This window comes from Eubalaena glacialis, chromosome 7 (assembly GCF_028564815.1).
Source record: "Eubalaena glacialis isolate mEubGla1 chromosome 7, mEubGla1.1.hap2.+ XY, whole genome shotgun sequence".
Taxonomy (NCBI): domain Eukaryota; kingdom Metazoa; phylum Chordata; class Mammalia; order Artiodactyla; family Balaenidae; genus Eubalaena; species Eubalaena glacialis.
Window position 1 is genome coordinate 102,070,449 of NC_083722.1, and position 72,089 is coordinate 102,142,537.

A 72,089-nucleotide genomic window follows, 5' to 3' on the forward strand; every position below is an offset into this window, starting at 1 on the left:
TCCCATTCTGAGGGTTGTCTTTTCATCTTGTTTATGGTTTCCTTTCCTGTGCAAAAGCTTTGAAGTTTCATTAGGTCCCATTTGTTTATTTTTGGTTTTATTTCCATTACTCTAGGAGGTGGATCAAAAAAGATCTTGCTGTGATTTATATCAAAGAGTGTTCTTCCTATGTTTTCCTCTAAGAGTTTTATAGTGTCTGGTCTTACATTTAGGTCTCTAATCAATTTTGAGTTTATTTTTGTGTATGGTGTTAGGGAGTGTTCTAATTTCATTCTTTTACATGTAGCTGTCCAGTTTTCCCAACACCGCTTATTGAAGAGACTGTCTTTTCTCCATTGTATATCCTTGCCTCCTTTGTCATAGATTAGTTGACCATAGGTGTGTGGGTTTATCTCTGGGCTTTCTATCTTGTTCCATTGATCTATGTTTCTGTTTTTGTGCCAGTACCATATTGTCTTGATGACTGTAGCTTTATAGTATAGTCTGAAGTCAGGGAGTCTGATTCCTCTAGCTCCATTTTTTTCCCTCAAGACTGCTTTGGCTATTCGGGGTCTTTTCTGTCTCCATACAAATTTTTTTTTTCTTTCTTTTTATTTTATTTTTAAACATCTTTATTGAAGTATATTTGCTTTACAATGGTGTGTTAGTTTCTGCTTTATAACAAAGTGAATCAGTTATACATATACATATGTTCCCATATCTCTTCCCTCTTGCATCTCCCTCCCTCCCACCCTCCCTATCCCACCCCTCTAGGTGGTCACAAAGCACCGAGCTGATCTCCCCGTGCTATGCGGCTGCTTCCCACCAGCTATCTATTGTACATTTGGTAGTGTATATATGTCCATGACACTCTCTCACCCTGTCACATCTCACCCTTCCCCCTCCCCATATCCTCAAGTCCATTCTCTAGTAGGTCTGTGTCTTTATTCCCGTCTTGCCACTAGGTTCTTCATGGCCTTTTTTTTTTTTCTTCCTTAGATTCCATATATATGTGTTAGCATACTGTATTTCTTTTTCTCTTTCTGACTTACTTCACTCTGTATGACAGACTCTAACTCCATCCACCTCATTACAAATACCTCCATTTCATTTCTTTTTATGGCTGAGTAATATTCCATTGTATATATGTGCCACATCTTCTTTATCCATTCATCCGATGATGGACACTTAGGTTGCTTCCATGTCCTGGTTATTGTAAATAGAGCTGCAATGAACATTTTGGTACATGACTCTTTTTGAACTATGGTTTTCTCAGGGTATATGCCCAGTAGTGGGATTGCTGGGTCGTATGGTAGTTCTATTTTTAGTTTTTTAAGGAACCTCCATACTGTTCTCCATAGTGGCTGTATCAATTTACATTCCAACCAACAGTGCAAGAGTGTTCCCTTTCCTCCACACCCTCTCCAGCATTTATTGTTTCTAGATTTTTTGATGATGGCCAATCTGACCGGTGTGAGATGATATCTCATTGTAGTTTTGATTTGCATTTCTCTAATGATTAATGATGTTGAGCATTCTTTCATGTGTCTGTTGGCAATCTGTATATCTTCTTTGGAGAAATGTCTATTTAGGTCTTCTGCCCATTTTTGGATTAGGTTTTTCGTTTTTTTGTTATTGAGCTGCATGAGCTGCTTGTAAATTTTGGAGATTAATCCTTTGTCAGTTGCTTCATCTGCAAATATTTTCTCCCATTCTGAGGGTTGTCTTTTGGTCTTGTTTATGGTTTCCTTTGCTGTGCAAAAGCTTTTAAGTTTCATTAGGTCCCATTTGTTTATTTGTGTTTTTATTTCCATTTCTCTAGGAGCTGGGTCAAAAAGAATCTTGCTGTGATTTATGTCATAGAGTATTCTGCCTATGTTTTCCTCTAAGAGTTTGATAGTGTCTGGCCTTACACTTAGGTCTTTAATCCATTTGGAGTTTATTTTTGTGTATGGTGTCAGGGAGTGTTCTAATTTCATACTTTTACATGTATCTGTCCAATTTTCCCAGCACCACTTATTGAAGAGGCTGTCTTTTCTCCACTGTATATGCTTGCCTCCTTTATCAAAGATAAGGTGACCATATGTGTGTGGGTTTATCTCTGGGCTTTCTATCCTGTTCCATTGATCTATATTTCTGTTTTTGTGCCAGTACCAAACTGTCTTGATTACTGTAGCTTTGTACTATAGTCTGAAGTCAGGGAGCCTGATTCCTCCAGCTCCATTTTTCGTTCTCAAGATTGCTTTGGCTATTCGGGGTCTTTTGTGTTTCCATACAAATTGTGAAATTTTTTGTTCTAGTTCTGTGAAAAATGCCAGTGGTAGTTTGATAGGGATTGCATCGAATCTGTAGATTGCTTTGGGTAGTAGAGTCATTTTCACAATGTTGATTCTTCCAATCCAAGAACATGGTATATCTCTCCATCTATTTGTATCATCTTTAATTTCTTTCATCAGTGTCTTATAATTTTCTGCATACAGGTCTTTTGTCTCCTTAGGTAGGTTTATTCCTAGATATTTTATTCTTTTTGTTGCAGTGGTAAATGGGAGTGTTTTCTTAATTTCACTTTCAGATTTTTTGTCATTAGTGTATAGAAATGCAAGAGATTTCTGTGCATTAATTTTGTATCCTGCTACTTTACCAAATTCATTGATTAGCTCTAGTAGTTTTCTGGTAGCATCTTTAGGATTCTCTAGGTATAGTATTATGTCATCTGCAAACAGTGACAGCTTTACTTCTTCCTTTCCGATTTGGGTTCCTTTTATTTCTTTTTCTTCTCTGATTGCTGTGGCTAACACTTCCAAAACTATGTTGAATAATAGTGGTGAGAGTGGGCAACCTTGTCTTGTTCCTGATCTTAGTGGAAATGGTTTCAGTTTTTCACCATTGAGGACAATGTTGGCTGTGGGTTTGTCATATATGGCCTTTATTATGTTGAGGAAAGTTCCCTCTATGCCTACTTTCTGCAGGGCTTTTATCATAAATGGGTGTTGAATTTTGTCAAAAGCTTTCTCTGCATCTATTGAGATGATCATATGGTTTTTCGCCTTCAGTTTGTTAATATGGTGTATCACGCTGATTGATTTGCGTATATTGAAGAATCCTTGCATTCCTGGGATAAGCCCCACTTGATCATGGTGTATGATCCTTTTAATGTGCTGTTGGATTCTGTTTGCTAGTATTTTGTTGAGGATTTTTGCATCTATGTTCATCAGTGATATTGGCCTGTAGTTTTCTTTCTTTGTGACATCTTTGTCTGGTTTTGGTATCAGGGTGATGGTGGCCTCGTAGAATGAGTTGGGGAGTGTTCCTCCCTCTGCAATATTTTGGAAGAGTTTGAGAAGGATAGGTGTTAGCTCTTCTCTAAATGTTTGATAGAATTCGCCTGTGAAGCCATCTGGTCCTGGGCTTTTGTGTGTTGGAAGATTTTTAATCACAGTTTCAATTTCAGTGCTTGTGATTGGTCTGTTCATATTTTCTATTTCTTCCTGGTTCAGTCTCGGCAGGTTGTGCATTTCTAAGAATTTGTCCATTTCTTCCAGGTTGTCCATTTTATTGGCATAGAGTTGCTTGTAGTAATCTCTCATGATCGTTTGTATTTCTGCAGTGTCAGTGGTTACTTCTCCTTTTTCATTTCTAATTCTATTGATTTGAGTCTTCTCCCTTTTTCTCTTGATGAGTCTGGCTAATGGTTTATCAATTTTGTTTATCTTCTCAAAGAACCAGCTTTTAGTTTCATTGATTTTTGCTATTGTTTCCTTCATTTCTTTTTCATATATTTCTGATCTGATCTTTATGATTTCTTTCCTTCTGCTAGCTTTGGGGTTTTTTTGTTCTTCTTTCTCTAATTGCTTCAGGTGCAAGGTTAGGTTGTTTATTCGAGATGTTTCCTGTTTCTTGAGGTAGGCTTGTATTGCTATAAACTTCCCTCTTAGCACTGCTTTTGCTGCGTCCCATAGGTTTTGGGTCGTTGTGTCTCCATTGTCATTTGTTTCAAGGTATTTTTTGATTTCCCCTTTGATTTCTTCAGTGATCACTTCGTTATTAAGTAGTGTATTGTGTAGCCTCCATGTGTTTGTATTTTTTACAGATCTTTTCCTGTAATTGATATCTAGTCTCATAGCGTTGTGGTCGGAAAAGATACTTGATACGATTTCAATTTTCTTAAATTTACCAAGGCTTGATTTGTGACCCAAGATATGATCTATCCTGGAGAATGTTCCATGAGCACTTGAGAAAAATGTGTATTCTGTTGTTTTTGGGTGGAATGTCCTATAAATATCAATTAAGTCCATCTTGTTTAATGTATCATTTAAAGCTTGTGTTTCCTTATTTATTTTCATTTTGGATGATCTGTCCATTGGTGAATGTGGGGTGTTAAAGTCCCCTACTATGATTGTGTTGCTGTTGATTTCCCCTTTTATGGCTGTTAGTATTTGCCTTATGTATTGAGGTGCTCCTATGTTGGGTGCATAAATATTTACAATTGTTATACCTTCCTCTTGGATCGATCCCTTGATCATTATATAGTGTCCTTCTTTGTCTCTTGTAATAGTCTTTATTTTAAAGTCTATTTTGTCTGATATGAGAATTGCTACTCCAGCTTTCTTTTGATTTCCATTTGCATGGAATATCTTTTTCCATCCCCTCACTTTCAGTCTGTATGTGTCTCTAGGTCTGAAGTGGGTCTCTTGTAGACAGCATATATATGGGTCTTGTTTTTGTATCCATTCAGCCAGTCTGTGTCTTTTGGTGGGAGCATTTAATCCATTTACATTTAAGGTAATTATCGATATGTATGTTCCTATTCTCATTTTCTTAAATGTTTTGGGTTTGTTATTGTAGGTGTCTTCCTTCTCTTGTGTTTCTTGCCTAGAGAAGTTCCTTTAGCATTTGTTGTAAAGCTGGTTTGGTGGTGCTGAACTCTCTCAGCTTTTGCTTGTCTGTAAAGGTTTTAATTTCTCCATCGAATGTGAATGAGATCCTTGCTGGGTAGAGTAATCTTGGTTGTAGGTTCTTCCCTTTCATCACTTTAAGTGTATCATGCTACTCCCTTCTGGCTTGTAGAGTTTCTGCTGAGAAATCAGCTGTTAACCTTATGGGAGTTCCCTTGTATGTTATTTGTCATTTTTCCCTTGCTGCTTTCAATAATTTTTCTTTCTTTGATTTTTGCCAATTTGATTGCTATGTGTCTCGGCGTGTTTCTCCTTGGGTTTATCCTGTATGGGACTCTGTGCTTTCTGGACTTGGTTGGCTATTTCCTTTCCCATGTTAGGGAAGTTTTCAACTATAATCTCTTCAAATATTTTCTCTGGTCCTTTCTCTCTTCTCCTTCTGGGACCCCTATAATGCGAATGTTGTTGCATTAATGTTGTCCCAGAGGTCTCTTAGGCTGTCTTCATTTCTTTTCATTCTTTTTTCTTGATTCTGTTCCGTGGCAGTGAATTCCACCATTCTGTCTTCCAGGTCACTTATCCGTTCTTCTGCCTCAGTTATTCTGCTATTGATTCCTTCTAGTGTAGTTTTCATTTCAGTTATTGTATTGGTCATCTCTGTTTGTTTGTTCTTTAATTCTTCTAGGTCTTTGTTAATCATTTCTTGCATCTTCTCAATCTTTGTCTCCATTCTTATTCCGAGGTCCTGGATCATCTTCACTATCATTATTCTGAATTCTTTTTCTGGAAGGTTGCCTATCTCCACTTCATTTAGTTCTTTTTCTGGGGTTTTATCTTGTTCCTTCATCTGGTACATAGCCCTTTGCCTTTTCATCTTGTCTGTCTTTCTGTGAATGTGGTTTTTGTTCCACAGGCTGCAGGACTGTATTTCTTCTTGCTTCTGCTGTCTGCCCTCTCCTCTTACCGCTTCTATTCAGTATTATATTAGAGTTCCCTTTGTGTCATATCAAGAGGAGCTGGGTTTCTATAAAGGTAGACCAGTCCCCAACAGTTTATGGAGCTTCTGATCTCAAAGGGACAGAGTGCTTCCACGACTCTAAGGACTCCCACCTTCACCAACAAATCTTCACAGAAGAGGGTCTGCCGTTTACTCATGGAGCTGCTCCAGGTGGTCAGCACTGTTAAACTCGGGCATGGCAGTGATCCGTTGAGCTGTTAAATATGGTTCTGTACCTTATTAGAGATCATGTGGTTCTGACTTATATATAATGGGTTTGGGACTTCACATTATCTTTGACTTTCTTTCATCAGTACATTCAGTGTAAATGTAATTACAACGCTTCAAAGTAAAAAATTTCCTTTACTTTTCTCTCTCCCTGTTGTAAATTTTTGTGTGGATGTTGTGTGTGTGTGTGTGTGCACGCGTGCACACGTTGAGCTGACAAAAGTGCTTCCAGTGGTATGCATCCTCAGGGAATACATGTATCCTGAGCTATGTGATCCTGAGCTAGGAAAAGTGTGGCTGGGATACCTTTTCCTCATATTTCAGAAACAAAAAATTGGGGACCAAGTATACATGCTTTAATAATTTCTGGGATATCAAGATCCATATAAGTAAGGTTAGTTCAAGGGGTTATTTTTTTACTATCACAGTAACATTCTGTGAATTTATGGTACAATTGTCTTGAGTAGCAAGTAATCCCTCCAGCTCATGATGTCGCTGAGATCTTTAGAAAGGCAGTTATAGCATCAGGTGTAATACATCTTCATACTCAGACTATTACTGTAGCAGTGATGACTTTTAGAAGATTTTGGTTTCTGGGGGTAACTAAAAATATGACAGAGACCCTATGAGGCAGAATATCTTAGAATTTATTAGTATCATGACTCCATACATTCCCTAGGAATGAAGGAATTAATGCTCGGGTCCATTCCTGATGCAGAAAGAGAAGTGTGCACAAGGATTTTCAAAGAGAACTTTCCCGGGTGTCTCTCCAGTGGTTGGTTCCTTCACCATCATGGTAATTGACAAAAACAAAAGGGACAGCAGGAAAGGTTTCTGGATCAGCCTTTGCAGGGAACTTGTCCACACAGTTTTGCTCTTTGTTATTGCAAATGGCCCATGACAGATTCCTCAGCACCCCATGCTGTCCACTGCAAACTCTGAAATTCCTAGATTTCATATGCCATAGTATATGGGGAGACATATATACTTTGCCCTCAACACTTAATTCCGTGGCTTACACCTTAACACATCATACACGAAAGTTCCTGCTTCCCCGGACAGTAAATGATCCTAAAGTCTAGAAGTATGTTTACTTAATAGATCTATTCTAATATGATTAACTGGCAACAAAAAGAACAAAGTACAGACTTTCTGCAGCAACGTAGAGCTAGGTGAGAACTGCAGATAGAAAACACATGAAAGCTGAGTTACGAAACCTTCATATAATTAGCATGAGACTGCTAATAATAAAACCAAACCAATAATAAAGTTTGGTGAGTTGCATATTCATAATCATGAGATATTTTAAAAGCTGCCAGCTCACATGAGTAGGCTTAAATTGTTCATGTAATTTCTTTTGGACTTGGACTACTTTTTAGCATATTTTGGTTCTGGTCACTTCTGTTAATCCACAGGGTCATGTTACTTTCTCATTTTACCCTCCAACTGATGACTTCCTTGGAATTTAGCTACTAACCTTTTTCTTCTTGGTCCATACAAAGAAGTACAGAATGGATCAGGTTGGTTATCTATCTAAGTTAAATTTGTTTTTTGGTGGTAAGAACACTTAACGTGAGATCTACCCTCTAACAAAATTTTCAATATACGTTACAGTCTTGTTGATTATAAGTACAGTGTTGAACAGCAGAGCTCTAGAACTTTCTCATCTTGCTTAGCTGACTGAGGGTTTTTACTTGGTTGAGACAGCCTCACTTTCCACGTGATTTTTTCTCAGTGTTGGGTGAGGATCTTTCGGTAGAGGAGATTATCATTAGAGTCTTCCCTCTGGGAAGGTGTACGTTGAGCCCTCAGTAGTTTTACAATAATTTTTCTAAATGAGCTGTAAATCTGCCTAGTTGTAGATGTGTATATTTGTTCATTTGTATTTATTTTGAGTAAGTAATACACTCACATGAGTTTTTAGAATAAAAATTATGAAGTGTCACACAGCAAAAAGATTCTCTCTCCCCTCTGTCCCCCTTTGGCCCCTTATTCATTATCCTCAAACAAAGGTAGTACATTCTTTTACGTGCTTCCAGAGATGTTTTTAATGTATATATAAGCAGATAAAATCATACTTCCCTCTCTCACACATCACTGACATGATACATACTGGTTTAACATTGTTTTTATTTTTTCTACTCAATAACACGTCTTGCAACACTGACACTTTGCATACAGTACCTAAAGAGACCTCACTTACAAAAAATAACCTTATGTAGTTCTACCCTTAACTAGTCCACATTCCTTCTTCTTAGGTTGAAACTTATCACAATAGATTGTAAAAAAGCTGGCTTAAATCCGGATCTGTCTAAGCCATTTCTCTGGTCTCTCAGTAGACATCAGTTGCACGTGAAAATGAAAAGGAGCATGGTAGGGTAACCACCTGTTACAAAGACTATGAGGCTAGTTCAGCTTGATTTGATTTTAGGGGAGCCATGTTCTAGAGAGAGGTACTATAATTTTAAATGCTCTCAAAACATTTAAAAATATTTCTAATGGAATTGTTTAAATTTATTTTTCTATAGTGAAGTATAGTTGTATGATATTATATAAGTTTCAGGTGTACAACATTCACAATTTTTAAAGGTTATACTCCATTTATAGTTATTGTAAAATATTAGCTATATTCCCTGTGCTGTATGATACATCATTATAACTTATTTGTTTTATATAGTTTGTTCCTCTGAATACCCTACCCCTGTCTTGTCCCTCCTCCACTTACCTCTCCCCACTAGTAACCACATACTATATGTTGACACTTAAATGTGGAGTCTAAGAAATAAACTAGTGAATATAACAAAAATGAAACAAACTCTTATGGAATTTTTGCAGACAACCAACATCTAGGCAACGGTCTCTCTTTAAAAAATCCTCTGCTCCATTCTTTCTCCTGGAAGCTTTCCCATTCCACATGTTCGGGGATTACTAATAGCACACCTGTGTAACAACTGCAAACTCTTGCCAAAACCTGAACGTATGTTCCTTGGCTGTGAGCCTTGCTCTCCTAGCCTTCCGAGCCACAGACGTCCCCCGCAGCTGTCTCAGGCTTCTAGTCCCTCTTAGCTATAATTATGTTCTCTTTATTGGATAGATGAGAATTTGCTCTTAGAGCCACTGTGTGTGGTTGGGAAGGATGTTCTGTGCACAACTCTAGAGAGTATCATTCATGATGTAGCCTCCCCTCGGTTAGTATATTTATGCTAATAACATGTACTCTACATATCTATTATATACAATATAGACAGATAATACTTAAACTCATACATAATTATATTACACACTGTATACTAATGTATTAAATAAAATATGTAATTATATTTAAAAATATACATATTATATAGTGTATATAATATTTATTATGACACTTGTCGAATTTGCACTAACAGAGAATAAAGAACAACAGTGACCTTGTTCTCTGTGGTAAAGAAGATGTGAGCAAGACAGGAACTGACATGTTCTACTCCTGGTCTGACACCTACCATCATTTCTACTAGGGCTCCAAGCATGCAGCATAGCAACGTCCTGCTGTTCTTGCTCTACACATGCAGGGAAAATTCTGCCTTATTTTCTTTCACGACATTCTAGTAGACCATGGTTATTTGATGTTAATTTTGTGTTATCTTCCACACTAGCCCCCTTTGTCGATTTGTCTAAGCTGCGGGGACTGTACTATGTGCTGAGTCCTGTACTGAAGGCTGGGTGAGTTCTACAGGCACCTGCTCTCTAGGAATTCACCTACAGTGTTGATCAGTGTGCAGTGTAAATACTTACGTGGCACAGAGGGAAGCCAGAGTCACATCCCAACAAGTCTGCCATTTGAGTTGAGTCCTAAAGGATATGTAGGAAATTTCAATGGGAGAAGAGTGTTAAGGGCATTTAAGGCAAAGTTATGGAGATTATTGATGAGCAGTGTAACACAGGTGAAAGAGGATGGAGAAGATAAACCTAAAAAACTGAGCAGAGTAAGGTCATAAAAGGCCTTGAATACTATACTTAATAATGCAGAAATTTTCCCGAAGGCAGCAGGGAATTTTTGTGGGGTTTTAAGTTGTGATGTCATAAAATGAGATGTAAGTTTTAGACAGATAACTACCAATGCTTTCTGAAGATCATCTGACACTTAGGACTTTTGCTGCCAGAGTGCGAGAGACAAAAGCAGAATGGCTGAATTAGGGTAGTAACAGTGGATACAAAAATAGGAGATATATTCAAAAAACAATTCTAAGGAGAAAGAATAAGTCTTGATGACATTAAAAGTACATGTACATTAAAAAGAAGTTAACCTCCAGAGTGGGTCCCCTAAAAACCACTTTAGTTTCTTTTGATTTTTACCCCTTATCATGCTGAATGGACAATTTTTAATTCTATTGTCAAAATTTATTTTTAAATGTCTTTTGCCATTTAGCCATTTTTCCTTTGAGAGCTCAAGTTTTAGGGATCATACCCACAATTTCTCAGGATCTCTTAAATATACTATTCAAAGTTAAGGGTACAAAACATTCTCAATAAAAATACCAACTAACTATTTTATGGATTCAGACAAGCTGCTACTAAAGTTCACATAGAAAAGCAAACACGCACAAATAGTGAAGACTACTAGAAAAACATACCCTAATGCATTGATAATTAAGACAGCATGTTATTAGCACTTGGATGGACTCATGTAATAGAACAGAAACTCCAGAATTATACCCAAATGCACATGGAAACTTATGACAAGAGTGGCCTCTTAAATCAATAGCATAAAGATAGATCGTTGAGTAAATGGGTCTGGAACAACTGGGTAGCTATTTGGAAAATGGATAAAGTTAGAGTCATATCTCCCGTAATATCCAAGAATAAACTGCAAATAGATGAGGAACCTAAATGTAAAAAATTAAACCATATAAGTATTAGAAGGAAATATAGGGGAATTCTTCTTTAATCAGTGTAGGAAAAGACTTTCTTTTTTAAAAAATTGAAATATATTTGACATATATTGAGATGTACAATATGTTAACTTTGTACACTTATGTATTGTAATGATTGGCATTATCATGATAATTATAATGATATATAAGCACCTCTGTCAAGTCATAATTATCATTTCTTTTTACTGGCTGGAATAATTAAGATCTAGTCTCTTAGCAAGTTTGATTATGATCCAGTGTTGTTGTCTATTTTCACTTTATTGTGCATTAGATCTCTAGGATTTATTACTACTCATTGCAAGTTTGTACACTTATACAACATCTGTCCTATCCCTCCTCCTCTGTCCCCTGGTAACCACCATTTTACTGTCTGTTTTTACAAGTTTGGCTTTTTTAGATTCCACATAGGAGTGATATCATGTAGTATTTGTCTAACTTACCTCATTTAGCTTAATGTCCTCAAGGGCCATTCATGTTGTCACAAAGGTCAGATGTCCTTCTTTCTCATGACTGATACTCCATTGTATGTATAAGTATGTATGTGTGTGTATGTGTATATGTGTTTGTGTGTGTGTGTGTGTGTGTGTGTATATATATATATATATATATATATATATATATATATATATATATAAATCTTCTTTATTATCCATTCGTCCATTAATGGGCACTTTGGGCACTTAGGTTGTTTCCATGTCTTGGCTATAGTGAATAATGCTGCAGTAAACAAGGCAGTGCATATATCTCTTCAATATCCTGTTCTCATTTCCTTTTGGTATGTACTCAGAAACGGAATTGCTAGATCATATGGTAGTTCTATTTTTAATTTTTTTGAGGAAGCTAAATACTGTTTTCCATAGTGGTTAACCAATTTACTTTCCCATCACCAGTGTACAATGGTTGCATTTTTCTCTACATTCTTGCATTTGCTTTCTCGTGTCTTCTTGATGATAGCACTTCTAACAGATGTGAGGTGATATCTCAGTGTGGTTTTAGTTTGTGTTTCCTGATGATTAATGATGTTGAGCATCTTTTCATGTACCAGTTGTCTATTTGGATGTCTTTTTTGGAAAAATTTCTGTTCAGGTCCTCTGCTCATTTTAAAACTTAGATTTTTTTTTTTGTTATTGAGTTGTGTGGGTTCTTTATATATTTTGGATATTAACTGCTTATCCACATATGGTTTGCAAACATTTCCTCCCATTCTGTAAGTTGCCTTTTCCTTTTGTTGATAGTTTCTTTTGTTGTGCTAATTATAACTCAAAATTCAGAGGCAATAAAAGAACTGACTACATAAAAAAGTTTTTGCTGCAAAAAAAAAACCAACGTAAACAAAGTAAAAGGACAATTGAAAAACTGGGAGAAAATATTTGCAGCATAAGCTGTAGAATGATGTCTCTAATACATAAAGAACTCTTAAAAATTTAGTGGCAAAGGAGTAAACACTTAATAGAAAAATCTGAAAAAGATGTAAGCAATTAAATAAAAAGAATAAAATGGTCCTCAAACAAAAAACTTTAAATGGTACTCAAATTTTAAATTCTCTCATAATTAGAAAAATGCAAATCAAAACAAGAACACTGAGACAGCACTTCTTACTTATGAAACTGACAGAAGTGGGAAAATATGACATCACATTCTGTTGGTGAGATTGTGGGAAAAGCAGGCACTTTCCATGCATTGCTGGTGAGAAGTCAGGCTGGTACATCTTTTCTGGAGGGAAAATTGGCAATACCTATCTGCATATGCAGTTATCTTTCAACGCCTAAATCCTAACTTTAGGAATTTACTCTGAAGATATATCTTTAACAACATGAAAATACATAAGCACAAGGTTTTTCACTGTAGTATTATATGTAAGTGCATAATATTATGAACAGCCTAAGTGCTCATACATAAGAGACTCATTGAAGAAACACTGGTACATGTACACAAAAGAGTACTTTGCACCTGTAAACAAAGATGAGAAAGACTTCTATGAACTGATATGGAGTGATTTCCAGGGCACAGTATTAACTGAGAAAATAAAGCCTATAAACAACAAGATTATAACTTATATATACTACTCTCATATATGAGAGAAGGAAATATGAGAAAATACACAGCATTTGAGCAAAAGAAATGCAGGGAGGATATTAAATCAGAAACTAAAGAGAGAGGTTACCTACAGGGAAGTGGGTGGGAAAAGAAGTAGAAGGGAGGAACAAATGGAAATAGTGGATAGCAAGGATGAGGAGGGAATGATACTTTTTGAATATATCTTTCTATTTTAATTGAAATTTTTTAACTGTTGTAAAACACACGTAAGAAGGGTTAAGATGGTAAAATTTAAGTATACAGTTCTATTGTAAGTACATTCGTGTTGTTATATAACCAATCTCCAGAACTGTTTTCATCTTGCAAAACTGAGATTCTTTAAACTATAACTCCCCATTCCTTCTGTCTCATGCCCTTGAACCATGGTGGTTCTATTTTCTACCTCTATGAATTTAACTACCCTTAGGTACCACATATAAATGAAATCATATAGTATGTCTTTTTGTGACGAACTTATTTCACTTAGCACAGTGTCCTCAAGGTGCACCCATGTATTCACGTGTGATAGGATTTCCTTCCTTTTAAAAGGCTGAATAATAATCAATTGTATAACTATATGCTTTAAAATTCATCTGCCAATGGACACTTATATTTCTTTCATCTTTTGGCTCTTGTGAATACTTCTGCTATGAACATGGGTGTACAAAAATCTCTTTGAGTGTCTGCTTTTAATTAGTTTAGGTTTATACCCACAAGTGGAATTACTGGATCATAGAATACTTTTAATTTTTTTGAGGAATTGCCATATTGTTTTCCATAGTGACTACACCATTTTACTTTCCTAGCAACAGTGCACAGAGGTTCCAATCTGTCCACATCCTTGCAAATATTTGTTTCCTTTCTTTTTGTTTTTGCTAGCCATCCTAATTGGTGTGAAATGCTCTCTCATTGTATTTTTGATTTGCATTTATCTTTTGATTAGTGATACTCATCAGTTTCATGTGCTTATTGGCCATTTATATATCCACTTCAGAAAAATGTCTATTTAAGTCATTTGTCCATTTATTTTCTGAGTATAAATTTTTATACAGTTATGACTCTAGAACTATATTGTTTCATATACACTTCACATTCCCCCCCCCCACCCGTTAACAATTACAACCAACCAGTATGTAGGAGGAACCCAAAATGGAATAACCACTAACAAGTGAATCCATATCACAAATCAGTAACATAAATGGGCTGGAAATAAAAAGAATTAACACAATTAAGTGTGTAAAATGTCTCAACTGGTTACTGTAAAGCTACAGACAGAAAAACTGTACATATGTGCTATAATCTAGTTAGCAGTTCTGTTTCTTCCGGGGTATTGGTTAGCATTTCCACAACTACTTAATGTGTACTTTAGAATTGGAATATGAAGTAGCATTATAAACTCATGGTTTTGGTTAGTTTTACAGATAGATACAGAAATATAGATGAGTATTACTATGCTGGTTAGTTTACATACATGAATTTCCTAGCTGTCTGCCCTTTGAGAAAGCCTAGAAGCAGTAGCACCCCAGTAGCAATGAACACACCTAGTGCTCAGATGGTGGTTTCTAAATATCATTCTTAATATAAGAAGAGCCAGGGCTCCTTGAATAAATATTTTATTCTGTGGTTGAGGTAGGAAAAATACAAAACAAGTATTATGTGGTGACAGGAAGTAAGGAAATGCTCAAAAGAAGATGGGAACTTGTCAGAAGAACCGAGGAAAAAGCTGAAGGAGCTCCCACTGGCTAAAGCTGAAACAGTTTGCACAGAAAATTATCGTAATACTGGAATGAAATTATAGAATGAAATTAATATTTCCAAATTCATACTTTTATGAATAAGTAATTGGTTAAATGCGTAAATGGAGGAGAAAGGATAGCTTTTCCTTTACAGTGGAATTCCTATCATGTAGAAGAAAAGAAGGAAATAGAAGATCATCTTTAGACAATATTACAAAAATAATTTTTACAGACAGGATACACTGACAGATGCTAAAATTAGTGTGGGAAATTTTGAGGAGAATAGGATTTCTGGAGTCTTAAAGTACCTCCCTCAAGATACTTAGGGAAATATGTGAAATTTACAATGAAAAAATCAGCGAGATACCAACTTTAACCAAGGGCTTAAGGTAAACACCACCTGTTACAAGACATATCAGTGTCTTCAATACCTTGATATAATGCACTGAGAAGGACACAGCAACATTCAGTGTTTTGTGGTATTCATAAATTCAGCCCAGTCATGAGAAAACATCACACAGACCCAAACTGAGGAACATTTGACAAAATAACTGATCAACACTTTTTGAAAGCATTGAGACCATGAAAAACAAGGGAAAGACTCAGAAACTCTTACAGACTTGGAAGCCTATGGAGGAATAGAAACATAATGAGGGATCCTGACAGCATTCTGACACAAAAAAAGGACATTATTGGAAAAAACCGGTGAAATTCAAATGAGATCTTTTTAGTTCATAGTAGTATATCGATATTAATATCTTGGATCTGACAATTGTACTATGGTTATGTAAGAAATATGAAGTAAGGCATCTGGGTTGAGATGGGCTATGGGGAAAGGAGATGAGAAGGCCAGCTGAATAGATTAGCTTTCTTGTTAAGTTAGTAAATTTATAAATCCTGTTTACTCCTTGTAAAGTATACCCAAAGAGCAAGACAGCTGCATAAACCTTTGTTTTTTCCTTCAAAACAGTCATGGGTTGACTGTATAGATGGACAATTAAGGAGAAACATTGACCCAATGTCTGTGAGAGCAGGAGTATCCAGCAGTGTGTGACGTGGTAGCTCTAGTCTGAACCCCAGGTCTGCTTGTAATTGAGTGTGTGATCTTGGATAAGTCACTTAGCCTCTTAATGTTAATCTGTACTCTGTTAGAGAGAGAGAACTCGTGTTTCCTTTTGAAGTGTAATTGACATAACATTTTATGAATTTAAGGTGTGCAACATGTTGATTTGATACATTTATATCGCAATATCATCAAACTATTATGTCATTATTATCATTTTTTTGTGCTGCAAAAATGCTAAAGGGAGTTCTTCATGCTGGAATGAAAGGACACTAGATAGTAACTCAAATCCATGTGAAGAAATAAAGATCTCCAGTAAAATAAACACATAGGTAAATAAAAAGACAGTATAATTACAGTTTTTAATCTCTTGTCTTCTGACTTAAAATACGATTGCATGAAGCAACAATATCAAACTGTGGTAATGGGCTTATACATATAGAAATTAATTTGTGTGACAATTCTAGCGCAAAGAAGAGGGGAAAACAAGTTATATAGGAGTAAAGTTTTGTCTACTTTTGTCATTAAGTTGGTATTAGGCCAAGGTCGATTTTTATAAGATGTTAATTATAATCCCTACAGCATCACTAAGAAAATTACTTTATATATAAAAGATATGTAAAGAAGTTAAAAGGACATTAAAGTGGTATACTAGAAGATATCTGTTTAACACTAAAGAAGATAGTAATGAAAGAATAAATGAATAAAAAACAAATGGTAAAATACCAGACATAAATCTTGTACCTCCTTCTTCTCTAGATCAGTATCAGCCGTCATACTAAAAAAAAATCCTTTCCAGCAGCCTCATAACCTTTGTCCATGGTGTTTCCATCACCTGGAACTCCTTCTCCCCTTCCTTGCCTGTTAATTGTAGATTCTACCAATCAAAGACCAGTGTAAGTTACAGCATGGCAAACCAATTCTGATTTCTCCAGCCCATAAAAGTCTTTTAAAATCTGTCCTTCCTTAAAATGTATTTATCTGCTATGCATCCGAATTACCTAAAGACCATTTTTTAAAAATTTAGGTGCCTAGGATCCATTTTAAAACTACTGAATCAGTATGTAATTTGCAGATTGGTATCTTTTAAAGCTGCCCACTGGTCTGCAAATCAACTGTTGGAAGCCATTCTTCTGTATCACATAATCTTGTGCTTTAGAGGATACCTGTTTGTGCTGGTTTTTAAACGTTTTACTTTGTAAAGGGTAAGCACTGAGAGGACCGAGCTGTATTATTATCTTCACTTATGTTTTGCACAATCATCAGCACAGGCACAGAAGCATTACTGCATTTATGGAATATGTGTTACGTTGTGCTTGTTTTGCACACTATATCCCTTGGTCCATATATTTTTGATCTCTCTGCTAAACTTGGTGCCTAAAACAGCACATATAATAAAGTAGATACCCAATAAATACTTGATGAATTAAAGTGAATAAAAAGTGTATAATTCTCGTACCCATGCTGATTTATAAATGGTTCAATAATCCCACTTTATATCCATGAAGATCTCTCAGGCCCATAGCTCAAATCATAATCTTCTTGATCTTCTATTGATGACAGAGGTCTGATAGATGTGTCTGGAAAATTTAGGATCATAAAACTACAGAGTATTTGAGTTGAAGGACACTCTTCAATCAAGTAGTTCAGTTCCATTACTCAGCCATGAGAAAGAAGGAAATTCTGCCCTTTGCAGAATGGACAACATAGATGGACCTTGAGGGCATTGTGTTAAGTGAGGTAAGTCAGACAGAGAAAGACAAATATTGTATGATACTACTCACATGTGGAATCTAAAATAGCTGAAGTCTTAAAAACAGTAGAATGGTGGTTACCTGGAACCGTGGGGTGGGAGAATTGGGGAAATGTAGTTTAAGGGCACAAGTAGGTGGGCATGGTGTCCCAGTGGGTCATGGGCAAGCCTCCCAGCAGAGTGTGTGATGACCTTAGTAGAATCCAGATCCTTTTTTTTTTTTTTTTTTTTTTTTAAACATTCTGACTCTTGTTCTTCTAGCTGCTTACCAACCCCTGATCACGTAGCTTACAACTCAGTACTCTGGATGGAGTGAGAGAGAAATGGGCCTCTTTGGCAATGCCCTGCACAGTTGGGGAAGCGGGGTGCTCACTCACAAGTTCTCACTTTTCCCCAGTGGAGGAATCACAGGTTGAGAAGGGCTCCCTTGGTACTGAGTTGTGCTGCCTTGGTGGATAGGTGATGGGGGTAAAGTCAAACTGTTCCTCTTACCCTCTCCAATGCATCCAATCTTGGCTTTTTTTTTTTTTTGCTCCACTGGTGTGTTGGAACTTCCCTACTGGACTCCTGGACTTCCACAAAGACTCCGTCTCATCCACAGGTGATTGTCTCAGTCAGTGTTCTCCAGGGGCTCTCCTGGCCACAGCTGCGAGGGGCTGGAGCCAGTTCATGGGTCACTTCAGGGTCTAAATCTAGGACCAAATTCTCTATACTTATTACCCAGTGCACAATGGCTGAGATTCCAGTCGGTCCCTTGGCATATGGTGCTGGTTACCATAGCTTTCTCAAGGCATTTTTGTCTGTGGGTGGATGACATATGATGTTGTTGAGAGGAGGTTACAAGTAGGGGACATCTTATTTGACCATTAATGCTGCTGACACTCCTTTTCTCCTTCATGTTTGAAGGATAGTTTTGCTAAATACAGAATTCTTGGTTGACAGTATTTTTCTTTCAGCATTTTGAAGATGTCATCCCAGTATCCTCTGGTTTTCATGGTTTCTGATTAGAAATCAGCTGTTAATTAAATATTTAATATCCTTTTTGTGTGACGAGCTGTTTCTCTCTTTTTTCAAGATTTTGTCTTTCTAGTTTGATTATGATGCTTCTAGATGTGGATCTCTTAATGTGTGGACTTAATACATTAATGTATCTCTTACTGTCTGGACTCCTATGTTTAAGATAGTTGGAACTTTTTTAAGCTTCTGGATATGTAGATTGTTTTTTCACGAATTTCAGAGAATTTCAGCTGTTACTTCTTCAAATATTCTTCTCCTGTCTCTCTCTTCCCTCTCTCTAGTAGTCCCCTTGTACATATGTTGTTAAGCTTGACGGTGTTGCACAGGTCTCTGAGGCTTTGTTAATTTTTCTTCATTTTTTTTAATGTTCCTCAGAACCTATAATCTCAATTGTTCTATTTTATATTTTATTTATTTATTCTGCTATTTCGCATCTGCTGTTGAACCCCTCTTGTTGCACATATTAATTTCAGGATTTCTTTTTTTTTTTAATTTCTATCTCTTATTGTTATTCTCTATTTGGTGAGACACAATTCTCATACTTTTCTTTAGTTCTTTGAAAGTATTTGAAATGGTTGAAGTCTTCATCTAGTAAATCCAAATCTGAGTTACCTCAGAGGCATTTTCTATGGAGTGCCTTTTCCCTCTGTGTAAGGCTATAACTTTCCTGTTACTTTGCATGCCTTGTAAATTTTGTTGGAAACTGGTCATTGTAAATAATATGGCAACTCTGGAAATCAGATACCTTCTCTCCCTAGGGTTTACTCTTGCTCTTTATTTAGTGACTTTCCTGAAAAAATTACGTTAAGTCTGTAATTGTAAGTCTGTAAGTCTGCTTTACATTCATGGCCACTGAAGTCTCTTGGTTAACTTAATGGTCAGCTAATGATTAGACAGAGAAAGAAAGATGAGGCCTTCTCAAGCTTTTCCTGGGCATGTGTACAGCCTTGCACACGCATGTAGCCTTTTAAATTTCCAGGTATATTGTAGAGCTTTTCAAAGTCTCTCATGGATATCCCCTTGCCCACCTCTTTCTTTTAAACTTTTTGGTCAATTTCTTATTTTTTTCCCAACTATTATTACCTTGTCAGGCAGATGCTGTGTTAAATAATTGCCAGTGACTTTTTTTTTTTTGACAAATATCCTAGAGAAAAGGCTGTACTGAGCAAGCTCTGAGTTTTAGGTCAAATAAAGACAAGTGCTGTGAATGAGGGTTTACAAGTTGTTGTTAGATAAGTCAAATAATGACAGTTTTCCAGGAATTAGGTTTTTAAGGAAACTTCAAACATGTTTTTTCCTCCTCTAGTGGCTACTAGGCTGCTGGTTTTCATGGCTACCATAATTGTGAGGCTGTTAGTTTTCAATGCTAAGATGAAAATGTAGAGAGGGGCAAGTGGGTAGGGCAAATTATGAAACCTCAAAGTTCACTTTTGTTAAAAGCTGAGATTGAGCTACTTTTTGGGGGGATAAATTTACCTTGGATTGTTAACAGCCTTTGGTTAATTTCCAAAGTTCTGAAAATGCTGGTTTTGATAATTTCCTCCACTGTTCTCTTTGATTTTATTGAGGAGTGGACTTTTTGAGGTCCTTCCTCAGCCATTCCAGAAGTTCTTTCTTACAAAGTTAACCTGATTTGAGGATGGGGTGGTGAGAGCATTCTAGCAAAGGAAGCATACTTACAAAGGCCTGGTGATAGTGTGCTGGGAATTCTTTTTTATACTCAGCTTTGTCCCTGGTAGTCTTGGTGTTCTCTTGAAGAACAAAGACCAGAAGCCTGGAAATGTCTTTCCCCAGACTTCCTTGCCAGCAGGATTCCTTTCTTGACATTTAGACTTCAACAATGAGAGGTGCTGTGTGAGATCTGAAATACAGAAGAGAAGGAGAAGCCATCATTCTCTGGCAGTTACTGTGCACAGGGCATAAGTGTGATCAGGCTACAGATGAGAGATGGGCCAGCAGATTCCAAATGTTCTCCTGAGAATCACCAACTCTGTAGCTGATAATCACGATGGGTGGTTTCTTGTGATTCTTTCACTTTCTGGTTTCTTAAATGTTGGCAGCCATTTCCCTAATCTTTGCTCCCTAGCCTTTAAAAGTTTATGTTTCTAATTCCCGTACTAAATTCTTATATGCTTAAAATAATTAGAATGGCTTCTGTTTTCTTACAAAACATTGACTGATACAGATTTGAAGAAGCTTAATGAGTTAATTGAAATGAAAGAAAGCCAGTGTGGCTGGAGTTTTCAGAATATGGGGAGAGAATTGTCAATTCAGACTGGAGAGGTCAAAATCAAATTATACATAGTCCAGCTAGTTTTATAAATGAGTGAAGTCTGGAAAAAAGGAGTGGATGGTAAGGAATAGGGCAAATTGGAGAGCAAGAGTCCCATCTAAAGAGGACTCAGAATTTTTGAAATGAAGTAAGAAATCAAAAATTTTATGTCAGATCAGCTATGTGTAAATATTAGGTGTATATTTAATTTTTAAAACAGAAGGTACTAGCCCAGATCAGATTTCTGTCTGTCTTGTAGGTTGCCAGATTTTGAACACTGGCAGATCAGGCAAGATCTGTTAGGATATTTTCCCTACTTAAAAATTTTCTACCATCAACTCTCTCCTAGTCCTTTCAATTTTCCCATTTCCTTTATCTACCCCATTAGGCTCCAAAACCAACCTAAAATACCAGAAGTTGAGAGGAGAGGCTGAGTGTCTAGCAAAGTGAGATTTGAAGAAAAATACCCCCATTCATTTCTACCTGTTGGCCTTGCTTTGAGGCATATTTAGAAACTAGTTTTAATATGCCCTTAACTATTCCTGCATTAAAAGAGGATTTTAAAAGATGCTTCAAGATAACCTGTGCAGTAAAGGTGGTTTGTAACATATCTAATTCTTGCTGTACATCTTTAGGCAATAACATACGGAATTTTATTTTGGAGGTGAAAATAAATGTGACTATTTTACATTGCTGCTTTTTTTTTTTATGCCAAAAATATTATGTAAGTTTAACATCATTAAATGGCTATTGAAACGTTACAGCCATTGACAATGGGCATTTTATGTAGTTAAAAAACAATGTGGGCATTTCTGGGGGGATAATGAAAGTGTAGTGGAAAAATAATGCACTTCAGAGTAGGAAGAGCTGGATTTCTACATCATTTTTCTATGTACTAGACACTTGCAGGTTTCTTACAGTCTCTGAGCTCCTGTAAATGGGGATAAGGGGAAGAAAGAGGACTAATTAATTGGTTAAAAATTTTCTGAGAATCTACTTTATACCAGCTATTGCTCTAGACATACTTAGTCTACCCACATGGAATTAACCGTCTAGCAGGGAGACAGATGAGAAATAAATGAATTGTATTCAATTACTTGATTATAGTTGTGATAGGTGTTAACAGAAGAAAACTACAGCATACAATGAAAGCAAATCTAATGAAGACTGCTTGTGCATGACAAGTACTAAAAAATATTTGTGTGTGAAAATTGAAAGCCCTTTTTTTGGTGTTAGATTTGGGAAAAGCTGTTTAAACAGCATAATGCCTTGCATATCAGATTTCAAGGGGTTATTATTACTTAGAGTGCTGATGCCATTTCCATAGAATGCAGAGTTAATGCTGAGTAATGACTTGGATATGAGAGATTGTGTGAAAAAATACTCCTGGTAATATACTCATTTTTAACTTGTTGCCTCTGACCTGTCTGGTCCTTACCTTTCTTTCTCAGTATTGGTGTTTGGTGGGATGTGTTAAGGCTCCCGATTAAAGCATTCCCATTAAATTCTCAGATGAATTCAAGTCCACACTAAAGAATGTGCTTATGTGCAAACAGGAGAAATCCTCCCCAGATAGCTTAAGCCATATGGTGTACAGATCCTGAGCCGAGGGGTGGAGGTCAGGAAAGAATGGAAACAGGTACCAAAAAGGCATCTTTTCTCCACACTCTCTCCCATTGTTGCTTCATTCTATTCTCATAGCAGAGAGCTCCTCTGCTTCTGTGTCTCCAGGTCATAGGAGGTTCCAGCCAGCTGCAGACACTAATTAACTCATCCCTCCTGGGAGGGTCAGTCTTGGTCAGTTCTGCTTTGATCAGGTACTTAACCAAATTTAATCCATAATGTCCAAGAGAGTGGGATCATTTGGTGCCACATGGCTCCCACCACCTAGAGAGTAACTTCCAGGGTTTATTTACCTGTCTAGTGGGAGTAATAATAGTACATTCTTTACCAGGAATGTTGCGAAGCTTAGATGAAATAATTGACAGTACCTGGCACAGAGTAAGCATCACTAAATGTGAGCTTATTATTGTTTTTGTTGCTGTTTGACATATTATTTCAATCTTTGTAAGAGATATCTTTGCTCAGAATCATTGGACCCATTTCAGGAAGTTTAGAATAAAGGAAGAGGCTTATTCTGTAACTAACTCTTAAGCAAGTTTGGGAATATGAGTCTGAACTTGTCCTCATTACCAGAGTATTGGTCTTAGAAACATGGCTCACGTAATTAAATTCGTTATACTCTTTTCTTTATCATTCTATTGAAGCAAACCAGATGGGAAGAAGGCAAATGTGAAAGCTTATCATTCCCAAGGGTAAAACAAAATATTCAAGCTAGCTGTTTGGATGTTTCTCAACTTCTAATGAATAAAATAGGCATTAATAGTAATATAATTGTTGGTGCACATTGAAGTTTGCAGTTATTAAAACAGTAATAAAAAGAAACTCATCATAGCCATTACATGATTTTCCCACATTTTAATAGGCATTTGCCTCTTTGAATAATTAAGGCATGCCCATTAAATTCTCAGGTGAATAAAGTTAATGTAAATGAACATTTTTAAGTCAGTACACACTGGCTGAAAATGTTTTTGTTTTTTTTCTGTTTCCTATTTTCTCAAGTTTTTGGCTGATTTGAAAAAGCTCTTGTGTTATAAAGTCAGCCTACCATGGTAAAATGTTCCAGCATATCTGTGGTATATCCACATTAAATAATTAAACATAGGTAAAAATGATCTTTTGGCGATTAGGCAAAAGTAGTTTTTGTTCTTCTTAGTAATAAAATGGTTGTGATTTGGGTCAGTACAAGTCTGTATTGAGCCAGGCCTGCTCTCACCTCAGGGCCCTTGCACTGCCTATACCTCTGCCTGGAGCCCTCTTCCTAGACATTTGCATGGCTCCGCCCTCCCCCCTCATGTCTTTGCTCAGATGTTACCTCCTCAATGACACTTACTGTGCCCGCCCTGTTAAAAACTGTATTCTGCTAAGCCAGCATTCCTCAACCTCCTTAAATTGATGGATGTTTCCTAAAGAACTTACTACCTTCTAACATGTTAGATCCTTTACTTATTTATGATGTTTACTGTCTGTCTTTACACTGTTTTTGTCTGTTTTTCCTGATGTATCTCCAGTGCCTCAAACCATACCAGGCACAGAGTTGACCTACAATAAATATCTAATGCAGGAAATATGTAATTTACATATAAATATTATATATGCATATTTATCTGTAAGTAGAGCTAGAATATTTTAGTATATGTTTTCATATTACTATTTTTTAAAATAAATTTATTTATTTATATTTGGCTGCGTTGGGTCTTCGTTGCTGCGCGTGGGATTTGTCTAGTTGCGGCGAGCAGGGGCTACTCTTCGTTGCGGTGCACGGGCTTCTTATTGTAGTGGCTTCTCTTGTTGCAGAGCACGGGCTCTAGGTGCACTGGCTTCAGTAGTTGTGGCCCATGGGCTCTAGAGCAGAGGTTCAGTAGTTGTGGCACACGGGCTTACTTGCTCCGCGGCATGTGGGATCTTCCCAGACCAGGGCTCGAACACTTGTCCCTTGCATTGGCAGGCAGATTCTTATCCACTGCACCACCAGGGAAGTCCCCATATTACTACTTTTAAACTTTGATCCATCCATGTATCCACCCACCCATCCATCCATCCATCTATGAATATTTTCTGAGCACTTAATACTTTTCTCTGGAGCTTTATTTTCCTTTGGAGAGGAAAAAAAAAAGGAAGGAGGACAGTATACCTGTCTCGATTGAGCTTATGGTACTGTTTGGCAAGAGACAATTAAATATTTTCTATTAAATGGGATCAGAGGTATTAAAGGTGAAGCACTGGATACTGTGAGAGAAGATAGCAGACGTGGACATAGACTTAGGCTTCCTTGAAGAGAAGAACGGAGTGATAGGTAACAGTTATCCCAGTGAAGGGGTGAGGTGTGTGAGGGATTTGGAGCAGACAGAATGGATGGCAGATGTGAGTCAGGCAGAAAAGCAGCATTTGCATAAGCCTAGAACAGAAGAGATTGGAGTGCTTCCAAGGAAAAGAAAGTTGAGTGTCGTAGACTGTAGAGTAGGCACATGGAGGATGAGAGAAACAGAGGCCAAGTCTTCAAGTTTGTAAGACCCATGGACATGTTTCAGTTTGTCTTGGCCATTCATGCATTTTAAGCAGCAGAGAATGATGCTCTGTTATTCCACGAAAGACGACTGCTCCGTTGGTATGTCGCATCCTTCTACCGTGAATGCCAAATATAATGCCTTGGGATAACTGCTGGTGTCAAATATGGCCTATAAAAGCTGTTGCCTGAATACCATTTTAGGGTATGTTTGCTCTCTTTGCCGGCCCAGAATCTATTTCCTCCTCCTCTGATCAGGAAACCTCAAGTTTCCTTTGGGGGACTCTTTTCATCCCTGCTTTTAGTCCCTGACTGTTAGGTGGGGCTCCACTCCAGAGGCCAGAGGTGGAAGATGTGAGCCTGCCCTCTGAGGGCACTGAATCCCCTTGCTTACACTGGTTCATCCAGATGTGAACACATGACCCAGGTCCAGCCAATCAGTGTGACTTCTCCCTACTCTAGCCTAGGTAGTTAGTTCAAGATGGGCAGAGTGGTGTAATTAAAGTGAATTCCGGCATTATTGGGAGGAAAAGCTCATTTCTTACTAGATTTGAACCTTCGAAGCTTTGGCGGTCTTAAGCTGCTGGCAGCCATCTTGGTACCATATGGAGCCTGAGAGTTAAGGCAAGATGGGGAAGGGCAGTAGGACAGGACTGGGACCCTGGGGCTTGATGACATTGTCTGAAGCTTAAGTCAAGCTTTGCATAAAGCCTGAAAAAAACCTGCAGTTTTCAGAAGCGTGAATAACTTTTCTGGTTTCATTTTCATTTTTGCTTAAGCAGTTTGAGCTGCATCTTTCTCGTCTTTGCAGAGCTAAGCATCCTGACATAGACTGCAAGAGATTTATTTCTCTGTTGTAGGCTCCCATGCTGCTGTTTGCTTAAATGGGGTGCTGACACTGGTTAGTAACCATTATCAACACTTGAAGTGAGCTATTTCAATACAGTGACTTGAATTCCCTCTTGTTCTATGCAATTCATCATCGCTAACGTGAAGAAATATTTTCTCCTTTATCTTGTCCATTACTCTAACACATACCAAATTCTTTGAATTTTCACCTGCTCCATACTTGTTATTTTCTGAGATGATTATTTGAGAAAACTCCAGATAACATCAATAATTCTTTGCTTTTTCCTGGAACGGTAAGGAGAGTGGCATGCTGATGAACTCTGACGGTCCTGCACTGAGCCCCGACCCCAAACCTGGTTAAAATCTCATTCAGATGCATACCATGCTTTACAGAGGAATTCCTAGTATCCCCCAAGCTCCAAATCAAACTACTGTTTACTGTAACGAAAACAATATTTTCTCATCCATAGTGGAAAGGTTCCATTTTGTAAGAAATCTTCACTGGTTGGATGTTGATCAATTTCAAGTCTTTTTTTTTTTTTTTTTTAAGAGAAGTTAGTTGTAGGTAATTTTGAGTTATTCCTTCTGAAAATGAATACAGTTAATTTCATTATTCATTACTTTTATTATGAAAATGTAGCTGTAACTTCTATACATCATTGTTTACTTCAGTTACCTCTGAAATCAACTACTTAGCCATTGATTCATTCATGCATTTATCCATTCAACAAAAGCTTGTTGAACACCAGTTGCTGCTCTTGGTATTATGCATACAAAGAAAATTGATAACGATCTTTATTTTTAAGAAATGCATATGGATGGAATTCCTAGTGATTGTTTTAAAGTTAGGGAATGGAGTTCTAAAGAGAAATATATATATATTTTTTTTACTGTGGCTACTACATAAAGTATGTCCTTATGAGAGACACTGGATAATAATAGTGGTCCTCAAACTTTCAGTTATAGGTCCCTACCCTTAGAGAGGTTGGGGAGTGGAGCCAGGAATATATATTTCCAGCCAGCTTACCAGGTTTCCATTCCAGCTGGTCAGCGGCTCACGCTTTAAAATTTGTGTTTTTATAGGCTTGTAGCTATATTGAAAAAAGGAACTTGTGAGGGAAAGATGTAGAGGCATTAGACTAGAGGAGAGATAAGGGCAAAACCTCTTTGCTTAGAATCCAAGACCATGGATAATATGATCCTGGTTGATAAGTCCAGCTTCATCTTTCACTGTACCCCCAAACAACCTAACAACCCACTGCTTTAAGTAAAGTACCTGCTAAGAACATTTCAGTATTTTCACTTATGAGACTCCTCTTTCCTTCTCTCCCATCCATGGAATGCCATTTGCCCCCATCTTCTCCTAGAGTGTCTGATTTTTGCCAATCACCAAGAACCTGTCTAACCTTAGTGCTCCTCAAACTTTAATTGGCATACATGTCACCCAGGAATATTGTTAAAATACAAATTCTGGCTCGGGTCTGGGCAGGGCTGGAAGTTCTGCATGTCTAACAAGCTCCCAGGTGATGCTGATGCTACTGGACCATGAACCATACTGGGAGTAGCAAGCTTCCACCTTACAGTAAATCCTTTCTTCTCACATTCACTCCTGTCCTGGTAAATGTCCAGTTTTATGTCTATTTCCTAGTATTAGTAATTTTTCCCTATGCATACTTCTCTAAGAGAACTAATATTTACTTTTTACCTACTGAATGCTAAGCATTTCATGTGTATTGTCTCAATTCTCTCATACCCTGTTGAAATGGTGTTATCACCCCCATTTTATAGATATTAGGAAATAGGTTCTGAGAGATTAAGGAATTGTTTTTTTTTTTTAACCAAAGATCATACACAATCTTTAAAAAATTTTTGAGGTTATGGTCTGCATTTCCTATATCTTTAACTCTGAAACAATACACAAGGCAGGGGTTTACACATGATGGGAGTTCAGTAGGCTCACAATATCAGTTGATAAATAATGAACCCTCCAAATAATAATTTTAAGTATTTGTGATGATTTGGAAAATACAATATAACATTGAGTGAAAAAATCAGGGTATCAAATGATCAGTAAGACCATCCTAACTGTGTCAAAAGTGCATTTGTATGCACAAGAAAAAAGAGTTTGAAAGAAAATAAACTAACACCCATATACAGCGGTTATTTTGGAGTGGGAGAACTGGTAGTATAGGATTTCAGCTTTTATGCTTGGCTGTAGCTTCTGATTTTTTTCAGTGAACAGATTTTGCTTTTATAACTGGAAAACCCGATAAAAAAAATAAGGTATAGTGAAGCTATTGCTAGGATGAGGGTGAGACTTGTCTGGGAAAGAATAGAGGCAGACATATCAGGAAGATAGATGTCTGGCATATTCTGGGCCAGTAGTGCTGGCTCATAGGTGGGGGTCAGTCTTGAAGGAGGCAAGCCCCATGTTTGTTGTAAACTTGTTTCTAGTTTTTGTTTTAAACTTATTTCCAGTTTTTTTTCTTTTAAACTTGAGTGGTATTTATTACATTAAAAATTTTATTGGAGTATAACTGATTTACAATGTCGTGTTACTTTCAAGTATACAGCATGGTGATTCAGTTATACATATACATATATTCTTTCTTTTTCAGATTCTTTTCCCATGTAGGTTATTACATAATATCAAGTAGAGTTCCCCATACTATACAGTAGGTCCTTGTTGGTTATTTTATATATGGTAGTGTGTGCATGTTAATCCCAAGCTCCTAATTTATCCCCCTTCACCTTTGCCCTTTGGTAACCATAACTTTGTTTTCAAAATCTGTGAGTCTGTTTCTGTTTTGTAAATAAGTTCATTTGTGTCATTTTTAAAAATTAGATTCCACATATAAGTGATAGCATGTATTTATCTTTCTCTGTCTGACTTACTTCACTTAGTATGATAATCTCTAAGTCCATCTATGTTGCTACAAATGGCATTATTTCATTCTTTTTTATGGCTGAGTAGTATTCCACTGTATATATGTACTACAGCTTCTACTACATTGTAAACTTATTTTCACTGAAGTGTTATACACGTGCAGAAAAGTTCACATTGCGTAGGTGTGCTTCTGCATGGATTTCTCCAAACTGAACGTACCCATGTGAGCAGCCCCTAAATCAAGAAACAGAACACTGCCAGCATGCTCAGAGCCCTCTTGTCTCCCCTTCTGGTCATCTGCTACCCAAAATGCCCACAGCCACCAGGTAACCACCAACCTGACTTGTAAAAGCATGGGCCAGTTTTGCCTGTTTTTTTTTACTATATAAACCTGGAATCAGAGTTTATATAGTAAAAAAAACAGTATGTACTACTTGGTGTCTAATTTATTTTATACAATGTTATGTTTGTGAGGTTTATTAACAATACGTGTTCTTATGGAGCTTTCATGTTCATTGTAGTGTGGTATTCCATTATGTGAATATAGCAACGTTTATTCTTGATGGGCATTTGGATAGTTTTCAGGTTATGGTGATTACGTATAATGCTGTTAGGCATATTCTACTATGGATTTTGGACAATGGTATTTTAAAAACTATGTTCTGACAATTATTTGAAACAGATTCTTCTGATGGATTTTGGTGAATAGCAGTGTCTGAAAACTCTCAGTGTGCCCAAAGAATTATTTAGAAAGCTCTGGAGATGTTTGAGGTGACAGCTATGTGACAAGACTCTGCAACCTGTACTTTCAGTAGATGTTATATGGATCACTTTTTGAGTAACACCTTTATGAAAAGAAAGAATATGGGGCTGAGAGAAGGTTCCTGTCTTGTTTTGTATTCTACTAGCATGGTCTTAGGGGAAATTATATGACCTTGTTACATTTGTTTCCCCACCTATAAAAATGCCTCCCCAAGTTGACTGGTTCAAATCAAAGAAAAAAATACTGTATAAAAATGTTATACACATGAAGCACTCTGTAAATAAGATGTTATTTTTTATCACCCAGACCCTAAAAATGAGGGTAAACAGAGAAAATATGGAATTAATAATCATACCATATACTTAGGCGACATGCCTCAAGGTTTTTTCTTCGGTTGTTTGTTTTTATGAACTCATACTGCTTCTATAAAAATTGTGACAGCACAGAGAGGTCTGATGTCTATAGAAAATTGACTCCTTTTATCCCAGGATATGGAAGCATTTTGGAAAAAGAACATTGTTCATGGATAGGCCCAAAACACACTGAATCAGCAGGGAGTCAGTGACAGGTTGATCAAGGAGGTAAGGAAGAAAGCCCAAAGTCAGACTGAAGTAATATATCGTTTCACATTCCTCTAACGCTATACCAAGATACAGCACAGGAATTTATACATGGTACGAGCTCAGTCCATTCATACTGATCAGCTGATAAACAATGAACCTTCTCTGATGCCTAATTCCCTGCCTCTCTTCCACTTTCTCTGTGCTCTAGCCTCACTGAACTTCTTTCAGAGTCCTAAATATGCTCTGTTCTTTCCAGCTTTAGCACTTTTGCCCATCTTGTAACCTTTCCCTGGAATACCACTCTCTACCATTCTCTGGCCAGTGGGTACCTATTTATCCTTAACTTCAGGGTCACGTCCCCAGTCGGGGACTTCCCTGGCCTTTATGTGGGATCTCTGGTTACATAATGTTACGTCACCCACATATCACCCTAAATGTCTTTCCTAGAGCACCCATCACGCTGCTGACTCTCATAGCTGATTTCTCATGCAACTATAGGCTCCATAAGAACAGAGATTATGCTTGCCTTATGGACTACTGTATCCTCAAAAGCCCGTAGCACAGCCAATTACAGAAACTCAATAATTATTTGTGTGTGTGTGTGCTGCTTCCTCTCTTTTAAATGCCAAGAAAGAACAGATCCTTGGAAGCTATTGGTAAGGACACCCAAGAACAGTGGTACTTGAAAATTGCTGCTGGCTCCATGCAAGAATGCCTCACCTAAAGGACATGTGATATCTATTGCTGTTTGCTTTTGATACCTGACAATCGCTTTCTTTTTTTGAATCAGAAAAGAGGCAGCTTATGTTTATGTTGATTGCAAATGTTTGGCAGGCACCAAGAGTTGCTGGATACGTATCCTTGCAAGTAAACCTTACCTTTCATCATAATTTCAGAACTCCTTCCAAAGGGAAGGGATCAGAACTAGCATTTCACTTAGGGCAGAGTGACTCACATCAGGTCACGAACTCAATGACTCACCCATGAATGTATGCAGTTTTGGACTCTGAACTCAAAATGGCCATTGAGATCACAGCCAGAATGAAAATAATATTTAGAGAGGTTATTGTTATTTGGATCTGAGAATCAAAGCCAGCCTTTGTTCTTTTCTTTCTGTGTCATTTGCTACTTCTACCAAAACTTTGGCCTTTTATTTTGAGGAATGGCAGAGATGGGATCCCTGGGTTATCCATTAATCATCCATCCACCCATCCATCCACTAATTCACCTATCCATCCACCCTCCCAACTCTCCGCCCACCCGCCTACCCATGTACCTGTCTATCCACCCACCCATCCATCTATCCATTCATCCGTCCGTCCATCCATTGGCTAAATAGATGCAAAGTCACCTATAGTGTTACACATTCAAGCTCTTGAGTTGAGAAGAGGCATTATGCTTATTTCAGAATTTCCTTTTTTTTTAAATTAATTTATTTATGGCTGCATTGGGTCTTTGCTGCTGTGTGCGGGCTTTCTCTAGTTGCGGCGAGCGGGGGCTACTCTTCGTTGTGGTGCGTGGGCTTCTCATTGTGGTGGCTTCTCTTGTTGCAGAGCACGGGCTCTAGGCATGCAGGCTTCAGTAGTTGCGGCTCGCGGGCTCTAGAGCGCAGGCTCAGTAGTTGTGGCGCACAGGCTTAGTTGCTCCACGGCATGTGGGATCTTCCCAGACCAGGGCCTGAACCCGTGTCCCCTGCATTGGCAGGCGGATTCTTAACCACTGTGCCACCAGGGAAGTCCCGTATTTCAGAATTTCTTAAGGCATCAAATTTATGTAAGGCACAGTGGTAAAAATGGTGGCTAGACAGGAAGAGAAAGGGCAGAAGTGCTGTAAGATTCAAAGGGAGAATTTTAACGTTATGCTGGACTTAAAATGTTTGGGTTTAAAGTATATGCAAAATTGCCCAACCTTGCCCTGTCTTACCTTGATTTGCTTTCTGGCTTGTTACTCATTCAGCTTAGTGGTTAATTGCTCAGACTCTGGAGTTTGACTGCTTAGGTTAGGGTTAGCCTCACATGGTGAATCCATGTAACTGGTGAAGGCATTTAATACTTCCGTATTGTAGTTTGCACATCTGTAAAATGGCAATAAAAAGAAGAAATATCTTGTGATGAGTATAAAATGAGATAATTGTTGTAAAGTACATAGGCTCAGTGCCCGACATATAACGAACTCTCAATAGATGTTGTTTTTTTATCATTCTTCAAGAGTTTTCGTGACCACTATATGCCAGACAGTGTGCTGATACCAAGAATAAAGTACAATCTCTGTATTTGTACAATTTCCTATCTAACGAAAGAGGGAAAAAACCCAAATGATTATCCAATATTATGATAAACCCTATAGTAGAGACAAATGGGACAAAGTGTGCTGTCACCTCTGAGGATGGAGCAGCTGTATCTGATATTTGATTGTATATCAAAGGGGCAAAACAGATGTGAGAAATGTGTTTTAGGCAAAGAGAGTTAGAGCTCTCAAATGGTCAGGGAGGTTGGATGTGGCTGGCTCAGTGGTGTATGGGCAGTGGGACTGAGCAGGTATGGGGGGGACCTTCAAAATTCCCACCCTGTGGAAATGATTGTGAAGGGCCTTGCATGCACGGCTGAGTGTTATCACTGGTGGCTCTGCTTCTTCTATTGTAGGGATAATAGTTTCAACATTTGTTCCTGAATGTATCTTGGGATATGTTTGGCTCATTGTTTAGAAGGCCTTGCCTTGAACTTGGAGTTTGGAATCGACATTGCATTTATTTCAGAGGGTTTTTTTTTTTAAGGTTGAAAACTGAGATGTACATGAAATGTGGCTCTATCCTACCATTGTTTTAGCTCTAAGTTGTCTGATCCAGTGCCATCATCTGACACCATTTTTTCGTGGATCTCAAAAAGCATTTTCTGTTCTAACAATCAGAGCAATCTAAAAGCACCTTCTATGTGCAAGGAATTGAGAGAGTTGACATTAAATCACACTGACCTTTCTAAGTTCTCTCTCTCTTTTCTCTACTTACTGTTTTTAGTTCCATTTAACTTTCCCTTCTATTTTAAGTACTTTCTCCAGATTCTCTTTCTTCCCCTGCCACCACTCCCACCCCCAAACTCATTCCTTTTCCAGCTTCTATTAGGACTCTGGTTCAAGCCATGTTCCCCAAACATTTGGGGATTCTGTGGGGTTAACTCAGAGCCTGTGTTTGTGGAACTCCAAAATTCATGCACTGACTTTCACCCTGCCTCTCTGACTTGCTTTATACATTCAATGTCTAAGTAAGATTTTGTATGGAGAAAAGGTTCTGGGGTTACAGAAAGTTTAATATCATGGCCTTAGGGACCTGAGTCATACGTCATTTCTCATTTTCTTTAACCACTTCATAAATGGTAAAATAGATTTGGCTAGGGCCCTTTTCAAATACCTTTGTGTCTGTGTATTTTTTTAATTTTTCACGGTTGCTCTCTTGAATTGTTTGCTTCCTTTATGATTTCGCTTACAAATGGTGCTATTTGACGTGCTTTCTATGAAAATGTGTTGGATCGCTGTTTTATAATCTTTCTCTGAATTACACAAGTCAAATGGCATTGTTGAATCTCACTTTTTAAAAGTTGTCACTGACTGGTGTTTTGAAGCTCTATGTACCGATTACATAGCAGGTTCAAATGGCATGATAATACGTATATTGATATGCTTTCCAGACGTCGTATAAAAGACACATTCCATAAGGCAGGCACATTCACATTGTCTCCTCTTCGGGGTATAAGGCAGGCCAACCTGTTCCCCAGTCCACATCAGAGGCTGTAAGGAGTATCAGAAAGAAGAGGAAGAAGCAGTAATTCCATATTTGTTAGATTGTGAAACTCTGTAGCGAAATGATAACTGCGGGTCATTCTCTCACCAGCTCCCTGTTTTTTGATAGTTTGACAGGGGAGGAAGGGATCAGAGTGGAAGGAGTAGATATGATTCATTCATGAGTGAGAAAAATGACTCCTGTTCCTCCTCCTTTCTTACTTAAGCCAAATAATTAAGTTTAATATTAATGGAGCGAGCAAGGGGGAGTAGAGGGAAATGTGTTATAGAACCTTCTTTAAATTTTTTAAAGCAAATAGATGAAATGCAAAACAGGATGAATGTCTCCTTGACACTCTGTTGTTTACTTCAAGCTTAGAGGTTGTTTGAGTTCCCTTCCTTACTTGTGGTGGAATCAAGCTATACATATGTATTACTTTTAGATCTTTCCCTGTAAATCCGACCCTCAGACATTTTGTTCCTTTGCTGAGCCATATTGCATTTGTCTGCACCGTTCTTTCCTTTAACACAAAGCTATCAAATTCTTTATAGGTCCTGTTCTTCCCTTGTGCTTAAATATGCCTCTGAAAATAGTTTCGATCCAAATATATTCTGTTATTGTCTCTAAGAGGTTTGCATGTTGTTTCTTTTGAGCATATATGTGTATTTGTGTGTGTGTGAAAGAATTCTGAATCTGATAAACCCAGCTCTGTGTATGTGTATATTACTGTGGTGACTTAAGTATTTCTTACAGTAAAATATAATTTCAGAGAGTTATTTATATTAAAAAAACCAAAGTGATTACTTTTGGGAATTGAGCCTGAGGACCTGACTCAAAATGTGGACAAAACCAGTCCATAAAAAGGTGCATGAAAAAGTTTGTTGCAGATAAATTTCTAAAGGCAAAAAATGGGAAACAACCTAACAGTAGGGTAATGGTGCTTTCAGTTAGGGTGTAAGCCACTCAGTGAAATATCATAAATCTATTTAGATGAGGACTAAGAAGATTGCACAGCACCATGAATGTATCAACATGCAACAGTACTTGTAAACTGTGATTACAGTTGAGTAATGTTATACTAGAGGAAAGCCACCGGCGGGGAATATGCTAAGGTACTAATAGCTTTGTGGCAGAGAAGTACAGTCATATTAAAACTCCCTCCCTCTCCCCCAGTTGCCTGAAGGCCCCGTTATGTGCCAGGAATTACGTGAAGTGTTTCCCTGTACTAACTCTCACCCTGCATTAATATAACTGTAATGATCCCCATTTGCAAATGAGGAAATCTGAGGCTGAGATAGGTTAGGTGACTTTCCCAAAGTCGTAATTTCTATAACTGTCAGAATTGGTCTTCAAAGAGAAAGCAGAATGCATTTTAATAAGAGAGTGGCAGACGCAGAACTACAGTGCTGGTAATGTAATCTGGATTCAAATGTCAGTCCTTCCACCAGTACATGGTGTGACCTTGATCCCTCTTTCTTCATTTGTAAAATGATGGAGATTGAAATTGAGCATCCACAAGGGGTCTTCGCATGTTGAAAGTCTCTGAACCTAGATTTCTAGTTCCCTGGTATACTTCTCTTATTCAAAGGTTAAGGTCATTCCCTGAGATTTGAATTAATAGTGTTTACTACACTTCCTCATTTCAGATACTACACTCGTCAACTGGAAATTGCATATCTCATAGAGAGGGCAGTATTATGATCAAGTGGTAGTGTGGCTAGTATGCAAATTGGAGAGGAAAGGACTTGGTGAAGTTCAGACCCCCTTGCATTTGTTTGTCTAACTCAAGGAAAGGAATGTGTGAGAGGTGAGATGATTGATGTGGAGCTTCAGAGCTCTGGCTGCTGCTTGAGTATGGCTCATGAATTCCAGGAAAGATTTCCCATTTGGCTGGGTATATAGCCTCATGGTAGACAGCTGCTGGCACAGCTGGGGCACCAACCCTCACTCATCATATGGGAAACAATAGGAATTTTTCCTAGCTGGTAATATTCATGCCCATCTGTTTAGATAACTCGGAACCCTCCTAGACACCAGTCAACTCCATCCTCCGGTACCTCCCTCTAACCTCTTCCCCCCCACCTCCCATCTATTCCCAACCATGCTTGTTTCCTTATTTTTTTGAGAGGTCCTTTCTGTTTGGATAGCACCATGCTAGTCTCTATATAGTCTTAGGAAATTGCCAGGTGTACCTCACAGTTGAAATCATATAATCCTGAAGCCAGGAAAGAGCTGAAGACAACACATTGCCTACTCTGCTCATTTCATAGACTAGAAGGCTACAATTTGGAGAGGTCACCTCACTCTCCAGTGTTCATATAACTAGTCTGTAACAGAGAAAATAGTTGGTGTTTCAGGCTGAACATTCTTCTCCTAATATACTTCTGGAATTTTCTCCCAGTGACTCTGGTGCTTCTCCCGATATACTTTTAGAATTTTCTACCAGTGGTCTTGGAACTAGCATTCATGATAAGATATTGACCATTATCATCTTGGACATTTTCTAAAGGGTTCTTGTGGAATGGACAATGCTGAAGGCATCCTTGAACAGAACTGATTAGGACAATATCTCTGTTGGACCTTTGTATGGGTATGGCTATCCCTTGCAAGAGAGAAATGGTCTAAAGAGAATATTAGGGGTCACTAGGTTCTCTAAACACCTAGAAAAAATTCAGTTCACTCCCTGAGCCAAAAGACACTGGAAAAGAGTGAGAAAGTACATTCCTGGGAACCAGAGGGCCAAGACCTATTTATTCCTTCATCCCTCGTCTACTTTCTTATTTTCTCTTCTCCCCAGCCTTGTCTTTTATACCCTCCTCTCCCTTCTTCTGTTTGCCTTGTTATTCCATTTCTCATTTCTGTTCCTTTTCATTTCAGACTCTCTTTTGGTTGGGAAGAGTCACTTCCTGTTTGGAGGTGGGACTGAAAATGGATCTTACATTGCAAAGTGCCATGACACGTCCTGTATAACACCAATCCCCTGAAAGCCACATAGGCCCAGAGCATCACTATTGTTTAATAATTTCATGCCCATTATCATGTAGGCTACACTTTCACTTTTGACATCTCATTTAATTTCCACTACAATAATGATAGGTATAATTATCCCCATTTGACAGGTGAGAAGTTGTACATTTTACAATTGCAAAGTTGTGGGTGTATAATTGTAAAATTTGTAAACATCTGAGATGGCTGTTAGACTCTAGGTTTGAGGCTCTGTATCAAACTTGAATGTCCACATACATCACTTAGGATCTTGTTAAAATGTATTGGATAGATCATGTTTCCCTAGATCTGGAGCAGAGCTGGATATTCTGTACTTCTAACAAGTTTCTGTATAATGCTTGTGCTGCAGCCATTGAGTAAATGGCTTTATACCACACCATGTGTTTTCTTATTTTGGAATCTTATATCCTTGGGAAGTAATTGGATTTCCCATATAGTCCTCAGATGTTGAATATTGCCTTTATCTTGATTAACTTGGTCAAGATCTGTACTTCTACTTGAGGGCCTATAGGAAAATCACAGGATATAACCAGAACATGATTGGGTTTGCCACTTCATGATCATTGAAGGAAACAGCTCATTCTTTGGAACTGAGGACTCCTTAAAGTGTATATGAAGGTGGGTGGGATTAGTTCTCACTTGTCCCTAGTGAGGCACCAGATCTCAAATAAGAACCTCCCCAAAGTCATTAGTTTAGATTCAGTCCCATCTGCAGAGGAAGAGCTGCAGTAGAAGTGGCTGCATGATAAATGACAAGGCTCCACAATTATCTGGCATCCCTTCCTATAAGATAAGGTACGGAGAGAAAACTCTGAAGGAAATGGCAGTGACTCAGCACGTGGTGTTCATCTTTGTAAAAGAGAAGAGAGAAGAGCTGATGTCCTACCAGATCCTGTGGAGTATTGCTGTCCTGTCCAAGTCAGCACAGTCTAGATGATGCTCAACAAAAGAAAAGAATGAAAAAAGAGTCTAACGTATATCAACATGAGCCCAGCTTACAGCTTGGAGACCAATATTTCCCTTGCCATCATAGGACATTTTGATTTTCCAGAGGCTAAGCATATATATATGTATATATTACAGAGACTGAGGAGCCCTGGGAAATGCTTTTTGAGGAAGAAAAAGATTTTAAATTTTCTTCCATTTTAAACCATATTCACAGAGAAACTTATCAAAACTGATAAGTTTTGAGCTTATCAGAAGACGAGTCACAGTGTGTTCCTGCCCCTCCTGGCTGGACCTTTGAGGGTAGAAGACCTCATTATAAATAATTTGCATGTCTGTGCTCCATAATTCTAGCTGAGCAACAAAAGATGAGGGTAGGTGTGTGGGTGGACCCCTTGCCGCACTCTTGGAGAACTGGTGTTTACCCGTTTAACTTATGTGATGGGAAAAATATTGCAAGATGAAAATAAACAACCTGATGTCCGTTGTAATCCACAAACCTGAGCATTCTAAACTCATGATGATGTGGAGTTGAGAGCAGTTCAGAGATGTCTACACAGTGTGCTTTTCCTTAGTTATCTCCAGCCATTCCTCTATTGCCACCCTACGCTCTTTGGCTACTGAAATATTTCTTGTTCCTTGAAACCATCATGTTTTTTCACATCTCAATGTCTTTGTTCAGCTGATGAAATCCTCATCATTAAAAATCCTACCTCATCAACTGCAGCTCATCTACTGCTAATTTGGAAAGCTTTGGCAATTTCTTTTAAAAATTAAAGAAGTTTCAGGTGTATAGTGTTATACTTTGACATCTATGTACACTGCAGAGTGATCGCCACTACCAGGCTAGTTACCATCCATCACCATACTGTTGATCCCCTTCACCCATTTCAATCATCCCCCAACCCCCTTCTCCTCTGGTAACCACTAATCTTATCTCTTCATCTATGAGTTTGTTTTTGTTTGATTTTGTTTGTTCACTTGTTTCTTTAGATTCCACGTATCAGTGAAATCATACGGCATTTGTCTTTCTCCGTCTGACTTACTTCTCTTAGCATAGTACTTTCAGGGCCCATCCATGTTGTTGCAAATGGCAGGATTTCATTTTTTCCTGTGGCTGAGTACTGTTCCATTGTGTATAATTTACCACATCTTCTTTATCCATTCATCTGGCAATGGATACTTAGGTTGTTTCCATATCCTGGCTATTATATTCAATAAATAATGCTGCAGTAAACTTAGGGGTGCACATATTTTTTCAAATTAGTGTTCTTGTGTTCTTTGGAGAAATACCCAGAAGTGGAATAGCTGGGTCATATGGTAGTTCTCGTCTTAATTTTTAGAAGAATTCATTTATTTCAACAGTTCTTTTTGTGGACTCTTTAGGGTTCTCTCTCTATAGTATCATGTGATCTGCAATAGTGACAATTTTATTTCTTCTTTTCCAATTTGGATGCCTTTTGTTCTTGCCTAATTGTTGTGATTAGGACTTCAAAATGTCAGATGCTTTTTTCTGCATCTATTGAGGAAATCCTGTGATTTTTGTCCTTCCTTTTGTGAATGTGGTGTATCACATTGATTTATGAATGTTGAAACATCCTTGCATCCCTGGAATAAATCCCACTTGACTGTGGGATGATCATTTTACTGTTGGATTTTATTGCTGGATTTAATTTGCTGATACAGTTGAGCCTTGAATAATGCAGGGTTAGAAGCCCTGACTGTCAACACAGTCAAAAATCGGTATATAAGTTAGAGTTAGCCTTCCATATCTGTGGTTCCACATGCATGAATTCAACCAACTTTGGATTTTGTAGTCCTGTAGTATTTGCTATTGAAAAAAATCTGCATATAAGAGGACTCATGCAGTTCAAACCTGTATTATTCAAGGGTCAACTGTATTCGTTGAGGATTTTTATATCTATGTTCATCAAAGATGTTGGCCGATAATTTTTTTGTGTGTGGTGTCTTTGTCTGGTTCTGTTATTGGGGTAATGCTGCCTTCCTAAAATGTGTTTGCAAGGCTTCCCTCCTCATCAATTTTTTGAAAGAATTTCTGAAGGATAGATAGATTAGTAGCGGGTCCCTTTCACCTATGGTCCATTCACTTTTATATGTGGTATTTTTACACTGGTTTTCAGGCCAAGTGATCTGCACGCAGGCCCTTTAAGAGGTTTTTTGTTGTTGTTCCCTGCAGTTCTTTAGTTTTCCTGAGCATATTCCCCACTGGTTTTCAAAGCCTAATTGGTTTTCAAAGACAAGTGTGTTGGGGGCTCATCCCTCTGCAGGATCTAGGGGTCAGAGTTCCTGATGTGGAGCTCAAACCCCTCGCTTCTCAGGGAAAAGATTCATACCTTGGTGATCACTCCTGATTGTGGATCACCTCTGCTGGGGTGTGGTTTTTCCTTTGATGAGACCATCTTTTGCCCCTCCTACCCATCTTGATGCTGTCTGTTGACGCTTTTTGTGGAAGCTGTGTTCATCCAGTTTTCAGGTCCCTTTCAGAGGGACTTATTACATAGGTAATTGTAGCTATGTTGTGTCTGTGGGAGGCCATGAGTTCAGAATCTTTCTCTGCTACCATCTTGAACTTTCTTGGCAATTTCTTATAAAGTTAAACGTATGTTTACCAAATGACCCAGGAATTCCATTCCTAGTTTCGTACCTTTCTTAAGGTAAGGGAAAATATAGGTCCACACAAAGACCTGTACTATTATTTGTACTAGCCCCCAAATGGAAACATTCCAGGTGTTCATCATCTGGTGAATGGCTAAACAAATGGTGATACATGCTTACAACTGGATACTACTTGGCAATAAGAAGAACAAACTACTGATATTTTCAACAAAATGGATGAACTTCAAAAGCATTATGCTATGTAACAGAACCTAGATGGAAAAGGCTATGTACTGTCTTATTCCATTTATATGACATTCTGAGAAAGACAAAACTCTAGGGGCAGAAAGTAGATTAGTGATTTCCAGGGACTAGGGTTAGGGGGAGGGTATAGACAGCAAAAAGGCACAAAGACACGTTTTGGGGTGACAACTTTTTTTTTTTGGACTAATATCTACTATTTATTGGACAATTTGCAAAGCACTGTGCTACACATCACATACATTATTTCACCTGTTTCTCATGGAAGCCCTGTGAGGTAGGTATTGCATCCACATCTTACAGAGAACACAACAGTTTCAGAAAAATAAGCTGCTTGCCCCTGATCACACTGCAAGGGAGAAGCCAAACCATAATATGATCCTAACCTGTCTCACGCACCAGTACAACCCGACAGGGACAAAACTTATCTCCAAGTATGAAAGATCCATGTTTTCAAAGAGAAGTAGAATCACTTCATCTTATAATCACATTTCGTATCAGTGGCATCACTGTCTGAACAAATGGTCTCTAAACCATTCTTCCAGTTCTGCTAAAATGTCTTCAGAAATGGCATCTTCAGCGAAGCTGCCCAACAAGCCGTCTGGAACAAAACACCCAATGAAATGGGCCTTTATTTATATTTAGTGCAAATTACACCCCAGGACTTTAGCTTGGAGCTGTCCCCCTGCACAGATATGTATAATAACATTAGGTTTTGGGTTATCACTGTAATAGCAACAGATAGGAAAAAACCTAAACGTTCCTCAGGAGCAAGTTAAATAAATTATGGTATATTCATTCAGTAGAACCTTATGTAGCCAAAAAAGCAAAGAGGTTCTTTGTTCCTTACCTACTGATATGGAATGACCTCTACTGGGGAAAACACTGTATATAGTTTGTTATCATTTGTATAAAAACCCCCACGTACATGTGTTTGGTCAGGCACAAAATCTTTCGCAAAAAGATACAGGAAACTAGCGAGTGCATGATTCCAGGGAGAGGAAATAGGAGCTGGGGGACAACGCAAATTACTTTGTATTGACCTAGGGGGAAAGTTATGTATTTAAACTTTTTTTCAATTAAAAAAAATTATGGACTGATTATACACTTGAAAAATTACAAGAGTAATTTTATGGTTGCAGAAAAAAAACACACAAAAAGTCTTCTTATGAGAATCACTATAAAGTTATAATGTAAATACATTTTTTTAAATGTAAAAAGGCATAAAATTTCCTTTATAGACCTTCTCATTTATCTACCATGTAATGTCAAATGTGCCTGTATTCCCATAAAATAAGTATGATTCTTATGAGAGAATAGAGCCAGATCAAATGCATCATTAAGAAAAAACATGCATACTAGACTACGAATTCTACTGAGGACAAAGGCCATTACTTTAAATACTTTTAAATTCCCCAGTTCCTGATAGGGTTCTCAGAACAGAGTTTCTTGGTTAATGAATAGCAAATTGATTTATTGGTTAAATTAGCAACTATGGAGCTTCCTGACAACAATATAAAATTAGTGGATAATTCACCAGAAACTGGCTTCTAGATTTTCATTTTGATTACTACTTTGAAACAACATAATTTAGTACCAAAGGTTTAAACACCCAATATAATTGCTAGACTGTGAAATCAGCATTATTTATATCTCATCAGCTATATAAAACTCATTAATTTTTCTTTTGAAAACGGTAGTAGAAATCCCAAAGAATAAGGAAGAGACTACTAATTAAAGGTCATGTTTACTGATCTAGCACCATAATTCCATTCTCAGGACCTCCCAAGTGGCTGGAAGGAGGTAGGGAAGAAGTGAGGATGTTGGAGAAGTAAGGGTTGTTCTTAACTGGTGGCCTCATTTGTGCTGTAAGGCAATGCAGGGTCTAGCAAAGAAGAAAGTTGCTGAGGCTGGAGATGAAAACAAAAGCTTTTGGTTCAGATGTAAAGGAGGCCCTCAAGAACAATAGAGTCAGTTTATCCAGGAGGCAGTGCTGGAGTCGGCCTCCTAAACTAGGGGATTTCTTCTTGGCTTCCATGTCCTTTTTAATTTCTTCAAGTTTTTTAGCCAGGTTTGGTATGTCATAGTTCTGAGCCCGATACATTGCCACCACGTTGCCAAGAGTAAATCCAAGCAGGAACTGGAGCACAGTGTCGGCAAGGAGGGCTGGAAGGGCGGCTCCCGCTCCGTGGGCCGTCAGAGCCAGCCTCCCCCGGCGCGAGGGGGTGAACCCGCGCGGACAACTGGTTTATATTTTGGTGGTGCCGGTGGTTACATGACTATATATGTTTGTCAAAATCATCAACTGGTACATTTGAAAAGGATGAATTTTACTTTATGAAAATTTCTCAGTAAACACAACTTAAAAAAAAATCCTGACTGGCAAGTCACCTCTTAGACATAGTCAGTTGCAGCCATAATACTCCAGTATGGTCCTCCAGTATAGCATTCAGCACATCAGACTTGAATACACATGTACATCACTTGGGGATTGTGTTAAAATGTGGATCCCGATTCCCTAGATGTGGAGCTGGGCTGCAAGTTCTGCCCTTGTAACAAGCTCTGAGATGATGCACGTGCTGCTAAGGGACAGACCAGCCTCAGAGTGGGTAGCTTTATACACCACGCACTTTCCTGTCTTGCAGTCTTAAATTCTTTTTTTTTTTAATAAATGTATTTATTTATTTGTTTTTATTTTTGGCTGTGTTGGGTTTTCGTTGCTGCGCATGGGCCTTCTCTATTTGAGGCAAGTGGGGGCTATTCTTCGTTGCAGTGCATGGGCTTCTCATTGTCGTGGCTTCACTTGTTGCACAACACGGGCTCTAGAGTGCAGGCTCAGTAGTTGCGGCTCGCGGGCTCTAGAGCGCAGGCTCAGTAGTTGTGGCGCACGGGCTTAGTTGCTCCGTGGCACGCGGGATCTTCCCGGGCCAGGGCTCGAACCCGTGTCCCCTGTATTGGCAGGAGGATTCTTAACCACTGGGCAATCAGGGAAACCCACTGGAGTCTTAAATTCTTGGTAGAATTTAAGCTCATGTGGTCCTGCATGTTGAATATTGCCTTTCTATTGAGCAACTTGGTCAAGGCTTGTACTTCTACTTGAGGGCATGTAGGAAAATCAAAGAGTATGCTGATATTTTTCTGTGCCTCTTGCTTCCAATCCACTGTGAGCCTCTCAAAAGCAAAGTATGTGTGTTGTTCATCATTTGCTTTTTTACACCTGACCACTGGCTCCCAATAGGCATCCAGAAAAGTCCTGTGGAATGGATGGTTGAATACAGGAACACCACAAATTATAAACAGTGAGACAGTTTTCCCAGAGAGTAGTAACTGGAAGAATCCCAGGCTTTAGAGCAAAATCAGCGTCCATTTAGTGCAGGCACAAAGTTAGACCAGAATCTACAGTCAGTGCACATCAGAAGTTAACTGACACTTGCCATCTCTAGGTCTGTGTGTTCCTTAAGGCCCTGACTTTTCTCTGGAGGAGCTGCCCCATAGTTTTCTCTTCCACGTTTTGGCCCATTACCTGGTATCTTGTCACTATCCCCATTGGCCTGTCGATTGTTGAGATCAGTATGTCTCAAGGTTGCACTAAGGATCTGTTTTCAAGCCGGATTTCCCAGAATTTTAGGACTATCTGATGCTGCTATGCATGGAGCTTTTTGCTGGAGTGATCTTAAGTCCAGGCTAGTTAGTATGGGTGGTGGTTTTTGGGATGGTCCTTGGTCAACAAACCTAAGTTCCGGACCTGGTTTCACCATTAATTATTTTTGTGATTTGACCAAGTCATATACTATCTCTAAGCCTCCATTCCTCATCCAAAAAATAGGGAATGGGACGAATCAGGCAAAGCTGTTCTTCATCCCTAAAAGTCTGAGATTTGTGACTCACAAAACCTTGCCCAGTTTTGCTCTTAGTGTGAGGGTTTAAAAAATAACTTAAATCCTCCTTATTTAACTGGATAAAACCCAAGTTCAGATGGGTTGGTGTCCCCAGAATGATATACTCTCTACATACGAGAACCTGATTTGCTAAGCTACCCCACTGTTTTCATCTTATATGTGCCCAGTGGATTTATTAAAGAGGGAAAGGTTTGTATGAAAATACTCTCAAAACAAGGCCACTTGCTGGAACTCTGCTGGCCGTGCTAATTATTGACTTCAACCTTGCGTGGTTTCAAATGGGCATCTGTGTATGAATATTAATTTTTCTTTGAGGGCTTTTAAAAAAGATTTTTTTCAGTAGTTTTGTTTTCACAACACAATCAAGAGATTTAGTGCTTCCAAAAAAACAGCAATTAAATGTGTGCCATATCTCAGCCTGTAAAGTGGTGCGCAATTTCTGGAAACAGGACGTTGCTTTAAATGGAAAGAGTTTCCTTTGTCATATTATTGATTGAAGCAGTTATAACCTCAGCTCTTGCCTCTTTTCAAACAGTTTCACTTCAGAATCTTTTTTTTCACTTTCTTTTGATGTTACCTTTCCAAGTGGTCCAGACATTCTTTCTTGCCCCTTCCTCAGTCTTATATTACTTACAGATCCTAATTTTTCCAGCCTTTATTCTGTTATTTGCTCTTTCCTCTCTTTTACATGTTGGATTGTTTGTAGATCTTGCTGCTGTAATTTTCCATACCATCTGGCTAGGATGTGTGGCCAACAAATTACCTGAGCTCCAAAGATTCATGATCCCCTTTTTTTTTTTTTTTTTTTTTTTTAATTTTATTTATTTATGGCTGTGTTGGGTCCTCGTTTCTGTGCGAGGGCTTTCTCTAGTTGTGGCAAGCGGGGGCCACTCTTCATCGCGGTGCACGGGCCTCTCACTATCGCGGCCTCTCTTGTTGCAGAGCACAGGCTCCAGACGCGCAGGCTCAGTAATTGTGGCTCATGGGCCCAGCCGCTCCGCGGCACGTGGGATCTTCCCAGACCAGGGCTCGAACCCGTGTCCCCTGCATTGGCAGGCAGACTCTCAACCACTGCGCCACCAGGGAAGCCCCATGATCCCCTTTTAGCTGGTAAGTGGTTTCCTAGCCAGGACTGCATTTCTCAGCACCCTCGGCAGCAGGCAAGACTGTAGGATTAGTTCTGGCCAATGGAATGTGAGTAGAAGTGATGTGTCACTTCCTGAAGAGATTAAGAAGCAGGCGTGGGACTTCTCTGGTGGTCCAATGGTTAAGACTCTGTGCTCCCAATGCGGGGGGGCACTGGTTCGATCCCTGGTCTGGAAACTAAGATCCCGCATGCTGCACGGCATGGCCAAAAAAAAAAAAAAAGGCAGGCATGGCTTCTCTCCATGGTCTCTCTTTGTTTGCCATGTCAATGAGGAAGGCTTGAAGGAATAGAGGAAGGTGGGGCACAAATAAAAAAGAGGTGGTTCTGATACATACAGGACCATGTTGTAGGCCAGATACACCAACATTGGGCTATCTGTGAGAAGGAAATAAATCTCTATCAATATTACGTTCCGTCACTGAGGTTTCAGGGTTCATCTGCTATGGCAGCTCACGTTACCTTGATTGACACAAAATGTTACCAGATCTGCATCTTTAATCCCAGGTTTTTGTTTTCTGTTTTCTGCATGATGATTTATCTAAAGATGGAGAAAACCTGATGCTTACTAGTGAGGGATACCCAAGTGAGTCTTAGATCACTGGAGCTTTGGGACTGTATTGGAAAATTGGTGGGCAGAGAGACGCACAGTGTAAGGAATTAAATAAACAAGATAGAATTTTGAGTAAGTGCCAGCGTTTACTGGGATGATTTGTTAAAGTTTTATTGCAGAAAGGACTAGAGGATTTAACACTGATGTAATTTCTGGGTGTCAAGGTTGGATCTTGCTGTTCTCAGATGTGCCCCAGTTTTGCTTAGGTGGAAGAGCCTGCTGGATTATTTTAAACTTGTGAGGAGTGGGTGCCGGAGATTTTACTTGTTATAGGGGAACAGTGTGTCATGTGGGTACAAAAGAGTGAAACATAGAGTTAGGTAAGAGGGAAAAGACCTAGATTCCAGGTCTAGCTCTACCCCTCTGCCTCTATTAAATTGGTCTGGTTTCTTAATTGATCTGTGCCTCAATTTCCTTATCTGTACAATTGGTAAAATAGTACGTCCTTATAGTGTTGTTAACACAGACCAAGTGATAAATTACTTCCGTGCTTATTAGCACAGAGCCTGGAATACTGTGTCAAATTTGAGCTGTTTATCAATCTCTTTGTTGGTACGTGATTATAAATGTGCTCACTGCTGGGTCCTCAGCATCTAGAGCGGTGCCTGGCACACAGGGCTTCAATAAATAACGGTTATCTGAAAGAAGAAATACACGGTTTCTATTCTGTTTTTCTTTTCAGGTACTAGTCTGTTGTAAGCATTTTCTTATAAGTTATTTGCAAAAACATGATTTTAGAATGGTTTCTGTGATCAATATTTAATAAACACATTTGGAGCTCGTATATCCAATAGTGGGCTTCTCTTCAGTGATGGCAGTAGGTAATCAATTTTTCTAAAGATGCTGATGTTGGGCAATATATTTTTGCGGTTTCGCTTAGGGCAGTATGTCTAGAGCCTGCAGCATATTCTTTTGAACACCGACAAGGGTGGCAAATTGTCTTCCTTTGCAGGTGAATTAGATAGTTGGACATAGTCACAAGTCATTCCTGACCAAGCTGTTGAATATGAAGGATGATATGACTTGATGAAAAAGTAAAGCGCCTAATGTTGCATACATTTAAAAATGACTCTGATTTCAGAAAAAGAAACTCCAAAATTGCACTAAGCGGAATAATTCATATTGGAACAAATGGGCAGCCACACAAGGTGGCTGCTTTGAAAAAAAAGACTCCTTTGAATGTGTATCTTCCACAATTTAAAATCATACATCAGGTCCGTGGAAAAACATTCGATTTTAAAGAGATATCTCTTGGTTCAACCTTCACACAGTTTGCCTCTGAAAATAAGATCTATTGGTTTGGCTTTTGGGCTAAAAATGCCTGAAGGGGAACTCTGTTGAGAGTTGAATAGATAAAGTTTTCATCAGTAATTTCTGGTTTCCAGAAGGTTAAATGACTGAGAAAATTTGAATACTGCCAAGTGAAAGACCGTCAAGAATAGATATTTGGATTCCTACTATTTGATGTTTGATCCAACAGTGATAAAGAGATGGTAAGACCTTTACTTTCTGGAAAATAAAAACTTAAGAAGTGAATGGCAATATCATTACCAGTGTATAATGCCTTATAATGAAGTTTAAGTGTTTGGAGATTGCTGGGTGGGTTTTCCCATTGCCTGATACTCATTGCCACCTTTAGAAATTACTTTTATTCCTATAACACTTTGCAGTTTACAAAGACATTTCATGTTCTGGATACTACTGGATCCTCCCCATATGCTGAGTAGGTGTGATCATCTCTAATTTCAGATTTATCTGAGGTGGAAAGAGCCTATGACTTGCTGAAGGTCACTCAGTTAAATACTGATTAATCTGGGGCACTAAATACTGACCGACCAAGGATACTAAAAGAAGTTAGCAGTGTACCTCTCTTTAATGTGCTTTGAAACAACCAAATATTTTGACTTATTGGTTTTATAAAACTGGCTTCAAGAGGTACAAAATAGCATAAAAATCTCACCTGAACCATGCGTAGAGAAATACGTAGGTAAAAACAATGGCTGTGTTTGCTTTGCTTGAGTGCTAACTTCATCAGAACACAAGTACTTAGATTTGGTAAACCAGAAAGGGGACCCACTTCACCTTTCTCATTTTATAATTGGGCGTTCACAGTCTTTAGAACTGATTCTTAAGTCTGTTTCCTCTCTAGGTTAGATGTATTGTATTGTATTGTATCATCAGATGAGAGTAATTTATTTTTTTACTAAGTTTTTGATGAACCTGTTTAGAGAATGGGGTATTTTTAAATGACGTTTATTCGCTACACAGTTTTTCCCAAATGCAAAGAAGATTCCCCTGGACACATATCTTATGTTTCAGTTGGTAAGACTGTTGATCAACACATGTGATTATGAGCTGGGAAGTCTTTTCAGCCTCACCCCAACCCTTTTCATTAACCTCTACTCTTTGTTTTAGAAACGTAGACACAGCCCAGTCATTATGTGGGCATATAATACATTTTAAAATGTGGGAAATGGAATAGTATATAAGCTTTCTTACAGTAGGGTAAAAGCCATTTTGTTCTGGGAACCAGTAGCTTTTCTCTTCAAGAAGTAATTTCAACTGCAGTGGAAGTTTTGCCTCTCTGTTTCATAAAGATGGTGACAACTACATTCATTTCACAAAGCCACATAGCTTTAAGAATATTATGAGAAATTTTTCTTTGCCTTGAATACTTGGTTTGAAAGCATCATCTTTCCACAGGGGACTTCAGTGATATCTATAATACTTTATTTCTTGGGAAATAAATCTGAAACAAATATAAAAAGATGCTGAGATTAGGTAGATCTTGTAGTACATACATGATTGTTATATTTAAATATTTCATTACAAAAATTTTTTGAAATGCTGCCTTTTTTTCCTACAAAATGTTTTCATTATAAAAAGGAATATTAACCCAAATATCCAGAAATTAAAGAGGATAAAACTCCTAATCTCAACAACTTTACAACCACAATGATTTCATGTCATGACAATTCTGATAGTCTAGTAGTCTGATATGTATGTGTGTATTGACATCATTTAATCAAAATACATTAAATGTGTCCCATTTTTAAATTTAACATATCATAAGTGTTTCCTCATTATTCTGCATCTTTTTCGCAAATATCAACTTAGGTAACTGTAGAATAGATGTTTCAGTTCTCTTTACCATTCCCTGACTGTTACTCATGTGAATTCCTGCTGCTTTACTATTACAAGTAATGCTACCACAGGGAAATGTGAAGACAGCTTTCCCTGTGTCCATGATTATTATTATTTTTTTAATTAATTAATTAATTTATTTTTGGCTGCATTGGGTCTTCGTTGCTGCGCGAGGGCTTTCTCTAGTTGTGGCGAGTGGGGGCTACTCTCCGTTGCGGTGCGCGGGCTTCTCATTGTGGTGGCTTCTCTTGTTGCGGAGCACAGGCTCTAGGCGTGCGGGGCTCAGTAGTTGTGGCACGCGGGCTCAGTAGTTGTGGCTCGTGGGCTCTAGAGCGCAGGCTCAGTACTTGTGCCGCACGGGCTTAGTTGCTCCGTGGCATGTGGGATCTTCCTGGACCAGGGCTCAAACCTGTGTCCCTTGCATTGGCAGGCAGATTCTTATCCACTGTGCCACCAGGGAAGCTCCATGATTATTTTCTTATCCCTTTGATTTCCTGCTTCAAATGACTTATGACATCCTCATATGTATTTCTCTTTCTGGAGAACTCGTCTAAGCAACTTCCTCCAGCTGGGGGCCAGGTGCACTTCCGTTCAGAAGGTTCTTCACCAGAATTGTCGCCGGACCGGCTGCTGTCCCTTACTGTGGAGCTTGGCTCAGGTGGTACTTATTCAGAGTCCTTTCCTGACTGCGTCTTATGGGTTGAATTGTGATCCTGCCCCCCACCCCCACCCCAGTGGAATGTAGAAGTCCTAACCTCTAGTACCTTTGAATGTAACTTTATTTGGAAATACAGGCAGACCTCAGCAATATGGCAGATTTGGTTCCAGACCACCAAAATAAAGCAAGCTTCACAGTAAAGCAAGTCCCACGATTTTTTTTTTGGTTTTCCAGTGTGTATAAAATTATGTTCACAGTATACTGTAGTCTATAAAGTGTGCAATAGTGTTATGACTAAAAAACAATGTACATTCTTGAGTTAAAAAATACTTTATGGCTGAAAAGTGCTAGCCATCATCTAACAATGCAGGCTTGCCACAAACCTTCCATTTGTAAAAAATGTAGCATCTGCAAAGCATGATAAAGAGAAGCACAGTAAAACAAGGCATGCCTCTATGGTCTTTGCAGATGTAATCAAGTTAGGATGAGCTCATTAGAGCTGGTATTAATCCAAAGACTCATGTCCTCATAAGACAAGGGAAATTTGGGCACAGAGACACACAGAGGGAAGATGGCCTTGTGAAGATGGAGGCACATATTGGAGTTATATTGTCATAGGAACCTCAAGCCAAGGAACACCTTTGGCTGCCGGAAGTTGGAGGAAGCAAGGAAAGATCCTCCCCTAGAGGCTATAGAAGGATCATGGCCCTACCATCACCTTAATTTCTCTCCTCTGGCCTCCAAAACTGTGAGAGAATAAATCTGCGTTATTTTATTTTTTTATATAAATTTATTTATTTATTTTTGGCTGCGTTGGGTGTTGGTTGCTGTGCGCGAACTTTCTCTAGTTGTGGCGAGTGGGGGCTACTCTCCATTGCGGTGCGCGCGCTTCTCATTGCGGTGGCTTCTCTTGTGGAGCATGGGCTCTAGGCGCACGGGCTCAGTAGTTGTGGCATGCAGACTCAGTAGTTGCGGCGCACGGGCTTAGCTGCTCCGTGGCATGTGGGATCTTCCCAGATCCGGGCTCGAACCCGTGTTCCCTGCATTAGCAGGCGGATTCTTAACCACTGAGCCACCAGGGAAGCCCACTCTGCGTCGTTTTAGACCACCAAGTTTTCGGTACTTTGCTACAGCAGCCCTAGGAAACTAAGACACCCTTCTTCCTGAAGTAGCATCCACAGCCCTCTCCCCAGCCATGTTGGGGGCATCCTCTTACTCTGTTTTATTGTCTTCATAGCAGTTTATGAAATGCCTCATGGTCAATCATAGGTTTCTATGTTTATTCATTTCATGTTTGGTCATTGGCCTCTTCGTTTCAATTTTGTGTATTTTCCCCACTGGAATGTAAGCTCCTGGAGAGCAGGGGCCTTGTCTGTCGTTCTGTGTTGTGCCTGCAAAGCACATTTGTCATAACAGATGGGGAGTGAGAAGTAGCAAACAGGGTGATTTATACTCATTTGGCCCTGCCATGCACCCTGGCCCTCTGATCAGATGGCTGGACACCTGCCTTCGAACTCAGAGCTATGTTATTTTGTAAGTGGTGACTGTGGATACCTGAAAAGTGGATTCTGCAATCTTTTATTCAGCACAGGGCACTGTAGAGCCTGGTGCCTCAGATCAAGGAGCTTAAGGTGTCAAGAATAAGGATTAAATTGCATCCAAGGAAAGCGGTGGAAGAATCCTTTCTTATCTCTATCAACTGGATCTTCTGTGTTACAAAAATGCCAGTGTTTGAGACCAACAGAGGCCCTTCTTCCCTTATCGCTGTCCTTCATTTGGATTTTACTATGGTAGGATAAATACTAAGGGAGTTTCTTTGATAACCCCATTCTCACTCGATTCCTTAATTTCGAACCAGAGAACCTCCTTGCAATCTGTGCTCTCACAAGTAGAAATGAATTACCCTCTGTAGAAACAGGAGCAGATGTGTACATGAGATATGACCATCAGACTTCTGACAAGGTGCTGGCATAAGAATGAGACAGAAACATTTTGGTGCGTTCTTTGGGAAAAGTTTTCTCTTCCTGAGCGTGATGTGATATATGGGAAGGGGAAGTAACAAGGGGGTGGGACCAAGGGTTGTGATGTTCCACAATTAATACCCGGAAGCTGCATGGAAGTGTGGGTACGTAGAACGGTCCTTCTTGAGAATCCCTGATCACCAGTGATCAGGCTGCATTTATCTAATAGGAAGTGACCCTCTTTTCTGCCCAGACTTTTCCCAGTTTCCCATCTGACTCATCCTAGTATAATCCCCTCTCTGAAGCTTGCCAGACTGAGGATGGCATGAAGAGAAATCTGTGTTGCTGACTGGGTGAGAGTATACAGAGTTTCTTTGATAGCACCCATTGAGCTAGAAAATCAGTAGAAACCACCATTGCCATTGTATTGGCTTTAACATATGCTATTTCTTTAATAAGATCTATAAAACATATCAACATACACAAGTTAGTGTTAATTATCATCTGAGTAATAATACCTGGTTCATAGCAGGTGCTTTATAATTACTTTTTGGATGCATGAGTGGTGAAGTCCGTGATCATTACATTCTTGGGGTTTGTTACATTCTTGGCTGCTCTAAAAAGGGCATTGATTTTGTGCTGATGTCATCCCACTTTGGAACTCATTGCCTTTGGTAATGAATGGGGCATATTTAAAGGACAGCTACCCCAGGGCAAAGAGAGGGACAAAGCCCCCTGGGCCGCCAGGAGTCAGCCTGTGTTCTTTCAGTTCTATGGTCTATCAGGTGAGCCAAAGGTGAGAAACAAGGCACCTTCTTACAAGCCATTCTCTACGGAGAAGTTAAAGTCAGACTTTAAGAATACGTCCGGTCGTGTCCCTCACCGGATTAAACCACCCAGTGGTTTTCCGATTCACTTGAAATAAAACTAGTGTCCTTACCTTCTTCTGTAACCTATATGATCTGGCTGGTGCCTAGTTCTCCATTCTCATTTCTGACCCTTTCCTTTTCTCTGCATCAGGAACACTAGTCTTCCTCTGTTTCATGAACCATAAGCTTATTGTGTTACAGCTCTTGTACCTGCTCTTTTGTAAGCATGTTACTGGGGTGTCATTGGAAGGTTGTAAGCAAGAGAGGGCCATGATTTGTATCATGAACGGATGAATGAATTTGCAGTGACTAGAGGTGGCTGGGAGTAGTAGAGGCATAGCCCTTCCAGCCCTTGTGTTATGGTACCTTTTCACTTAAAACACACAAAAGTCACTATTTGTTAAATCAATCCCTTCAAAGGTGACTGAGCCTTTTTTTTTTTTTAATTTATTTTTGGCTGCATTTGGGTCTTCGTTGCTGAGCATGGGCTTTCGCTAGTTGCTGCGAGCGGGGGCTACTCTTTGTTGCGGTGCGCAGGTTTCTCATTTCGGTGGCTTCTCTTGTTGCAGAGCACAGGTTCTAGGTGCGCGGGCTTCAGTAGTTGTGGCACATGGGCTCAGTAGTTGTGGCTCGCGGGCTCTAGAGCGCAGGCTCAGTAGTTGTGGCACACAGGCTTAGGTGCTCTACGGCATGTGGGATCTTCTCGAACCCGTGTCCCCTGCATTGGCAGGTGGATTCTTAACCACTGCGCCACCGAGAAAGTCTGGTGTTTGAGTCTTATGTTCAGAGAAATCTTCCCGGGAACGTTGTGATTTAAAAAGGTACCGATCAAGGGCTTTCTGGTGGCTATTTGACTAGGCTTGGCTCCTTGTCATTTTGAATGCAACTTCAAAAACCATGACTCAGAAAACATGCCACTGGTGAGGCAGTCCTTGTCAGGGTCTGTTCTCCTTTCAACACCTGCGTTGTATCTAGATGCCCCTCCAGGTAGATGCAGCAACATTTAAAAGTTTGACAGAGAGGAAGATTTGACAGAGATCTGAGGCTTCTCAAGGAATAAGTGTCGAGACATCACACCACTGATGTGCACTGAGGGTCGTTCCCATCCAACAGCTCGTTCAGTCTTACGCAGCACAGCATTTGACAAGAATAGTCCAAACAAGCTGTGCCTAAGGAAACAATGGAAGATTTCGCCATTTGACTGGGGTTTTCAAGTTGCGGTGTCAGTGACTGTGGATCAGAAATGGCTGTCCATGACGACTGCAGAAGGCTTTGTATTGAACTGGTAACTCCTCAGCTGTCAGAGGTAGCTTGTTGTGGAGTCAGACCTGTTAACTAATTGTAAACCATGATTCCAGGTATTGGGAAGGGCTTTCTCTTCCTGACCCAGCAAAATACCTTGCCTGCCTGCTCAGAGGTTTAGAAAATTATTTTAAGAGAAGGCAGATTTACGATAGACTCATACAATGATATTCTGTACATTGAGAATGATCTGGATTTATACTTAATGGCATAAAAATATACCCAAGATAAGTGAAAACCAAAACATAAAGGATCTATATATATATAGTTTTATAAAAATTTTTATAAAAATTATAGACGTGTCTATTTTTTCAGTTTATTAAGATAGAATTGACAGAAAACATTGTACATGTTTAAGGTGTAAAATGTGATTTTGTTATGTGTATATATTAAGGTCAGTTAACACATCCTTCACCTCACATGATTACCGTTTTGTTGTTGTCATGGTGAGAACGTGAAAGCTCTACTCTCCTAGCAACTTTCAAGTATTCAATATTGTTAACTATAGTCACCATGCTGTACATTAGATGCCAGGAACGTATTCATTTTATAACTGAAAGTTTGTACCTTTTGACCAGCATCTCCCAGTTTCCCCCACCCCCTAGCCCCTGGCATCCACCAGTCTACTCTCTGCTTCTATGAGTTTGTTGTTAGAAGATTCTACGCATAAGTGAGATCGTACAGTGTTAGTCTTTCTCTGTGTGGCGTATTTCACTTAATATAATGCCCTCAAGGTCTATTTATATATTTTATTTTATTTTATTTTTATTTATTTTTTAAAATTACTTTTTACCTTGCTCTGAAATCAGAGCTTATTTTTTTTTTTTTTTTTTTTTTTATTTATGGCTGTGCTGGGTCTTCGTTTCTGTGCGAGGGCCTTCTCCGGTTGTGGCAAGCGGGGGCCACTCTTCATCGCGGTGCGCGGGCCTCTCACCATCGCGGCCTCTCTTGTTGCGGAGCACAGGCTCCAGACGCGCAGGCTCAGTAATTGTGGCTCACGGGCCCAGTTGCTCCGCGGCATGTGGGATCCTCCCAGACCAGGGCTCGAACCCGTGTCCCCTGCACTGGCAGGCAGACTCTCAACCACTGCACCACCAGGGAAGCCCCTATTTATATATTTTAGAAAGGATACAAAGGAAATAATCTTGACTATTATACACCCAAATGTTAGCAGAGGTCATTACTAGCTTGTAGGATTACCTCTATTTCTCTCCAAGGGGCAAGTTCTGGTGGACAGTAGTGCATAGAGATAGACTTTTTTTAAGGTAGTGATTTTCAAATTCCAAATTTTATCAGTGGTGCCCTTTTTTCAAATCAAATAGTATGTGAAATGCCAATGTGTCATACAGATAAGAGTGCTGCTGTCACTGAAACGGAGGAGGGACAGAGTAGATCTTTTTATTATCCCCCCAACCCACTCCAGTTCCACTGCACTTGTTTCCAGGCACCTGCTGGAAACAGTAGATTCTAGGGAACACGGTTTAGATGCCACCGCCCTGGTGTGGACGGGAGCAAGCCCTGGAGTTGGGTCTTAGAACAATTAACTTAAACCCAGCCGTCTGTGTAATGCAAATTCAACCAGCCTGGGCTGCCTTCCCTCATGTGTGCTGTGGTCACAACAGTCAAGGTGTTAAATCAAAATATTAAACCAACGCCAAAGAATGATTTATGGAATTAGCGTATCTTTATGTTCCCTCGGTGCCATGAAACTTTAATGTTAGAGTGGACAGATTTGAAGAGGCTTATGATCACAGACCCAGCAGGATACTGTGTAGCTGTTATGTACAAGCACAAACCCTGTCACTCAGAAAGAGCTGACACATAATTCACTGGGGGTGGGAGAGGACCCTAGTTTGAGCTTTGGAGAATCTATGTGGAAAGATTTTTATTTTCAGAGCTTCCAGTATGGTGGCTGCTGAGTCATTTTCCAAGAGCTCAGAGGTCCCCAAGGATGTACTCGTAGGGACAGGGAATTTTGGTGGCCTCTACACTTGGGGAGCCACCCCCAACTTTGAATAGATCAGTTATGTTTCCCTTTTATATACTGCTATTCCATTAAATGATTAATTTGAAAGGAAATCTCTGCAGAAAAGTACAACTTTGGAAACTACTGCTTATCATATCCATTGGTGTGCTACAATTGGAAGTGTTTAGCCATTGGGTCAAGTGTTTATTTCTGTGAGCTCAAAATTAATAAACTTGAAACAGGAATATTTTTGTCAGGGAGAAGTAAAGGGAAAATTTTATGAATTAGCCTTTTGTCTTAGTTGTGATCATTTATTTGCTGCCTGTGAACTAAGATAAAATTGTCTACTTTTTTCTTTTTTTTAATTAATATTTTAAAATTAATTGTAGAAAGCTTGAAAAATGTCAATATGCGTGAAGACAAAAAGAATTTATTAACAATCTCACAGCCAGAGAAAACTACCATGAACATTATGGTATATTTCCTTCTAGTCTCTTTTCTCTAGACTTAGGTGTGTGATTGCGTATCTGGCATTGTAGTGTATGTGAAGTTTTATTTTCTGTTCCTTTTGATTTATGTTATATTGTGAACATTTTCGCTGTCATTAAAAGCTCTATTGTGTGCATGTACCATAATTTATTTTACTCCTATGTTCTTTTTGGACATTTAGGTTGTTTTAAGTTTTTTACCCTTGTAAGAAATGCAGGGTACCTCTTTGTAAATGAATATTTAATAGCATCTCATATTTTCTATCAGGTAGAGTCATACAAGTATGTTGTTGAGTAAAGGGTAGGAAGGAATATCTGTAAAGCGCCTCACGCGCAGTGTCCAACTTCATGCCAACATACCCACACATCTGCAGTGTGACTGGTTAGTATTACTGCTCCTTCCTCAGCAGTGCATGTTAGTGTTACTTTTTTTTTTGCAGTTTGATCCACTCATTTAAGAAATATTTATTAAGCACCTACTATGTTCCAGGTCCTGTTCTAAAAAAAAAGGTGGGTATGGTAGGAATAAGACAGAGTTCTTGATCTCATCGAGTTTATATTCTAGGAAGGAGACTGACAATAAACAGATAAATAAATGTATAATTTATATTCATAATTTAATAGGTTAAGAGGAGTGTTGCGATAAGCTGCTATTGGAGCGAGCATTAGCAGATGGTATGGCAGGGGTCTCTGGTGACATCTACCACCATTTATCCCTGAGGCGCCTTTCAGACTCCTGGGCAGGATGTACTGTTCATTTGGGCCACTTTATTCTATTTTGTAGCTAAGTTTATTTGTTCACCAGTCTATTGTTTTCTTCTACATAATCCCTTTAGGATTTGCAGTCCTTTTTCATAGGCGCCCACATGAGGGAGGCATTTTAGTTCTTTTATCATTTCAATGATTGTAATAATTTATGTGCCACAGATGCTTTTTGTTTTCAGGAAAACAAAAAGATGCTGTAGGGGAGGGGCATGATTACTTGAGATTTTTGCGTACTTTTTTTTTTTTTTTTCTATTTTTGTTGTTTCTTTGCAGTAGAGCTAAGGAACAGGAAAGGAGCAATAGTACCTTCATGCCATCTTTAGTGTTTGTCATCGTGGGGTTAGAAAAGAAAAACGAGATTTCTGAAAACGCTAGGGGCTTCACATATTCAAAGTTTGTATTTAACGTGACAGACAGAATTAAAGAACTTCCCTCGAACTTGATGGTCAGTAACGAGAGATACTGCTGCTGATATTAGGGGTGTGTGGGTAGGTTCCGCAGGTGCTCCAGTGCAAGGAAGAGAGGCTGGTGCGTTCAGGAGCACACAGTGTGGAGCCCGGCTGCTGGGTGCAAATCACGGCTCCAACTTGAAGAGGTCTGTGACCTTGGGCAAGTTACTTCATCTCCCTGGGCCTCAGACTGTCCCTTCTATAGACTGTGAAGATTAAGTCAGTGAATGTATGTAAAGTGTTTAGAACTGTGCCTGGTCCATAAAAAGGCTCAATACGTTTTAGATATTATTATTATCATCATTATATTGTTTTGTCACTGTATCTCTGACAAGTGCTTTCAGATCCTTGGACCAGATGAACTATGTATTAAGGTCACTTTCTTTAGCTGCAAAAGTGTTTGAAGCTAAAGACCTTCATCTGATTAATCGAATAGTTTTGCTCTCAAACTTCCCAGGAGATCTGATTTTTGTCTTCTCTTTGCTTTCTTAGAATCTTCTTCACTTAATGTCCCTTGACTTGAGGCTACAGCAGTCTTTCCCTTCCTTTCCTAAGACAGGTAAGTGTTACTCAGACACTCATAACCTTAACTCTGCTCAGCTCTCCTGGCTCAATACCCATGTGGTAACCTCTATAAGGTGACAACTATGGCCTCACTCAGTAGGCAGTGAGATCTGCTGAGATGATCTCCTCTTCTGACTGGTGTATCTCACAGGGTAAGATAATGTTTCGCGCACCCCACCAGCGTTAGTCTCCTTCCCCAGTTCTCCAGTTTCCAGTGGTTAGAAATGTTTTGAAACATGCATTGTTATTTAAGTTAATGAACATTGGACATTTTGGGGAAACTCTCCTTCATCACATGCTTATGAATCCTTTTTCTAGGTGTTTCTGTTTATTTCTCCTTCCTCTCCCCTCTCACACACATTCCATGCTGGAGAATTGTCCTTGGACACATGGGCAGGTTGAGTTGGCCTGTGGACTGGTGCTTTTTACCCTGGGTACACGTTGGAATTATCTTCAGAAATTTAGAAAATACTGTTGTTGGGTTTCCAGCTCCAAATATTGTGATTTAACTGATCTGGGGGCAATGGCTTTCAAGGTATAGTTTTCTGTGTTTTAACAAGACTTCCAGTGGATTCTGATGCATGCTAAAATTTAAGAACTACTAGCCTTGGGTGTGTGACCTGATCCTGGGGCCTTTTAACACTTCTCAAGATGGTTCTAGTGTGTAGCCTGTGTTGAGAACCACTGCAGTGGTTTCCTCTGGATGGCATAATCGTAAGAGTTATGCCAGCTTTTAAAGATCAGTCAGGCTTTTGATGACAAGGGTTCTGTATAAATAGAAGTAACATTTTCATCCATTTGTGAGCTCCTACATGTGGACACATGGTAGGTTGAGTTACCAAATTGTCTCTGAATATAGCTCAGCTTTCAGTTTTCTAAGGCAGGACAGCTTTTGCTATTGATTCCTTGTGTCGTCGTCTGGAAAATTGTATATTATTGATAAAGCTTTGGCATGGGATATTGAGTTAGGCCTCTTCTTGCATTTCACTGAGTTCCTAATGAAGCCATTTTACATGAAAGACTTGACAGACGAGACTTGGAGTTAAATGTATTGATTTGCGTATTGATTTTCTCTGAATCTTGAGGTTGCCACTGTATATCACCCCCGACCAGAATCTGCTCTGTTTTGAAAAGAAAGATAATTCAGGCAGTTGGGTTTATTGCTGAGGCTGTTAAATTGCAAAAGAAAATAAAATTTGTCAACCATTTTCGTTTATGGCTCTTGGAAGAAAGGTTCAGATTAAAGTTAAAGTGAAAAGGCTGAATGTTGACAGGATGTATTTCTTTACCCTGGGTTCAACAGTTCTGTTCATCCCTGAAACATCCTCAGTTAATTCTGTAGCGGTGGTTCTCTATTGAACGTATTTAGACTCCCCTCGTAGGTTTGTTAAAACGAAGATCACTGGGCCCCAGCCCAGAGTTTCTTCTTGAGTAGGTGGAAGGTCGGACCTGAAAGTTTGCATCTGACAAGGTCCCAGGTGACACAGCTACTCCTGGTGGTGGGGGGAGGGAGGGGGGACACTTTTGAGAAGCACCGTTCTAAAGCATTTTGTACTATATTTCATAGTACATTATTCTATAGAGTATATTGAGGGAAAAATGGAAAAATTATCTTTATAAAGATTACCCAGGAATGCGTTTCATCATAGGGAGTAGAAATATGCTAGAATAACTTCAAAATGTTTGCTCTAAATACAAATTTCATATTATCCTAATTCCATGTGTAGCTATGGGGCCCCATAGTGATACACAGAAAGCAGAGAATGTATCTGTCTCAGAGATTTGTGAAGCTTTTATGACCTCACCATGTCCACTCACATAATGGGAATATTCTCTCAAATGCCCAATTCAAAGGATAAATATTTCTGGAAAATGATGTCAGTGCCGCAATGGGTCCCCACGAAGAGTAACTTTTTCAATCTCCTCCTGTCATATCCCACATGGATTTATATTCCTTGGTGAATAGCTAAGTCTATTTTCTGGTCCTTGGCATCTACAGCTAGAGCACCAGAAATTAAGTTGTAAACATTTCTGTTTTAACTGAATGCTTTCAGCTGCTGGATGTCCAAGTATACCAGTACAAGCAAATACATCACCTAACATGCAGCATTTGCCCATACAAAGTCTAAGTTACACAACTCCTTTAAGATAGAAAAAAAGGGGATCCTTATACCCTACATCCTAAGTCCCAAGAGCCTACAAAACAATGCACTACTGAAAGGAAACACACAGTGCCTCCAGAACCCCTAAGATCCTATTTTAGAGAAGGCAAATATCCTTCATAAATGTGCCTCTGATAAGCCTTAGTTAGGGAAATACAGAGCTTAGAGTGACGGTATCTAACAAAGGCAGATTTATACGTCCTGCTTGCTGGAGGATAATTCTCTATGGCTCTCTCTTGTGTCCACATGTTTCTACAGGTCTACGCCTTGTACTTAACTGTTCCAGACGAACATTTCAAGGATATTTGTATGGTGAACAGCTTTGGAAGAGAGAGATATATTCCCCCTCTTATTTTTAATTTTTTTAATAGTATTTTAAAAATTATATTTATTTATTTTTGGCTGCATTGGGTCTTCGTTGCTGCACACGGGCTTTCTCTAGTTGCGTCGAGCGGGGGCTACTCTTCATTGTGGTGCGTGGGCTTCTCATTGCAGTGGCTTCTCTTGTCAAGGAGCACGGGCTCTAGGCGCGCAGGCTCAGTAGTTGTGGTGCACGGGCTTAGTTGCTCCGCGGCATGTGGGATCTTCCCGGACCAGGGATTGTACCCGTGTCCCCTGCATTGGCAGGTGGATTCTTAACCACTGTGCCACCAGGGAAGTCCCTAGATTTCCCGTGTTGAACAAAGGGCAGGTATGTGTATTGCCCACTATAAGAGACCTGGGTTCCCTAAGCTCAGCACTCTTGTCCTGAAGTGCAACCCACCGCTTAGGCAGCTGTCACCTGACCCTCTTAACATCACCCTGTTGGCAGTGGGGCTTTGGGAAATGGTGCAAAAATGCTGACCCTTTGGCTCTTGCTCTTGCCGCAAGTAATAAATTGTCCTTTGTCCATGACCTTGGACCAGCATCCACGAAACTATGGCAGGCTAACTTCTTAACTTAGACGTGGGGAAAAATATCAGACCCTTCATGATTCTTGGCACTGCTTTCCCTCACCTGAGTACCCAGCACAGTTTGCTCCTTGATGACGTGCTCTCTTGGAGAGTATTCTTTTCCTTCTGAGCGGTTATTTTTGTAATTGTACATTCTATACATTCATTAGCATGAGTACTTGATGTATATTTATCTTTTCCACTAGACTTGCTGAAACCAGGGTTGTGTACTTAGTTGTAATTTATTTTGTTCACTTGTGAAACTTTAGTGTCCTGCAGAGAGCCTGGCACATGGTCAGAACTTAAAAAATTTCATTAATGAGGGAAGGAATTGAGCCTTCATTGGTTAGTTTTTGTTGCAAGTTGGATTTTCTGGGAAAAAGACTCTGAGAAAGAGAGAAACATGCAGGATATTTATTGGGATCAACTCCTGTGGAAGGGAGGAGAAGAAAGCAGGACTGGGTAGAAGGTATCATTCTCAAGAAATTCCTACCCACTCCTACAGGGCTCTCCCTTTAAAGTTGTCCCGAGTCGAGACAAGGGGCCAGGAACTTTACAGCCCCTTATTGACCATCTATTGGCTGTGAGCTTCCCTGGGTAAGGGGTGTGACCATGGATGAGGCCATTTTCTTCAGTGGAGGCCATTTTCAAAGAGGGTTGACCGTCAAGGGCCGTTGTCTTCTTTTTTTTGTTTGTTTCCTTTTCCTTTTTTTTTTTTTTTTTAATTTTTATTGGGGAATAGTTGATTTACAATGTTGTGGTAGTTTCAGGTATACAGCAAAGTGAACCTGTTACACATATATCCACTCTTTTTTAGATTCTTTTCCTATATAGGCCATTACAGAGTATTGAGTAGAGTTCTCTGTGCTATACAGTAGCTCAGTTGCTCCACGGCCCATGGGATCCTCCCAGACCAGGGATCAAACCCGTACCCCCCTGCATTGGCAGGTGGACTGTTAACCACTGCACCACCAGGGAAGCCCCTCATTTGTGCAATCTTTTATTTTAAGAAGCTCACCCTGTCTCCCATGGAATGTTAAATGACACATAATACTAAAATGCTTGGTGGATGTTGATATAATAATCTGCTATTAAAAACAATGTGATTTGAGTTCCTAAAGACCACTCTCACGTGGAGGAGAGTTTTTGACGTAAAGGGAGAAGAACTTGAGCATTCATTTCTTACTGCTCCTTCGCACAAGCTCTGTGTTCCGAATGCCTTGAAAGCCACAGAGAATACCTGGCTTTTTTCATGTGTTTAAACTCTTGCATGTGCCGCCTCCTGGGACCAGAATGCCAGTGTCTCTATCTTGCTGCCTGCACTCTTTTCTCTCCATTTCTAAGAATGCTTTGGGACTCAGCTAAATGCTGCATCTTTTGCAAAACATTTTCTGAATTTCCCCCCTGACTCTCCCTTCAGGCTTGTTTGGGCTCTGGGTGTTTTGTAGAGACTACCCCTTAGCAATTTTCACTGTGCTGTGATTTCTTTATGTCTCTGCCTATTACGGGACTGAGTGTTTTCTCGTGGGCAGAGGCTATATTTTATTCATGTATCCCCAGACCTAATCACAAGGCCTGGCACCAGTGCCACTCAGGAGCTGGCTTCTACTGATGTGTGAGTGCCAAAGGTTAAATTTTAAGGAAGATTTTGAGTGGGTTGTAAAATACAGCCATTACTAAACATTAAATTACATAAAACTGTAATTAAATACATTATACCAAAAGACAAAGAAAATAAATACTGCAAACTCGCCACTTCCTAGTCGTTTTTCTGCCTGTGCTGTCACCCATGCTCTTCAAGTTACTGACATCTCTGTTGTCTGTAGCAGGGACCTAGTATATAGTGACGGGTACTGAGCATCTCTGAACTCCATGTTTAGTGACGTCACACTGATTGCTTGAAATTGGTCATGGTGGAGGAATTTACTATGGAAACTAGCAAATGCTACAAACCAGGGCTCCACCTCAACCAGAACTAGTTGTTGAACATTTCATAAGCACATCATTTTGTGCCTGGCACAATAGGGGTGCTTGACAAATGTCAGCTGAACTTAGGGCAAAGAGATTTTGGAAAACTTCATTTCGGGTGGGCATGAAATGGGCAGCTGTGGAAGCCCAGATAGCGATTGGATCGGGGACAGTTAAGGAGTGCTCCTAGGGGGACAAGGTCATGGTCAGCCACTTTGATAACTGTTCCCACCCTACCTGCAATATATTCTTGCAATGAGAGTGATGCACGGGACCTGGCGTGTTTTCACACACGCTCTTCAGGGTTTGACACTTGATATTTAGCCTCTTAGTTACTTCCTGAAGCTGGTGATACCTGCAATGGAATGTTCACTGAGGGAAAGAGAGATTGACTTTTATTCTATTTATTCTTGGCTGAAACCTCAAGACACATAGTCCCTGAGCGACCGCATGAAATTTTAATTGCAAATATAATTCATTTTGATTGCCATATGGCTATATCATGATGTATATTTACTCTTTCTAAACGACTGAGTGTGAAAATCCTAGGATGACAGATATGGTTAGTGGTGCTGTTGCTGAGGTCACTGGAGTTGGGGGCGTGCTGTCTTCTTCAAGGAGAGATCAAGGGTTGCATCTGCAGGACCAAGTGAGCTGAGAAATAGGAGGAAATATTTGTGATTCTGCCCCAAATGTCAGGGTCTGAGGAGGAAGGGTTGGTGCATGAGGCTGAAGTGGCAGCTGTCTCTCTGCCTTATTTGAAGATATGGGGCTTCTCCATTCTCTCCTATACTGGACCAAAGGAGACATTTTAATGTATTTTTAACATGAAGGGAACTTTTAATTTCATTATTATAATGTAAGTTTATAGTTCTTCTAAAATAATATAAAAAAGGCAATACAGCAAGAAATAAAGAAGACAGTAAAATAAATATATCACCTGATGCCCTATCACTTTGAGATAAGTCTTTAAACATTTTGGTATTTATCTTTCCAGACTTTGAATATATTCTTGGCCCTACCAGTCAAAAAGATTGGATTGAATTTTATTTTCCACAGTTGACATTTAAAAACATTAAATTTCCTGCAGGTCCTACATACAGTAAATAGCATTTTAATATTATGTTTTTTGACATGTAGCCCCATGGAAGAGGGTCTGATGTGGTCTTTAACTCCACTGAATGTATGGTTCATGATTTGAGAGACTTGCATAGTAGCGTGGAGCTATCACTACCTTTGTTTTCACTGGAAATTAGGGGAGGAGATTGAAGAGGTAGGGAAATGTGGAGCCCTTTGGCTCTTGCATGTATCAGTTATTCTAGAGGGAAAGGAGACCGGAAATACATGATGGGGTTTTAGTTTTTGGCTCATTCATTCAACACACATCCACACTGACTCTGTGACAGGCTCTGGTGTCCCAGAAATGAATAAGATGCAGCCACTGCTCACATCTCAGCAGTTGTCACAGAGTGTAAAAAAAAAAAAAAAAAGAAAAATTATAATAGGACATGATAATTCCAATTACGGGAGTTTTAAACAGAGATCTATGGGACCACAGAGGATGTAGTCATTAACTCTTTCTGGGAGGAACTAGGGGAATATTATTACTTAAATCCTTTTCTCTAACAAATGACAATTCAACATAACCTTAAGCAAAAAACAAAACCAAACTGAAAAAACAAATCCAGGATCTCAAATATTGTCACAAAGAAGATACCTCTTATTCTCCTTGTCCTGACTACTTCTTCCTTGGTGAAAGTTTTATTCTTCTGGAAGCTCTCCCCATAAGATGGCAAAAATGGTCGTCTACAGCTGAAGGATGACTTTTTATCAGATTCTTTATTCATGCCTCTATTCTAGTAGCGTGGAGGAGTCCTGGGGAGATGGTACTCTGGCCCAGCTGCTGTCACATGTCCATATTTGAATCAGTCTCTGTGTCTAGGGTGATGCCATTCTCATTGGCCAGGCTTAAGTCATGTGACTTCTCCCATAGCCTGCCTTGAACTGTATATGCTGTGAGTGGGGAAAGGATGCATACTGAACCAGAAGGAATTGCTGCTGGCAAATGTCTCCTACAGGAAGGGCTCACCTGGGATGTGACACTTGGCTTGCACTTGGCAGGATGAGTAGTCCTTTACCAGGTAAAAACATTGAATGTCAGGGGAGTGATGTAGGTAGCTTGAATTAGGGTATGGAAAACAGAAGGGGATTTGGGTGAGGCCAGAAACAGAGGGGATATGAGTCCAAATTGTGAAAGGCCATTTAGACTACACCAAGAAATAGGGATTTATCCTTCTAAGTTAGTCTTTCTAGGTTAGCTTTGACTTTTAGGAAGACAGTTCTGGTGAGAGAATAGAAGATGGATGTGAATGGGAAGAACCTGGTTTTGTCAGAAAGGTAGGTTGTCTGAGGTTGCCAGCTGCAGAGTGGTAGCCTGGGGCACCTGGGCTGAGGATTGTGGAAGAAAAAATGCCAATGGATTAGCAACATCTGTCATCTGAGTGGGATGGAAGTGGTGACGTACATGCTATGTATTCAATGACACTGATCAAGCTATAGCCAATAAGGAATTTTCAAATACCCCCGCCCCCGCTGCTACCCTTTACTTTTCTTTGCAAGAAAGAGAAATTCTCAATGACTTGCATCTTCCTTATTATGTGTTTATTTACTATCACCACAATTATCTAATTATTTATTGACAATAGACTAGAATAAATCATATTTTATTATGGCTTCCTTTATATATCAATGAAACAATTTAACGCTATTTGATACAATAATAATGTAATGTAATTTTTTTAGAAGTAGGAAATTTCTGGTGGGAAATGTCTTCCTGAGAGGGTTCTAGAAAACAGATACTCCATGGTATTCCTTGTGGTCACAGCCATCTCAGGCCCCCTGCTCTTTGGTCTTGGCTTATAAACTTTCATCTCATTTCTCTGAGCTTACGTTTTAAGGCTTAATAATAAATGGTGTTAGATTGAACTGCCTCTTTGTAGGTTTCCTATTCTTTGTATATGGGTGAATAGATTAATTTATAGTGCTATTAATCTGTCACTCTTCAGCAGCCATAAATTCAATTTCCAACATTAACGTGTGACTCCTGAGGGAACAGGGTAGATCTCAGGCCACAAGTAATGTTATTAAAGTTGGAGATGAATGTGTGAATGACTGTGAAGAACAACATTAACTCATGGAATTTTAAAAATGACTGTTTTTAAATGGATAGCCCATGAGTACTCTCTTCACATTGATACATTTAAGAAAAGCAGTGCAACCAGATTCAAGATCGGACCCTTACCTAACTTTGGAACTTTGTCTCTTGACTTGAGCCCGCTTTTACTTTACAGTCCTGAGATCCTCAATTCTGTTGACAGTTGCTTTGGAGGTGCCATGCTGTTTCAAAATTATGTTTCCATTCATGCTGTTGCCTCTCTCTGGCATGGTTTTCTCACCCACTTTGCACGCTTAGCGTTTTGCAAAGCCCAGTTCATTTGCCATTTCTGGGAAGCGTTCCTCGATGACCCTCTTTCTTCTTTCCTTCCTCTACCTTAAACGTTCTTCCATTATTTCTCTGATCCTGCTTGATTGTCATTTTTTGTTTATTTAACTGTCTTCCCTGCTTGACTGTCAGTTTACTGGGATATGCATCATATTCTATTGTGGTATTCTGCTATGTAGTGGGAGATCAATAAATGCCTGCTGCATTGATTTGAAAGCCAATGTCCCAGGTGCCTCAGAAGACTCTTATAAATCTGAGTAAGCAGTGAAAAAAAAATTGAGATTAGCACCACCTTCCCAGCCTTCTGATGCCAGAGGCATGAAAGACCTCAATATGAAGAGGTTTTTAATTCGAGATGTTCCAGGGGAGTCCCTTTTCCTCTTAATTTATTTTTGGCTGATTGTAAAAAAGCACAGTTGCTTCTGAAGTGGAATAGTAGATCAGGGGTGTGTTACTCACTTATGGAAACGTCTTTCTCTTCCTAAGTGCCTGGGAATATGGGCGCTCTTTGCTTCTCATTGCGGTGGCAGCCCAGGGTCAGAGGCTATGATTTCTGATGCTCTTTGTGTAGCCTCCAGCGAATCACGTTCTGCTTGCTTTTCCTGGCAATGTTTTATTCATTAGAGTGTTGCCAAATGGAAATTATCTTTTGACTGTTAACAAGCTGTACTAACGTGAACCTCTGTACAAAAAAATAAGAGCCCAAACTAAGGTGCAGCGATTGAGTTATTTATTTCTCCTTTCCTGACTTCAAAATGGGACTGGGGCAAAACTTACGTTTAGGGACGCTTCCCTGTAATCAGAGAGTGCTTCCCTGGTCACCCCGTATAAAGTAGCATCCCATCCCTCTCCATCCCTTTACTCTGCTTGATTTTTCTTCATAACTCTTATTACCACCTGGCATGTTTATTTGTTTATTGTCAGTCATCTTTTACCAGAATGTAAAAAAAAAACAAACAAAAAACCATGAGAGCAAGGAATTTATTCACCGCTGTATCTGAGCTCCTGGAACCATGCATGGCACAGAGTAGGTGCTTAATAAATACATGCCAATTAAATGGAGGATCGTACTTATCACCACTCTTCATAGAGCCCTTACCACGTGCGGGGCAATGTGGTGAATATTTGTGACACATTACTTCATGTCTTTCTCACACCATCCAACCAGTAGGGTATTGTGCCATTTCCACTTACCCTGGAGGAAGTGAAGCTTAGAGACATCTAGTGAGTTACCTGAGGTTTCACTTCTTCCAGCTCTGTTGCTCCCCCTAGTTTTTGGCACAGACGTTTCCCATTTGTACCATTGCAAGAGTCGCCAGACTGGCCTTCCTTGCAGCCCCTTTTGCTCCTACAGTCTGTCCTTCATGCAGCAGCCACGGGGATCTTGTGACAGGAAATCAGTCATACTCCCCACCTCCCCCATCCCCGTCCTGCTTAGCATCTTCCAACTGGCTTCCTGTTGCACTTGGAACAGAATCAGAATTCCTTACCATGGCCTGCGGACCCTAGAGGATCTGCCCCTGTTGTTTTCTCTGTCACCTCCCTTCACACTCCCCCTTGCTCATAGGAAGCCACACTGGCATTCTTCCCGTTCTCACAAATACCTGCCTAGTTCTGGCCACCGGACCTTTGCATACGTTCTTCCACCAGGTATTTAATGGATGGCTTCTCCTTCTCACTCACATCTCTGACTAACTGTCCCTTCCCTTAGAGAGGCTCTTTCTCTCTGATGCCCCTGTTCTCTCTCTCATGCTATTTTATTATCCTTAAGACATGAACCCACTTTCTGAAATCATCCTGAAGTTATTTGTTTCTTTAAGTAAATCCCTTTCCGCTAGGGACTTTTTACTTGTGTCCTGCTATATCCTCACTCTCAAAATGATGTCTGAGTTTTGGTAGGTGCACATCAAATACTTGTTGAATGAATGAATGAAACCCTTGTAAATTATGGTTTACTTTGCCACAAGGAGTTTGTGTTCATAATACGAGCACAGAGGGCCACATCAGGAGAAGGAATTCCAGACCTCATACGCCCACTGCAAGGTGTACACATCAGAAACAAAACAAGTTGGTAGCTGGATTTGGTCCTTAGCCAGCCAGCTGGAGTCTCCATTTTAAAAACACTTCTCCTTCTGATTTTATAATTAAGTATTTTTTTTTAGCCAGTCAGTACTTTTTGAGCGTGTGGGTTTCCTTTATATACACAGTTATTCAGTGTCTATTAACTTAGGATTTTTGTGCTTAACAAATCAAATCAACACACATGTGTAAAGAAGTTGGCTGGGATTTTTTTTTTAAGTGGAGAGATTCCTAATTCCTGTTTTGTTTCCTTCCTTTGCCTAAGGACTTCTACGTAATACGGTGTGGTTAATTAATCAGAGTGAAAGATAAATTGTTTGCTATTTTGTTACTTTCTCATTAGAATGTGAATGACAGCTGCAAAGTCCCAAAGTCCCTATTTTCTTAGTATTATTTTTGGATCCCCTACACAGGTATTCTTGTAGAAGTATATTCAAATAGAATATTTGGAAGTACTACCTAGCGCTGCTTAAAAGAGGCTGTGATGTACCTAATTATTTCTAACAATAAAATTATTTTAGGAGCATGTCTATTGATAAGAAGACTACATTACCCATTATCCAGTGATAAATTAGAAGAGAGAACGTATATCCTAGAAATGATAATAGTAAATTTGTTCTCTGGGGGAAATTTTGGAATATATTTATTTTCCTGCTTCATGGGTACCCAGTGTAGAAATTTTTAAAAGATTGGCTACAACTGAAGTTCGTAATGACAAATTCACATCTGGCAAGATTTATAGTAGATTAACCTAGCTCTGAATCCAGATGATTTGAAAGTGAAATACAGTAGTTCTTGTTGGCACAAATTAATCTCAGTTGGAGGTCACAGTGGCAGTGCAAGAGTCTTTGGTGCTGCGAATCAACACAGGCCTTAGGCTAGGCATCGGTTCTCTAGTAAACAACTCCCAACCCCTGTGCAAATAACTGATTCTAGCAAGAGACTTGTGAGGTCCAGTGTGAGTTACTGACCTTGTATAGACTTGTCTCCCAGGTACTATTTTAAATTTAGTTCAGTCTGAGAATAACTGGGTTCTAATATCTAAGGGCTGTTGAGTAGCCTATATGAAATGGCATGGGATGTCAGACCTTTAGCCCAGCGACAGGCTGTATATCAGCCAACTCTCTCTTACTGCCTCTTTTCTGCCTCAAGGTTTAGAGAGTGGGACTGAAGAGATGAAATTAGACGGGCCTTTCACTCCCTGAGTTCTCTTGGCTGTAAAGTTAAGGCACAGTGACAGGTGAGATAAACCTTTTGGAGTGTATATCTCTCCTCCTGGCAAGTCTTCAGTTTTACGATATGTTCCTTTTAGCATCTTTCAATATGTTAGTAAACCATTTGGTACATTCTGGGCATCCAGACTTAGTGCCAAGGAACAGAAGGGTTGAGATCTTATATATATGTATCTATTTCTATATCTGTATCTGTGTCTATCTATGTCTGTGTATCCATATCTGTATCCATAGCTGTATTCTTATCTGTATCTATATAACTGTATCTATATCTCTGTATCTGTATCTATATATTTTTGAATATCTAGTTCCTCATCCAAGAGTGCTGTCTGATGAGCCACTCCTCCGTTGAGCCTTGGCTTGATTGTCAGTCCTTTGCCACCTGCATTAGCATCACCTTAGGAGCATGTGAACCGTGCAGATTCTGGAGCCCTGTCTCAGACTCGCTGAGTTGGAATCTGCACGGGAGAAGGCTTGGGAGTCTGCGCTGGGAGCAAGTATACGTGCTGGAGTTTATCTTCCTTCCACTGAGTTCTCTTCATCTCCTTCATTGGAGACTAGCCCACATCGGGATGAGGCTCTATTCCTCTTTACATTTTCAGTGAGTCATACAGGGCTAATGATGTTGTCGACTGAATGAACGCATGAGTGCGTTTCTAGTTCATTTGCTTCTATCACTGACCCTGGGATATGATATATTGAGATTACGCTTCTTTGGTTTTAAGCAGCCATATAGCCTAGGGGAGGAGAGTAAAAGCAAGACTCTTTAGGAAAGACAGCTGAGATCTGAAAACATGACACATGAAATGGGCTGGCCATTTTTCCCTCTCAGCGCAGTTAGGTGAAATGACAGTGTCTGGCACATAGTAGATCTTTAATAAATATTTGCTGAATAAATAAATAACTGAATTGATAGAGGGCTCCTGATATTGAGAGGTAGTTCATTGGGGTTAATGACGGGATGTTAAGGTTCTAGCACTTTCTTAGGGGACGTGGCGCTAGGGCTGAATGTTTGTATCTTCCCCAAATTCTTATGTTGAAGACTTAAACTCCAATATAATGGTATTTGGAGATGGGGGTATTTGAGAGGTAATTAGGTTTAGATGAGGTCAGTGGGGAGGGGACCCATTATGGGATTAGTGCCTTTATAGAAGGAGATAGGAGAGAGAGATTCTCTCTCTCTGCTCTTTGAGGATATGGCAAGAAGACATCTACTTGCAAACCAGAAAGAGAGCCCTCATAAGCCACCACATCTGCCAGCACCTTGATCTTGGACGTGAAGCCTCCAGAGCCATGAGAAATACATATCTGTTGCTTAAGCCACACAGTCTGTGATATTTTATTATAGTACCCTGAGGTGACACATGGTCATGTGTAAGGAAGGGCTTCTGGTCAGGGTGTGGGTCTATCTGCCTCCTTACTGAATCTTCTGAGCCTAGGATAATCCCTGTCTTATACCAGGGGCTACATAAATGTTTATTGAGTGATGGAATGCCCAAAGGACAACTGCAATTGGGAGGATTTCTGGATCAGAAGAAAAACAGGGACAATCTCTAGGTCCGTCCACGTCACTGCAAATGGTGTTATTTCATTCTTTTTTATGGCTGAGTAATATTCCATTGTATATATGTACCACATCTTCTTTATCCATTCATCCATCCATGGACAGTTAGGT